Source organism: Toxorhynchites rutilus, chromosome 2 (assembly GCF_029784135.1).
Source record: "Toxorhynchites rutilus septentrionalis strain SRP chromosome 2, ASM2978413v1, whole genome shotgun sequence".
In the NCBI taxonomy this organism is placed as follows: Eukaryota; Metazoa; Arthropoda; class Insecta; order Diptera; family Culicidae; genus Toxorhynchites; species Toxorhynchites rutilus.
In genome coordinates, this window is record NC_073745.1 from 308,091,078 (window position 1) to 308,163,166 (window position 72,089).

At 38.6% G+C, this 72,089-nt stretch overlaps 1 long non-coding RNA gene across 1 annotated transcript; it reads left to right on the forward strand.

The window, feature by feature from the left end:
- Positions 1-7,367: 7,367 nt before the first annotated feature.
- On the forward strand, positions 7,368-12,465 carry LOC129764987 (uncharacterized). The gene is made up of 3 exons (XR_008741315.1): positions 7,368-7,488; positions 11,888-12,146; positions 12,203-12,465. It is a non-coding gene; the product is annotated as an uncharacterized LOC129764987 (long non-coding RNA).
- The last annotated feature ends 59,624 nt before the right edge of the window (positions 12,466-72,089 follow it).

Sequence of the window (72,089 nt, forward strand, 5' to 3'; positions counted from 1 at the left end):
GTTTTTTCGACATGTCGAGCTCAAATCACATTGAGTAGCGCTCTGCACTATTTTTCTACTTTTTCTTGAGCGGCAACATTCATGCTAGTTGATTGTGTTGTGAAACTCCCAACAGTTGGCATGCAAAAAACAAACAAACAACAAAAAATAATATATACATAGTTATATAGATAAATATTACGACAAACAAGATTATATTACATCACAAATCAAATATTATAACCCGTCATAACAAGCTCAGCCTTACAATCAATTTTAGGGAAAACTCTTCTAGTTTCCCCTAAAACTCGTTGAGTAGGGGGGATGTAGCGACCCTTTTCACGCGTCCCATAAGAAATATGTTTAATAAGAATTGTAATGGTGTAATTGTATTAGAGATAGGGAAAAATACAACCAAGGATCTTCCAATAGGATTGTTGGGATTTTCCATACTAATGGAAAATTCCATATATGCAGAAGGTAGCAAATAACATAATTTTAGTTTTGAGAGAGATGTACATCCTCAGTGAAGGATTGGGATAAGAGAGAAAAATAAAAGGGGTCGATCGTCAGCCACGCAGGAGGACAGTCGTGTCTCCTGCAAAAAAAAGGAAAAAGTTGTGTTGTTATTTTAAAAGAAAAACCATGTGCCTAAACCGCGCGGTGCAGATGGTGAAAAAATCTCATACGAAATTTGATTTGATTTTAATACGTTCAGCTGCCATCAGTACTTGTTGGAATTCATCGAAACTAGTTGCTTGGTAGAAGCTCATGATGCAGACTTTCTTCAGCCATAACTTTCTTCAAGCGAAAACCTGCTTCGGGGTTCCATTCACTTGATAGGATTTTTTTTTAACTCAACATTCTTGTGAATGATATGCCTTTTACAATTCGCTACAAATATGTATTTTCATCGCGTTTATGAAACGAATCGCAGTATGAGATAAGTCCCTTCAAGTGTTTTTCGGTAAAATAAACCCTTATTCCGGAATCTGGTCGGATTTGAAATTAGCACAATATTGCGTTCTTTAAGAGGGAATTCTAGTCTAGAAATTTGAAAAAAAAACAATTTTTAGAAGAGACTTTACGGAAATCTCATTATTTACCAAGTTATAGCCATTTTAGTGATGCGATATATTATCTAGTACGGCCATAATAATTAACTTCAAACACGTTTTTCTCGAAACATGTTTTTTCAAAGTGGCTTACACGATATCTCAAGTTCTACTTATCTGATCTATGTTTATATGAATACAAGCATCCCTCTATCGCATAAACCTATAAAAAATCATAATTTCGTAACTTTACTATTTTAAAAAAATTAAGAAACTTGAAAAAATGTTTTTAACATAATTTTTTTCTTCAAATTTCCGCCATTTTGTCAAAAAACACGTTTTTGACTTGTCCGAGGTTCATGCGGTAGTGGCATCTTTACTGATTCAGAATCTGTTCGATTTGTTTGTTTCATATAACCAGAAGTGCTGGAATCGTGTACGCCATGGCGCAACATTTTTTTGAACCCCCTCACTTGATCAGCTTCTAATTATGGATATTTTTTTTTTGTTCAGTTTTTGTTTTATTGTGGAAAGATAGATAAACAAATAGTGATATGATGGATGGTAAAAATCTTCTTTGTTTCACTTTTTCGAAGAAACGTCCGAAATTCGTGTCTCTATCCCCCTTAATCTGATTGCGTCAAATCCTATCGGATTGTGCAAATGTTGCAACCTTGAAATACAGAATGCAAAGGCTTATTTCGTTCGGATTGCGATGTGTCAATTAATTAATCAGCAGTAGCAGCGTGAACTTTCCAGACAACTCAAAAGAAGCGTATTACAAAAACTACCAGACATCAATAAAGAACAACATCATTGCAAGAAATATATCTCCAGAGATACGGCCCGTACACTCATGGAAGAATTTGTTGTTCGTTTCAATTTTCAGAAGATCTTGAGAGTTCTCGAAAAAAAAACCAAAAAGTTTTGTCAACGAGAGCAAAAGCTAAATTCAACCCGCACTTAAGTCGTGATTTTGAATGCTACAAAAATCCAACATTCTTTGCGTTATTGGGTGTTTTTATCCTGACGGATTTAATGGCCCTCTATTACCTATTGGAATAAATTGATGGATCCGGATTCAAGTTCATGTGCGTTACCTTCAGAATATACATTTCAGGAAAGAGGTTCAGTGATATGAAAAAATATGGATGTTTGACCGAGCAGCACTCTCAGGCAGTTCAGTCTTTTTATTGATGAATACTGAGTACTCAGGGCGGGCGTGAAGTTAAAAAAACTATTAGCTTGAATGTTTTACTTTGAAAAATACTTAACGTGTCCAAGTGGACATTATCGAAACCCTCTCCCCCCTCACCGTGGACAAGCGTGGACATTTTCGTAAACCTACAACCCCCCCCCCCCTAAAGTTGTCCACGTGGTATGTGGACAGCCCCTTCTTGTATTTAAATTATTTTGCACTGTTATTCTGGTTGCTTCTTTTGGTCTGTACCAATTGAGCTCAAATTGAATCAATCAAAACGTTGAATATAGTGCGTTTGGACAACGCTTGACATTTAACAATCATTCAATTGTTTATCTCGAGAAAACTAAAATGTTATTCATAGATGCGTAAGAGTATTTCCTCTCAATTGAAGCATCTATTTGCGATCTATTAAGCAATGGTCGAGTTATAAGCTAGGTAGTGCGGACTGAATCAAAACGGCTGTCAAAACAGATCAAATTGAAATGTCAAAAAAATCCAACGATCAGGAGTGTTATTTTTCTTATGATAATCAACACTATAAAAAGGTATTGTTATCAAAGGCAAAATAATTAAACTTATAAAATGAACGAACTACATTTTTCCGTCACTTTTTTAATTGACCATTTCATCTCTGAATGAGCATCTCATATTGCAAGGTATCAGAACCTGACAGAATATCAACAATCTACGAATAACGCTTAGTTCACTCCAATATTTCAGTGTGGGAGCAAAATTCGACATTGACGAATTTCGATACGTACATACATAGCAATAGTGGAATGTTTTTTTTTCTAACGTCGGTGAAAACAGCTTTGCTAGTGAAGCTGACCGAATGGAATCCGCTTAATTATGATCCGCTAGTCCTGGTGATGAATATAACGGTAAAGCAATCTGCGCTTCGTGTTGATGGACGTAATCTTCTGAGTCAACTACCGGCTTAATTGTGGAGAAGGCGTTACGGATTCTTACGAGGATTCTTTTCCGGTTGAAATGTAACGATGTATTTGTATCAAAATAATCCTGAAAATGTGTATGAAAGGTTTGCTATACTTTTGGTTTTCAATAATTGAAACATCATACTTACTTCACAGATACGGGAACCCTTATTTGGAACTAGTTTGTCGTCTCCGCAAAAATCGACCCAGCGCGTCTGTAAATACGTTTCCGAGGGTATACGATAAAAACTAACGAGAACATTTTCACTCGTATTCGGGCAGCCTTCCACTGAGCAAGGCATTTTCAATGTCAACTTTCCCTGATATAATATTTCTCCGAACGAAATAAAAACAAACGAGTCACGTAAATGTTTACTCCTGCGATTTGAAAACATTCTATAAAAAGTGGAACGAAGAGTTGCCAGATGATTTTTATAAAAGGTCGGTAAAAAATATGTGAAAGTCTGTTAAACATGTGGAAATATCTGTAAAAGTGTGCGGATCTGTAGAAATGTATTTTAACGTTAATTTCCACAGATTCATTAATACTTTATACATCGGAATACACGTACGATTGTCTTTTGTATATTATTATATATTTTGTATATATGCAGCCATTCCATGCCAAACCGATAAAGTGGCCCTCAGATTTCGATGAAAAGCGGTGGATTTGTTCTTCATCGCAAAACATTAGGTATTTTTTTATTTTTTCGTTGGGTTGACCGTTTCCATTTAAGGGTGGTCCGAAATATCACTTTTTCCCAAAATTGACCATTTCAAAAATTCATAACTTTAGAACTACTGAATCGATTTAGATTATCGACATATTCATTTGAAGCCAATGAGCTAGCTTTTTATTGAAAAATATTGAGCTTGCAAAAAAAATTTAATTCCATTTTTGTAATTATCGATTGTAGTTGTTTTTTTTATTGTTTTCATGGGCGCTATATTTATCATATTTTTCTTGAAAGCTGAGGATGTTTTACTTTTTACATTTCTCGATTTCAGAGATGCTTTTTTTTTGTTTTTGAGATATGATTTTCCAAAGTTAACCGGTGATCGACCATTTCTTGTGCTCCCTTGGCCGAGTGGTTAGCGTCATAACTAACATGCCGGGTGTTCGGGTTCGATTCCCGTTCTGGTCGGGGGAATTTTTCGTCAAAGAAATTTCCTCCGACTTGCACTGTGATCACGCGTATTCTAGAGCTTGCCACTCAAAATGCATTCAAGGCGTGTTATTTGGCATAGAAATCTCAACTAAGTACTAATAAAAATGACGCAAGTAATACTACGTTGAGACGGCGAAGTTCCTCTAGGAACGTTAGTGCCATTGAAGAAGAAGAAGAACCGGTGATCCGGAAAATTATTTTGCCCATTGAGAACTACTATATCGGTTTCACATGGAATGGCTGTATATAAGTTAAATTCTGAATTATGACAAACTTTATTGTGATCGAATCTTTCCTTAAATACCTATCCACTATCTATGAAAGCAAACCTTGTTGATGTCTTCTCATTCTGCGCTGATAAAATGTTGACACTGCGATTTCTCGGTGCAATATTAGTAAACATTGGTTGAGTTGATCGTTGCATTGGTTCTTATGATGCTAGATGATGATTCGCTGTTATCCTCTCGCTACGATGATGAATAAACGTTGGCTAAATATCGGACTAGATAAAGATTCCATTCGGATGGTTTGTAAACACCATATAATGCTGGATGGCGATGATTCGTAAGTATTCCTCGGTGCGTTTGTTGAATGATGCAAATGTTGATGTTTGGAAATATGAACGGTTGATCAGCGTTTTCGGAAATTCGTTGATACGAAGTTTTATTTATGTTTTCAGGATCGGGAAAGTGAATGTGGTCGATGAGTCATCCTTCGGGAAAGGGGATGGTGATAACTTATATATTACCAGATTTTCGTGAAAAGTGGTAGATTTGTTCTTTATCGCAAAATATTTGACCCGTGTTTTTCCATTTTTTCATTAGGGTGCTAATTTTTACTCTAGGGTGGTCCGAAAAATTCATTTTTTCGCTTTTTTTTCCAAAAATAACTTTTTTCGAAAATTCATAACTTTCGAACTGCAGGACCGATTTGGATGATCGACATATCAAAGTAAATAAAACTAGATGGTATTTTTTAGAAAAATATTACACTTGCAAAAAAAATGGATTTTGTTTTTGTAATTATTGATTGTATTTGATTTTTGATGTTTTCATGGCTTTAGACTAGAGGGCGCTTTATTTTTTAAATATTTTTTCTTGAATGCTCTCACATAACATAACCAAAAATCAGAAATGTGATTTTTGTCATTTTTGAGTTATGATTTTCAAACTGAACCGATGGTACGAAAAATCATTTTTTGCCTTTTCGTAATACATTACGTAAAAAAAAAGTCAGCTTTCAAGACAAAAATATGAAAAAATATAGAGCCCTATGGAAAACTAACACAATCAATAATTACTAAAACAAAAATCCAAATTTTTCGCAGATGCATATATTTTTTCAAAGAAGATTAGATCATTAGCTTCAATTTGATACGTCGATTATCTAAATCGGTTCAGTTGTTCAAAAGTTATGATTTTTTCAATAAAAATTGATTTTTTTTTAGCATTAAATTACGAAATAATTTATAGAAATTGTATAGAAAATGAATGCAATTTTTCATTCGTCGTGAAGAATCATATCGTCTCTTTCGTCTGCAATGACAGGGCAAAAGTACTTATGAAATCATAAAACGTTGACATGTACAAGATATCGTTACAAAACAAAACACCAACAGTATGCAAAAGATACTAAAGTACTGTCATCGGCCACTAAGCAATACTATGCTCAGACATCACTGCGGTGCGACCTATTTTGCGCACGCAACCACTGTGGTGACACCGGTAGTTAGGTGGTTACGCCGGGCGGCAAAGTGTTAATGAATCACTCAAAAAATTGGTCTAACGTAATGTGTATTATTATAAACTAAATATAAAAACTTTTTATGTATTAAAACTATGGAAAAATGTCATACGGTGAGTCAAATATTATTGATGTGATGAATGCCGCATTGAATGTAAATTACTGTATATCCAAAAAGTCTTCAACAAAAATAAAAAGTATTTTACAGATATGTCTGTAAATTTAGAAACATATCTGTAAATCTGGCATCTCAGGTGGTCTGAGAATTTATTGCAAGAACCCGCTTGAAAAAATGCATGAATTTGCTAGAAAATGGAGTGGATTGAGTCCGCACCACTTAGGTTATAAGCATTCGAAATCTTTCATTTTCTTCTACATGTTCAGTGTTTAGATTTTCTTTTTACATCCCATATAGTCCGAGAGGACTTAGTCCAAATTGAAAAAAAAATAAATAAATAAAGTAAATAAATAGACCGGGAGCTTCCATTCTTTGTACTGTATACCCTGAATGCGTAGTTTTTCCCCAATGTGAGTCCGAAACAGTGGCTGCATCACTATGAAGTGAATTATGTTCAAATCATGTTATTGAGCAAAAGTTGAAAGTGCCAACTCGATTAATTTCACGCACACGCGTCTCGTAAATATCAAAAACGCGGTGTTCCGATGGAACCGCAGCCGTTCGAACGCTTGCGAATCGCAGCGGAAAGATAAAGTAAACAAGACAAATGGTTATTTGAATGGTGGAAAAATAGAAAATGAGTGGATAAAAAAACCCCGATCATTATCTTACTTCAGCGATATTTTTAACACTGTGTTGGCGTGTTAGCTACGCGAGTGAATTTGCGCGCGTGAGAGGGAGAGAACGCGTATAGTGCACTGGCGTCGCTCGCTGACAGCTACTTGTTTACATTTTTCGTCCCCTGCCTGTGGGATCGATCACCGTCTTTTCCGCGTATATGATTTCAAGGCCCTTTTCGTACGCAGATGCGGCGTTACGTCAAAGTGGACCATTATCGTTCATTCTGGCCGGAGGACATTCGAGATCTGCTGTCAAAAGTTAAAAATAATCCCCTTCGATCGGGAGATTTGATGGGGTTTCTTTGTGACAGTAACCAAAAGGATATAATGATAATCGGTGCACTTTTGGCCAATGAACCACTTTTATTTCCATCGCATCGCGCGCAATGCATAACAGTATGGTGGGTGGAAACCCCGGGTGTCTGTTTTTCGCGAACAACGAAAAAACGCGGACTCGCGTTTGCGTTATATCCATCCGCCCGCTACTTGATCTTGTGTGTTTTTCTTGCTGCTTTTGCGTGAACCCAGACAGAATGGCGTCACCTCTTTTGCATGGCGATGGCAGGGAATTTAATTACCGTTCGACGATGATTTACGATTTCCCGGTGAGAGGAGATGAACGAGATGGTGTTTTTAATGAAAGTGTCACAAATGATTGTGTCCGCGAAGGAAGTGAAATGCAATTTGTGCTACTGATGTGATTATTTTCTGATTTTTTAGTGGAAGGATGTGCCTTAAAGCGAATATTGATACACAAAATCGATTATTGGTTCGAATAGTTTTGGGATGATCGAAATGAAAGATTTAAAACAAACCGCAAATTGTATTTGAATACAAGTGTTGTCACATTTCTGAGCGACACTGTGAAGAGAGCTAAGCTTTCGGTGGAACTCAACAAATGTTGAAGCTTTCTACGCTTCGTTATCATGCTTTTCTTTTTGTGCGGTGAGCATTTTACACATCGCGAGAATTATTTTGGTGTTCTCTCGCAATATAAGCTCATAGTGAAACAACGTATTTTTATTGAATGTTGGAGATGAGGAATACTTGTAATAGCGTTTGAAACTAGTTTTGTGATACAAGAAAACAAGGGACGTAATTCTGATCCAAAGAAAACAATTATACATTTTTGTTTGTTTTAAACTAATTCTGAATTCATTTCTGTTCGTGTTATATATAATTTTTGTTTGTGTTGAATTTATTTATCGAAGTTGAACGCAATCCGGAGGGAAGTGCTTCGTCTTCCGAATCTCAACCTTCAAGCAGAGGGCCAGTTTTCTCTCGAGTAAATAAATGGACTTTTTTGACGTAGGACTATGTGTTTGATTTCTATATAGGCGGGTCGCTCTACGAAAAATGTTACGAAAATTTTAAGGATTTCAAATGCATATCAAGCAAAATCTTCATTGCGATATTCATTCTGTCAAACACTTGACAAAAAGAATAGAGGTACAGAGTGCGAACTTGAACTTTTTATGTCATTTTTGAAGAACTGTAACTTCATATTACTTTGCAATATTACACGAATACAGTTTATTTGGGTGTAGATGTACTGGACAAAAATATCGGGAAGAGATAAAAATCGATTTTTTTTCCGCTTTTTGAAGAATAACACAATTTTCTGCTAACCAACTCAATAGCAAATCCAATTAACTTCGTAGGACATCTTCCATTTGATTGCTCGAACGTTCCTGTAGCACCTTTCCGTACAAAGATATTTCCGTTCTAATGAAAAATCACCCCTTCGTCTTTGATCATGAATAATTCAATAAACCGGAAGGTAGTTTTGAAAACCCTAAAAAAAATTGTGCAAAGCAAATTCGTTTCTTTGACGAAAAAAATAAATTAAAAAAAGGGACGAGAACAGGTTTTCTCTAGTATTTTAGGAAATCCTCTGTAATTTTGCAAATATTACAGTAAACTCTAATATTAGCAGATGAATTTTTAGCCTAGTGTATCCCTTAAACTCCTGTGAACGTTTCATATTGATGCGTTCAGCCGTTTTTAGCAGATCGATTAAAGTTTAGATTCTTTGCATGAGTACCAACTTAAAAAAAAAGTTATATATTAGAGTAGATAGAGATTTGATAGAATGTATATGTTTCTTCTTCATTTGACGCTAAACGTCATTAATACGTTAGTGTTTTTCTGAAAAAAAATACGTCTAATAAGCGTGCAGCGTCTTAAAAATGTCGATTTTTTTCCAAACAAAGAGCATTTGTGGCATTCGCTACTTGTTTTTTATTTGAAGAAGAAAACGGTCGAAGTTAATCGTTTGCTTGTGGAACTATATGATGAACATGCTCCAGCAGTGAACACACGTGAGAGATGGTTTCGGAAATTCCAAAGTTTCTTTCGACTTTTATCGGTGACTAGCTGATCCGGCAAACTTCGTCCCGCCCAAAATTTGTTTTTTTGTTATCAATACCTCCAAACATTCCCGTTTTCTTACTAAGCGAAAGTTCATCAGTCCAATCGCAGAACTGTCCATTAATTGGTCTTCTTATCGACCCCGTTGAATTTACCTTTTACTATAATATTCCTAGTACTTCTACCAAAATTCATCATTATAATATCAGATTATTTTAAGACACAATACTCGTTCAAGATTTTTCAACCACTTGCAAATAACATGTTTCTCCGTTACATGGAATAAATGTTTGAATGCATTTTCTTGATTAGTTCTCGAGTTATGCAGAAATTTGTCTTTCATTTGTATGGCAGCTCCCCCTTAGAGAGAGAGGTGGAGTGTCTAACCACCGTGAAAACATTTATTGCGCCCTAAAACCTTCATATACCTAATTTGGTTTCGTTTGCTTGATTAATTCTCGAGTAATGCAGAAACTTGTGTTTCATTTGTATGGCAGCTCCCCCTTAGAGAGGGGAGAGGGGTCTGAAACTATAATGAAAACCTTCCCCGGCCCCAGAAACCCCTATATACAAATATTCATGTCGATCGGTTGAGTAGTTTTCGAGTCCATAAGAATCAGACAGACAGACAGACAGAAATCCATTTCTATATAAACAGATAGACGATGGTCTCTGTGTAGTAGGACCAGGAGGGTACTGTACCATGAGCTACTTAAACCGGCTGAAACGGTGAATACTGATCGCTACCGGCATCGAATGATAAATTTAAACTTTGCATTGATGGAAAAAAAAAACCGGAATGGATCCGAAGACACGATAAATTGATGTTACAGCAAAACAACGCACAGACCCAAACCGCTAAACAGGTATGAGCAAAATCGCATCGAAATTTGTTCAACAGCACTCATTCACAAATAAAACTCACTCTCCTATTCTCCGTTTATGCATTACTTTATTTGAGACAGAAAACATTTCCCTATCATCTTCGCAAAGTTCATCCTCGATTTGAACGGAAAAATACTGTCTCGATTCCGCTCATCTATTCTCAGAGAATTTTGCATTCTCTCTTTTGCCTCTCGAAATGACGTTAGATGGTGAGAGAATCAAATTGTGTCTCTGTAAAATCATTCGTTTTTCACTCAAATAACAATCATTAAAGCCTCGATCGCGGCAGCAAAACATAGGTAGATAGTTAAAATCGAGTTGTTTCCTGTGCATAATGCAACGACGTTTTTTTGTTTCTAGTATGAAACGATCTAAGCCAACGCAAAAGACCATATTAACGCATGTTATTGGTGAGCGGGAAGATAGATTCATGTGCATTGCCGATAACAAATTGAATGCTGACGAGGAAGAGAATAGAAGGGAAAATAAAATCATACATACACGCAGATTGAGTCTATTTTGACTCATTCGTTATTTTGTTTCGTGCGATCCTCTCATAGGAGTATTCATGCATCGAATGTTGTTTTCCACTCTTTGTTTTGTTATGTTCATTCTCAGTCCCGAATGAAAATGATCGAAGAGTGAAAAATGATTCATCGTGCCATCTCACGATTGTTGCTGCAATCTCTTCGCCATGATTATTCTAAGCAGATACAAGAGTGATTTATAATTAGGTGTGGAGTAATGAACGAATGAACTTTTCCATACTTGCCGCTAAAGTCGTTTAGGACGCAATAAAACCCCTCAACTGGGAAACGTTATCGCATCCACCGTTTTCTCCAGAACTGGCCCCGTCAGATTATCACCATTTTGCTTCGATGGGACATGCGATTGTAGCACTTTGACGAAACAATAATGTGTTGTTGGAAAGGATTCTACAATTTGCCTGAGACGAGGATTACTACGAATCGAAATATTTTGAGATTCTCTTCAAAATTATGTGTTTTCTTCCGGACAACTGGGTTATTTCAATTTGCACTATTGGTACCTTGAAAATTTGATTACCAATATCCCATATCCAAAATGTAGGGACCAAAATCCTTCAAAACGACTCGTGATTTTGACCGCTACGGACCACTTTCACCAGGCCTCAGCTATTCGATATCAGTTGTGGACAATTTTTCAGTCCTGACCTTTACTGAATCAATTTTCTATAAATTTTCTAAAACTTCTGCCCAATCTCGCCATTATAATATTATTCATATAATATTCATAGAATACATATTTGGTATGGAACAGCTTATTTTCATTAATAATTTTTATTTTCAAAGTGCATTTTTCCATCCGAAAATTCATTCAAACGAAGGTCGATTCCGTTATCGCAAATGTCGAATTCACAACGCTTATCACGATGTTATTGTAGAAAATATGCGAATCCAATTTTACGAATTTTCCCATTTTCCTCCAAATTTTTCCAAAAAATTTCAATTAGCTTTGACGAAAAGCAGCGATCGCAAAGCAATTCATAACAACTGTTTTTTTTTTGTTGCAAATATTACGTCTTTCGCTATTTTTTTTCGAAAATACGTCAATAATACGTGAGATAGAGAAGTTGGTGAACCATTGACGTTGAAGGCTTTTCGGAATTAGTACCCTGAATGTGTTGTTTCTGTGCATCTTTTTGAAACTGGTCTTTAAACGGCGGCTTCGCTGCGAAGGAATATATTTATATAATATTTCCATTTTCAGACAACCCTATGGCTCGATGAGTGGCACCCGGCTCGAGTCCAACTCGAATTATGACAACATATCCCACAAATTATCATTTCATCGATTCCCGATGGATATGACCATTCCGAGGAAATGGCTTCGATTCTTCGGACAGGACCTAAACAACAATACTAAAAACATGTACATTTGCTCGCTTCACTTCAGTCCAGATTGTTCCGTGCATATCGATGACTTGGAAGAACAATATCATCGAAAACTGATACCAGGTAAAAACCAGGTAAATTTAAACAAATCCAGATTATACAATTAATACATAAAACCGTTTATTTTTAGCTGTTCATACTGTCAGAAAGACCAATGATTCTCATGCCTCGAGAAATCGAAACCGGGCGGCTCGCTGAAAGGTCTTGATTGACATAAAGCAAGAGTTGAATCCAGTAAAAAATATTCGTAATATCCGCGGAATCGGCCCAGCTTTCTAATGGGACTAAACAAGACTATCTCGAGAGGGATGTTCCGTCAAAGAAAATCGGGAGCAGCATCATCAAAATCTCTAACAAAAAATCTAGCGATTCGGCCGGTTCTGATGGCCTCATTCAAGCACTGCGGCAGGAGATATCGAAGAGCTACAGAGAGCTTCAGGAAGCTAAAATCCGAATTACCGAACCAGAATTTACCCTATGTTTTGATTAGATTTTGAATCTTTACGCTGCAATGAATAAATATACACATTAAGCTAAAATACAATAGATATAAACTTATTTAGACAAATTTGTCATACCGCTCCACGATACTTGCAAAGCTAACACGTCACAGGCTCACTACTATTGATGCACTAGTCAGTCCAGACTACCTTTCCATATACGTACCCTGGCTCTGCTTGTTGATCCAAAAATTTGTTTCAATAACTAAAAAAAAAAAAAAACCACACACTAACAGGAAAAACTTTCAGCGTGAACTTTTTTATATTTATTCCTTGAGAATTGATTCAGATACAACTTCAAATAAATGTTTCCCGAGCCAGCGGTAGTCCTACCTTGCGGTAGTATCACAGATATAATCCATTTCTAGTTTCCGGACAGGAAGTTTTTGAGGTAGGATTACGTCTTTCGGGTACATATTGGGGTACAAATTGAAAATCGAAAAACGAGCACATCGTGAAAATTGTCCAATTTCAAACGCTTATTGATCAGTCATTTCCTGATGGATTGATAAAAATTTTGCGTCAATCGATTTCGGCACTCTATAACAATTTGTCATATTGAGTAAAATAATATATGTCATGAAACTAACTACGAACAATTGAAAAATCCCAACCCCTATCCTAACGGAAACATCCACCTCTGATTGGTCGAAATTTATTTATTTATTTGTCCTCGTCTTCGATTTATAATCGTACAGACTGAAACTTAAATTATGTCTTTAATCCTAGCCTTAAAACTATTCTTGGACATTCCAAAATCGTGGACATGGCAAACCGCGTTGAATGCTCTCAGACATGAGTTAAATGGGCCGTTCTGTCCGTAACTGGTTCTGTGAAATGGCAGATTGATGACGGGATAACTACGAAGAGTTCGTGTTGGTACATTTAAATTGATTTGTTGCAGCAGCTCCGAACAATCGATATTACTCTCTATTATATCGGATATAAACGTTTGTTGGAGTTTGAGTCGACGAGCTGATAAGATTTCCAACCCGATGAGCATGCAACGCGAGGCGTAGTCAGGCAAGTTTACAGGATCGCTCCATGGAAGTTGTCGTAAGGCATATCGAATGAATTGCTTCTGAACTCGTTCTAGCTTGGCAACTTGTACTGTCTGGAATGGCGACCATATTGGAACTGCATACTCAAGAATGCTGCGAACCAGTGTGCAAAACAGTGTTTTGAGTGTGTATACATCCGTACACTGAACAGTCTGTCTCCGAATGAATCCAAGCACCGCGAATGCTTTGGCTGATCTTGGAATCGTAGTTTTGAATCCAATGTGACGCCCAGATCGCGTATAGAGTCGACCCGTTCCAACGTGTTGTTTCTAATTTTGTATGAATAATTGATTTTGTCAAGCCGCCGTGAGAATGAAATTATCTTGCATTTCGTTATGTTCATCGCCATACCATTTTCACGGCACCACAGCATGAGCTCGTTGTCGCTTTGCAGAACAAGACAATCGAGGACAGATGAAATCGTTCTATATAATTTTAGGTCATCGGCAAACATTTTCGTCCGAGACTTCAGTCTATAGCATAGGTCATTCACGAAAAGAATGAAAACGAAAGGACCAAGCACGCTTCCCTGTGGCACACCAGACGTAATGGGAAAATTTTCGGAACAAACTGAGTTGATGCACACTGCAGCTTCACGGTTGGTGAGATATGAGTGTAAGTTATGTGTTCAGGAAATCCCATGTGTTTCAATTTCCCAATCAAGTACTCATGCGGGACAGTGTCGAATGCTTTGGAAAAGTCGACGTAAATGGAATCAACCTGGTTCCTGTTCTCGACTTCATCAAATAGAACGCGAGTGTAACACATTAGTTTTATTGTCGTTGATCTGTGCTGCACAAATCCGTGTTGTTCCTCTGATATCAGCGAGTGCGCAGCTCTATACAGTATAGCATGAATCATGGTTTCAAAAACCTTGCCGAGTGAGCATAGAATCGATATTCCACGGTAATTTTCGACGCGATGAGTACTGCCCGATTTGTGGATCGGAACAATTCGAGCTGCTTTCCAAATCTTCGGAAATGTCTTTTCAAAGAGTGACTTATTGAATAGACAAGCAACAGGAAAAGCCAATGAGGAGGCACAATGCTTGAGAAATAGCGGTGGCAGTCCATCAACTCCAGCTCCCTTGGACGCATCAATATTTTCGAGCGCTTTTTGGACTTCCTCGGGTGAAAATGTGATTGAGGGAATATTTATGTCGTACGTTGGAATATGCCGAAAGCATCCTGTATATATCCCAGGCATCGCTGTGCTAAAAACACCCTGGAAGAAGTTGGCGAAGAGATGGGCTGCTTCGCTATTTGAACTAGTAGTTGCTCCGTTAAATTCCATATTGGGCGGTATCCTTGTATTCGTTTTCAGTGACCTCACATACTTCCAGAAGGATGCCGGATTTTGCTTCAGATTCTGCTGAACTCTATGCATATATATTCTGTGGGTTTCAGCGAGAAGATCCGTGTATGCTATTTCAATGTTACGAAGAGTGATGCAGTCAGCCGTGGTTCTCGACTTGAAATAGCGTTTTCTTGTTTTCCGAAGCACATTCCTCATAAAGGGTGTGTCACATCAAATTGCATCACGGAAAAAACGCTGTAGAAATTTATTTTTTAGGAATTATATCTTCAGCTTTCGCTTATAATCAGATAAGAGTGTATAGATCACGTTGGCCATGCTTCACTGTCAATTTTTCGTAAATTTGGAAAAATGTCGTCGAACGAAAAAGAGCGTCGTGAATTAATCCTGTGCATTCATTTCGAGAATCCGGAGTTGTCACATCGGGACATCGGTAAGATGCTGGGAATCGTCCAATCCACGGTCAGCAGAGTACTAAAACGATACTTCGAGAACCTAACCATCGACCGGAAGGTGAAGAACGGCAAAAATGGATGCTCCGTCAGTGAAAAAGATCACAAGCGCGTAGTTAAGCAGTTTAGACGTGATCCGAGAAGTTCGGTCCGGGATGTCGCCAATAAGCTGAATTTGTCAACTTCATTCGTCCAGCGGACCAAGCAGCGGGAGGGCCTGCGTACATACAAGGTTCAGAAGGCTCCTAACCGCGACGAAAGGCAAAACATGGTGGGGAAGACGCGAGCCCGCGAGTTATCTACCAAGATGGCTTGCCAGTCGAGAGAAGCAATAGCGTTATTTAAAGTCTCGAAGTTACAGCGTCTGAAGTTCATAGTCGTCATATCGGTTTGCGAATGTCAAGCAAAATGATGAACGGCTTATGATGAGGATCAGCTGTTAGAAGAGGTTGAGAAGGTTCAATTATATCCATGTCATCTGGTGCATTGACGAAGGCTAAATCAAGTAACCGCTGATTAGAGTTTATGAAGCGATTAATCTGTGTTAGTCCACAAACGAGCAGTGATTCGATGAGTATCAGCTCTTGTTCTGAAGATGCGTTGATAGGCGTGTATCCGTTCAAGTCTTCATCAAACTGCCATCTTAGGCATGGGAGATTGTAGTCACCCAGCGCCATAACAAAATCAGTGTCATCGATATGATCAAAAATGGCGCGGATCGCTTCAGCATGGGTCAGTGCTTGAATTTGGTCGTAAGTATATACAGCAGATATATAATGTGCGAGTTGGTAGCTTGACTCGAACCACAACTTGCTCAAGCTGACTGCATCCTGGCAATGAGATCGAGCTGCATTCGAGGTTTATTTTAGCGGCCACAAGTACTCCTCCGCCTCTCGAGAGTTCGCTTGAAGACACATGTGGCGGGTCCCTAACAGAGACATCAAAACCAAGCTGTCGGGGGGAAATCGACATTGCAAATACACGAAAGTAGGGGGAACTTTTGTCCCTACCGAAATGTGTTCCCTAACAGAGACATCAAAACCAAGCTGTCTGAGAGAAATCGACATGGCAAACGGAGACGAATGAATCGTTAGATTTAAAGTCTCCGTAAACAAAGGAAAAGAAGAAAAAGAACATGGCAAATACATGAAGTAGGGGGAACTCTTGTTCCTACCGAAATGTGTTCCCTAACAGAGACAACCAAACCAAGCTGCCTGGGGGAAATGCACATTGCAAATACAGTGGTAGACATTCGTTTAGCCGCATGCCATTAATTTGCGATTTTTTAATAGAAAAACAAGCATTTGTGGATGTTATTATCATTAATGTTTTATTACTTTGCTTTACATGAAATCGTGTAATAAAAATGGTTAAAACGATGTCCCGAAAAAATGAGAGAGAAATTATGAATATTAAGAGGACTGTTTTAAATCAACTTATTTCGAACAAATTCAGTAGTCAATATTTGGTATGCCCGCCTCCATTCCGGATCACTTCAAAAATACGATTCGACATAGATTCCGACAGATTTTGGTTTGTTGTCATGCCAATTTGCTTCCAACTTTGTTGAATGGACTGTCTTAGGCTGGATATGTTGTCATATTGCCGTCCATTCGCTTATACCATCCCAGCTAAGATTCTCCAGAGGTTTTCCATGGTGTTGCAATAGGGACTGCAAGCCGGCCATTCGAGAAGAGTGATGTTCTTATCGTTAAACCAAGCCTTGGATTGTTTTGATACGTGGATCGATGCGTTGTCTTGTTGAAAAATCAGTTCCTCGTCCCCTTCGTTCTCGATATAAGGGACCAAAACATCTTTCAACAGCTCCAAATACATTTCGGAGTTCATTCTGGTTGATATAAAACAAATGGGAAGCTTGGTATAATATGAAAATGCACTCCATACCATCAGACTTTCACTACCAGAATACCTCTTTGACCTCACGACGTCCTTCTGACTCAGATCATGCCAGTAGTAGCTATAACAGTCTGGGCCATCCAAATTAAACTTCTTCTCATCAGAGAACATAACCTTCCGCCATTCTGTTTTCCATGACATGTATTTCCTGGCAAACTTAAGTCGGTTCTGCTTATGAATATTTGTCAATTTTGGTTTTCCCTTCAATTTTTTCCACTTGATGTTTGGTGATTCGTTTAGAATATGTGCAATGTTGTCACAGGAACATCCAGTGTTTTCTTAATCTGCGAGCTAGACAGTCGGTTACGGGTAGCTTCGTGTCTTATTTGGTACATTGGTAAAACCTTTTGTTGGAAGTTTGACGCCATATTTTGGCCCCTTCTTTAAAAAATTCCGGACCACTTTCTCTGACCGCCCGATTTTTGATGCAATAGAGCGATTGGAGTAGCCTTCGTCCTCAAACAACGTGATTATTCGTCGCTCTTCCTCTGTCAGGCGCTTACCCTTTGCCATTTCTTTTAAAAACATCCAATTAACATTAGACAGTCACAAATAACACATAACTTACTTTGAATACTTTCACTTCAATGAATCTTTTCCGCTGTATATAAAAAAAACATAACCGTACATAACAATATTTGAAAAAATGCAATATTTTAATACCTGCGGTTAAGCGAATGTCTAGCTCAAAAGTGACACTTGAACTTACACTTCCTTATGCACTATCGCAGCAGAGAAGAGAAGTGTAACTTGAGAGAAAAAAGTGGCAACGATTTGTGGCAAGAAAATGTAAACAGTGAAAAAATTGACAGATAGTTTATGCTCTAAAAATTGAACATAATGTTAAGATGTCTCTAAAAGGGTGGGAGACATCATATATAAGGTGGGAGGTTCGTATATAATGTTATTAATGTTAGCATCATCATGATAAACACGATTGGGATAGAAATTACAAACTGAAATAGAATAAAATATACATATAGACGCTAAAACGCTGTGGATAGATATTATAATGCATTTTTATCGGTTTATGTATAATGCATTATCGAAATAAACCCATATGTATTGTAATCATAACTTGCTGTGTTATTCATAACAACATTTATGATCGTATTCCACCAATGATGACAAATGTGTAATTTACGAATGAAGCTTCGCCATAGAACATTGAATAAAAAAAATTAAAATGTGGTAAGAGCATCAGTTGAAATATTTTAAAGCATTCTCATCGGAATAAATTGAATGATACAATAATTATACGACTAAATATTGTAGGTACGCTTAAAAAACAACATAAAAATATGAATTCTGAATATTTTTTTTTCAGTTTTGAACACACCCCATAAAAAGCTATTTTTATTTTTTAAAATACCCTCTGTTGGTATTGTATCTAGAATTTACAAGGTAATTAAACGTTAACGTCAATTAGTTTCTAGTAATCAGTTTTTTAGTTGCAGGGGAAATTAACACCAAACTATATTTTTTTAGTATTATATATAGATTCCATGCCAAACCGACATAGTGGTTCTCAGATTTTCGTATAAATCGGTAGTTTTGTTCCTTTCCGTTAAATATTAGATCCCATTCAATTTTAGGGTGGTTCGAAAAATCTAGTTTTTTCCTTTTTTCCAAAAATATTTTTTTTTAGATTCATATCTTTTGAACTACTAAACCGATTCAGATGATCGACATATCAAATTGGCCAGTTAGCCAGTTTTTTTTAAATACTATACTTGCAAAAAAAATAATTTTGTTTTCTTGATTATTGATCGTAATTGTTCTTTATAGTTTTCATTCAAGGGCGCTATGTTTTTTTAGATAACGTATCCAAAAATGTGTTCTTCTTTTTTAAATTATGATTTTTCAAAATTAACCGATGGTTCAAAAAATCATTTTTCTCCTTTTTTCCAAAAATGACGTTTTTTAAAAATTCATAACTTTTATCTACTGAATCGATTCTCATAATCGACATAGTTAATTTAAGTCAATAATTTCACACGCGCAAATTTTTTTTTTATTTATGAAAAACAGATACAATTATTAATCACGAAAACAGAAATAATTTTTACGCAAGTGCAATATTTTTCCAAAATTTATTTTTCGATTAATTATTTCTCGAACAACTATGAATTCTTGGCTTTAATTTGATATAATGATCATCTGAATCGCTCTAGCAGTTCAAATGTTATGAATTTTAGAAAATAGGAAAAAGGGGAAGAATTTAATATTCCGAACTCTCGGTTAACTCTAAAAAATTATAACTCAAAAAAGAAAAAAGAATATATCTAATTTTGAGTAAAAAAAAAAAAAATGTGTAAATGTGTGTGTGTGTAAAAAATGTGTAAAAAAATCCTCAGTTTTCAAGCGCCGTTGGTCCCGAAACCATGTAAACTATAAAAACGGATACAATCAAGAATTACGAAAACAAAATTCAAATTTCTTGGAAGTTTGATATTTTTCCAAAAAGACTAGCTAATTTACTTCAATTTGATGTATCGATCATCTGAATCGGCTCAGTGGTTCAAAAGTCATAAGTTTTTGATAAAAGTCATTTTGGGAAAAAGTGAAAAAATCGAATCACCCAAAAAAATAATAATACAGGTTCAATGTTTTACCATAACGAAAACAAGCTACCAATATATCAGTTTGGCATGGAGTGGCTGAAGTAATACTGCAATAGTTCACAAATTTCAAAGTTCGCGTTTTTCTTGTTGTTTTTCATGTCTTTTAGTGCGGTCATAATAATAATTAGAATTACTGCATTTGGATTGATGCTAGAAAATATCATTAACTTCCTTGAATAGTGGATGTGATATAATTCACTTTATATATGTATATATATTAATAAATGTTTTCAAACGAATACATTTGTCAAACAAACTGCAAAACTAAATACTTTTATACTGAGTTTAACGTTCAAAGACCCTTCAATAAAAATGGCATTGTAACAACATAGTATAACTGACATACAATTATGACAGATGATTGCTTTTTGATTGGCGCGTGCTCCAACTGGTGAACCGCCAATTAAAAGGCACTCCAACTAAAAAACGCCAATAAACAAATGGTATTGTAAAACTGTGAAAAATATGTAAAAAATATACAATCTAAGACTCTTTTTGTCGTTTATGAGTTTGTTTTTTTAGGTTACTGCTTGGCATGTTTGCGGATAACGGAAAGATATGATATGTTGGTTTGATTTTCCACAATTCGCTCTTTCACACCAAATTTTTATCTTGTCGCAATTTTAAACCTCTCAAATTGAATTGTTAAAATTATAGGTAATAGAACGAAAATCAGGAGAAATTAACAAATAATGGAGGGTAAATAATAAAGCAATATTAATCATAGATTTTTAATAACCATCTCAGAAAAATATTGAAAAAAAACATTCCTTTTTTGATTTCTCTTTCAAATTTTGATAAAATTGCACTGAATAGTTAAATAAGAGCAATATTAATATTTGAATAAACTTATGTAATTATAAACATGTTTATATAAACCTTCCCATCTTCTCATTCTTTATTAAAGACCTTGCGTCAAGACAGCTAGAAATCCATACACTCTCAAAAACAAAAAAAAACATTCCTTTTTTGATTTCTCTTTCAAATTTTGATAAAATTGCACTGAATAGTTAAATAAGAGCAATATTAATATTTGAATAAACTTATGTAATTATAAACATGTTTATATAAACCTTCCCATCTTCTCATTCTTTATTAAAGACCTTGCGTCAAGACAGCTAGAAATCCATACACTCTCAAATCAAGTGTGCCTGAAAAAAATATATTCTTCACGTAAACAAACGATGAAAATGTGGACACTTTTTAATCAGTGAATTGTATGGAGTTCCACTGCTGTGATCGCAGTGTGTGTATATTGGGAGCATGTTATACCAAAATACTTAGCCCACATCTACCCACACAAAGCCAGTAGAGCAACCCGAGCAAAAATGTTGGCGGAGAATTAATGACATTTTGTATTCAATATTCGACGTGCTGCTAAACGAAATGTATACGCAAGTCGGAGGCATTTTAATATTGCAAGTAAAAGGGGAGTGATTCGATTAATTCTAGCAAATAAAATTTAAATGTGGAACTTCAATGTTCGTGATATTTCATATCAATGATCGATCGTGTATTGTGCACAAGCGTAATTGTAAAATTGTATTTGGTAGCAGTTGTGTTAAAAATGACTTGATATATGAAACAATTCATTTCAATTTTCATAAATAAAAAACAAGGTGTGTTCCCGTGTGTTCATTTTCACCCAAGTAAAGTTCATACGGCGAGAAAAAATTGAAAAAGTGAAGAAATATTTGAGATAGTGATTTCTCATATGCTCTACATATAGTATTAGGTGTTGTTAGTCCAATTCAAATTCGTATTGGGTTGAATAAACGCTAAGAAAGTAAAAATTATAAAACAAAATAATCTTTTCCATTTCAAATATGTTTTCTCTATATTAGATTACCATGTTTTTACCGACGAGGAAAATTAATAATTGTGTTCGTTATTGGTAATTATCTTATATTACATTGGTGAGTTTTTTTTCTTTATTTCATCCATACATAACACAGGAGGCATCTCGTCTAGGGTCACAGAGGGCGGTTTACAACATATTTCATTCCACTTCGGCATCTTCTATCTGATGCGCACCACCCAACGACTGTTTACCATACTTCTGTCATCATCACTCGGTAAACGCAGGTGGAGTGAACAAACAATACCCAACTACCAAACAAAATTGCCCTTCTCAGGGCCACCAATTCATTATCAAAGAGTTTAACGAAGTAATTCTTCAAACATATCCAAAATCAACAGATAGCCTAACGGAATCCTACGTTAACTATGCGGTCGTGTCTCGGACACAACTCTCCTGTGACTTTTTTTTATGAATCGATCAAAAATGGTCGAAAAACGGTACGTTTGGTCAGCATACCTATAGTGCCATCTCTATGACCTTTTCAAACGATCCTCGTTCTCTTACATAAAATATGCGACATTTTAGGATGAAATACCTTCTCGTTTTCCACTAAATTACGAAAAAATTACGAATTTCGTACGAATACAGACACCTTTGATAATCCAATACTAGTGCGAAGACCGTAATAACATAATTATGTAGCAGTCTCTATAAATTGGAAATGTAATCCACCATTTCTCGTTGAAAAGAAAGAATAAACAAAGATTGTATTATGATTGTACTAAATTCCGTAGTTTTCTTCTACGGATCCATAATTCCGTAAAAATCAAACAAATTTCTAGGAACATTTTCGTAGATCTGGCGGCTCTGTTCTACACAGGCGCAACTTCCGGCAAAGTTGTCCGGTCACATGCATCTTCTTCCAAGTCTCCACCCGGAAGACCCGGCCACCATTCCATAGCAAACCGCATTCGTACTCCACCGGAGGGCAGCAGCAGCAGCAGTACTTTGAGAAAACGATAAAATGAAGTGAAATAAATTCAGATTTCCCTATGGGTTCCGTGTGCGGGAGATAATTAGTACTAGCCGACCGCTCGGGACATTGGGACTGTGTTGGAGGAGCCGGAAAAATGCCACTCATTCGTTGCACGAAATAAATAAATGAACCCGGGGATCATTTTTCAGCTCCTGCTCCCGAACAGAGAGCGATAACTGACTCTCGACAGGGAAAAATTGGCTTATCAATGTGTGCTCAAATGCGTTGAGAACGGGTATGCAGATAGGCATTGAACGTTTTGGTTCGACAACTTTAAACATCACTTCATACCGAAAGCAGATAGTTCACCTCGCATTCCGACTGCCGAGAAGACGAAAGTTCGAATGAGAAATGGACACTCATTTTCACCTGTCTACTTTGGGAGGGGGGGGGGGGAGGCGGTGGTTGAACAAAGTTCACACCTGCGAAGAAACTGTTGCAGCAGCTGCCGCTGCAGCATCCATCACACGGAGGCGTGAGGCGTGTGTACCGCTACTAGCTGACTGACTCCCATCTCCAGCACCACTGCTAATGGCAAACTTTTGCTCGTTTCTTGTTCGCCGGAATGACGACCTCACTTCCGTTGAGCACAAGGCGAAAGCATGAAGCTCTCTCTCTCTCTGGTCGGGAAACCTAACCTCATTTTGAGGTTATGAAAGCAAACATAACCAATTAATGAAGCCGTGAAACGTGATGCGATTGCAGTTTCAATCACGAGTTAGGCACTGGATCTGGGTTTTGCAGTGTGCAAGGGAGGAGGGATGGTAGGTGGTTAGTAATGCAAGAATGTGGGGAATGCGGAAGAAAGAAATTCATCCTGACACAACTCGGGCCGAGGTTCGGAAAGGGAGAGATGCCGGTATATTTAACACCCCCGTTCTCACGTTGATCCACTGGGGCGGTCTTACGTGACTTGTCGATATGATGCATCTGAGTAACGGAACGGGAAGCATCGCTGCCAATCGTCTTCGGAGATGTGTGCCACCGTGTTTACTTCGAGGGCAGGATTCCGTTGCGCAATGTTATCTAGTAGTGGAATGGATGGGGAGGTTATAGTTACAACGTAACGAAAGATTCAAAACGCTTCTTCCTGACTTTATTCGCGGAACTTCTCAAGTGCATTCACTATATTGTTAGATATTTATCATATGTTTAACGATCGAACAAGTTTCTTTGTTTGCACAATAACGTTGTTTTAGTCTTTCTTTTTTTTCGTTTTTCGTAGGTTCCCGGGAAAATACTTTTTAAATGAATGAAAATAATGATAAAACGAAAACAAGAATATCTATATACAGCCATTCCATGCCGAACCGATATAGTGGTTCTCAGATTTCCATGAAAAGTGGTAGTTTTGTTCTTTATTTCGAACTTATTTCGTTTTCGAACCATTAGACCCGATTTTTTCAATTTTTTCGTTAGGGTGACCATTTCCATTTTAGGGTGGTTCGAAAAATATTTTTTTGACGTAGGACTACGTCTAACCGGAAGATATAGGGGGTGAAATGGAAATCTAGGCACTGAACAAGTAGGAAAAAATGCAAGATTTGGAACGCTTATAACTCGAGCATTTCTCAATAGATCGCAAAGGTTCTTGCATCAATTGATAGGAAATATATCTACGCATCTATCATAACGAATAACATTTCATTTTTCTTGAGATAAATAATTGAATAATTGTGAAATATCAAGCATTGTCGAAATGCACTATGTGCCCATTTTTGATTGGTCCAGTTTGTGCTACTCAAATCGTACCGACCAAAACGGGCAACCAGAGCAGCAGCGAAATAGAATGAAGCACGATTGGAAAGGAAAAAGAAAAAATATGAACGAAACATTGGTCGCAGTCTCACACATGCGTAATTCTCGAGCCAGCCAGTCAGCTTAAAAATCCCCGCTCCGCTGCCGTAACGATCATTCTCATTCAAACCGTACACCACATCGGTTCGCATCACAACACATCAACAAACCAACCCAAGCAGCCATGTCTGGACATGGTAAAGGAGGAAAAGTGAAGGGAAAGGCAAAATCCCGCTCGAACCGTGTTGATCTGGAGTTCCCCGCAAGGGTAGCTAGGCCGAGCGCGTTAGTACCAGTGCACCAGTCCACCTAGCCGGCGTTATATAGTTTCGGCCGCCGAAGTGATCGAGTTAGCTGGTAAAGCTGCTCGCGACGATAAGAAAACCCGCATTCGGAACAGAACACATTCGGTTCGGTGGACATCAAGTCAACAACAGGCAGTTGCAGCGAGTGGCGAGTGGCGAGTGGCAAACACAATCGCAAAACGGCATCAGGTAGCAGAAGAAAAAAGTTTGTTCTTTATACAAACTGCTTTGGTGGCAAATCCAGAACAAGGCAGCATCGAGGGCGTTTGAAATGGTTTTTTTCAAAACCACGAGTACTAAGTTTTCTAAATTGGAACCATTCCATAAAACAAGGCGCTTTTCAGGGCCATTAAATCTTCCAAAAAAGAGTTTACGAAATACAGTTCAATGCTTTTTAAAACAATATCCAAAATAATAATAAAACACAAATTGATTTTTTCATAATTTGTTTGCCAGGATATGATGAGTATGTGAATTTGGCAGTTGTTCTGAGCTTATTGATTTTCACCAATTCTTAAATTGCTTCTAGATTGAAAGTACAGTAATTTACACTTATCTCGACATTTAGCTAATTGGACGGACCTGCAGTGCGACATATTTAGTTGGACATTTTTGTAAACATAGAGTTCGGGGTCCAAACTATGACCCCACATTGAAAGTCGACACTGTACCACTGTCATCGCAAATGTTCAATTACAGGTTAAAATTACCTCCAATCCGATACTGAGTGGTGGTAATGCGACGTGCCATTGAATGTAATTTACTGTAAAATATGTCACAAGCTGGATGGGAAGAAATTTTCCAACTGTGAAAGCTGTGGCGAGTGGCAAATGCAATCGCTAAACAGGAAGGTTTAAACGAACAAGATGGGGATATCGAGTGATAACAAAACAATAAACTCTTTAGATTGAAGATAATTTTGTGATCCTGAAAAGGACCCTTTTTAGCCTGCATGTGAATCCAACGAGCGAACAAATCGTAATGAATGTATTTTTTGCCATCGCTCCCTTTTAACGCTCATTCGTTCGTCTCGTTGGACTCGCCCCTCTGGCTGAGTCTGCTGATTTGTCTCTATCCTGTGAGTGTGTACCTAGAGTATAAAACACGCGGACCCCAAAAAAAATATCTTATTTTCTTTTAAACCGTAAACCCGTGTGGTTGTACGGCATCGGCATCGTGGACGTAACAAAGGAAGACAAGTTAAGGGAAAGGCAAAGTCTCACTCGAACCGTGCAGGTCTCCAGTTCCCTGTTGGTCGCATTCACTGATTGCTCCGCAAGGGTAACAAGGCCGAACGGATTGGTGCCGGAGCACCAGTATACCTAACAGCGATTATAGAGTTTCGGCCGTCGGAGTGCTCGAGTTGGCTTGCAAAGCTGTTCACGACAATCAGAAAACCCGCATCAAGAACAGAGCAGCTTCGGTTAGGCGCTCATCAAGGCAACAATTAGTTTCAGTGAGTGGCAAAGTGTTTCTCCGGTACGTCGTATTAAATGTAATTTACTGAACAACATGTCACAAGCTGGATAGGAAGAAATTTTCCAACTGTGAAAGCTGTGGCGAGTGGCAAACGCAATAGCTAAACAGGAAGGTTTAACCGAACAAGAACAAGATGGGAATATCGAGTGATAACAAAAACACCAAAGGTTCTTTTCAGAACCATCAACATATTCATAAAGAGTAAACAGTAAACTAATCCATTTTTCAGGTAGATAGGTAGGTATTCACGTAGGAGAAGAAAATAAAACAATATATTTAAAATATATATTTAACAAAAGCTGTCCCCTTTGTATAGTCCTACGTCACTCCGGTTATGTCCCCGACATTACCCACCCGTCTTTTTCCACTTTTTCCCAAAAATGACCCTTTTCAAAAAAACATAACAACTATTATTTTTACGTTTAATGGGTCTGTAATGTATGTTTTAGCAACTTTAACATTTTTATTTTATTTTCATTTATTTTATTCAAATTTAATAAGTAACTTGAGACTTTTATCTCTTTAATTGTTACACTGATTTACATACAAATGGTGCATTACTGATTTTAAAATTATTCACTGTTGCTTTGAAGAAATTCTTGAGTTTAACGACCAAAGTGCTCTATACATTTCCTCCTAAATACTGTTTGTGAATTTACAAGAGTTAACTCATTTGGCAATCAATTCCAGTGTGAAATGCCTCTCACGAAGAAAGAGTTACTGGAAGTGAAGTGTCGTGGAATTGCATATTTTTTTGAGCGTAAACCTCTTAGAGTTACTAATTTTTCGTGTAAGTAGCCTGGGAGTTTTGTCCTTGCAAGGTTGAATAAAAAGATGCAACATCTCATCGGAGCAAATTTACCAAACGGACAACCAATCAGATGATATTGGAGGTGAGAGACTCTGGCAAATCTATTCAGTCTGCTTAAGTTTAGTATCAGTGCTGAGGAAAGATTTTTTTTTTTTATCCAAAATATATATTTTTATTAAGGCTCATATGGCGTCAACCTGACGGGGCCGGGAGTTCAATATTTCGACAATGTTTGCCTTATAACTATGTTAGTAATATGTAACCGATTACTCGCGGTTGGCTCGAGGTTAGTATTACAAGTGTTTTCGTAATTGTGATGTTGCTGTCTTCAATGATCTGTACCTGTGCCCGACACGGGATACTTCCTATTGGGATGCAGCTGACCATTAATCAGCAACGCCCCCCTAGTCTGTACCCCATATCTAGCGTGGTGCGTCTTTTCGAGGAATCCAGGATAGAATGGTCACTAGCCGGTGCAATCATCAGCTCGTGTAGAGTTGTCATGAGCGGTACAACCTTTGGCTCTTGTTGAATGATCAGTGGACTGCACAACCTTTGGCCCGTGCATCTGTAAAGAGTGTGTGTATGTATTGCCGCGACTAAGTAAAAGTTTATAGATCGGATAGGAGGGATACGAAACAGGGACACAACGAAGGAAAAATCATTAAACGTTGACATCGGCGTTCCTGAGGAACAGGTATAGATGAAGCAGAAGATCAGGATCACGGCTACCTAAGATATCCCGGACGGGGATATCCGATTGTCTGCCTTTTGCTCTCAGTGCTCTAGAGAGCTGAGAGCGAGCAGCATGGAACCGGATACACGACCAGACAACATGCTCGATGTCGTGGTAGCCATCGCCACAATCACAAAGATTGTTTGCTGCGAGCCCAATTCGATAGAGATGCGCGTTTAGGTTGTAGTGATTGGACATAAGCCGAGATATCACGCGAATGAAATCACGACCGACATTCAATCCCTTAAACCAAGCTTTCGTCGAAACCTTAGGGATAATCGTGTGTAACCAACGACCGAACTCATCTTCACTCCACATGCGCTGCCAACTAACGAGTGTGTGCTGACGAGGAATGTGAAAAAATTCGTTATAAGCAATTTGCCTTTCAAAAAGTGTGCCTTCTGAAGCGCCCACCTTAGCTAGCGAGTCCGCTTTCTCATTCCCCGGAATCGAACAATGAGAGGGAACCCATGCTAAGGTAATCTTGAATAATTTTTCGACTAAAACACTCAATAGATGTCTTATTCTTGTTAGGAAATAAGATGAGCGTTTATCAACTTTCATTGAGCGGATTGCCTCTATTGAGCTGAGACTGTCTGAAAAAATAAAATAATGGTCGATGGGCAATGTTTCAATGATCCCTAATGCGTAATATATCGCACCCAGTTCAGCGACATACACGGAACAAGGATCTTTGAGTTTGAAAGAGGCACTGGAATTTTCATTGAAGATGCCGAAGCCAGTGGACCCGTTTATGCATGAACCGTCAGTAAAGAACATTTTATCAGATCTAACTTTCCCATATTCTGCCGAAAATATCTCCGGAATATAATCGGAGCGTAGATGATCTGGGATTCCATGGGTCTTTTGTCGCATGGACAGATCAAAATTGACAGAGGAATTGCAAAAGTATGGGAAGCAAACTTGGTTGGAGATGCCCGGTGAAGGGTGCACTTCATGGGTAAGGTACTCATGGTATAAAGACATAAAACTTGACTGAGGAGTCAGTTGGAGTAGATTTTCGAAGTTATCAATCACCAATGGATTCATGATCTTGCAACGGATGAGAAATCTGAAGGATAATTCTGTGAACCGAAGAGCAAGCGGGGGTACTCCTGCCAAAACTTCGAGACTCATCGTATGTGTCGAATGCAAACACCCCATGGCTATACGCAAGCAACGATATTGTATTCTCTCCAGCTTGAGAATATGAATCCTGGCAGCTGATCGGAAGCAAAAACTGCCATATTCTAACACTGATAATATCGTTGTTTTGTATAACTGAATGAGGTCTCCTGGATGGGCACCCCACCATGTTCCGGTTATTGTTTGGAGAAAATTGATTCTTTGCTGGCATTTCTGTTTCAAATACGCAATGTGTATTCCCCAGGTACATTTAGAGTCAAAATATACTCCAAGGTATTTGAAAAACATCGAGTGCTTGATCGTTTTGCCGGATAGGTGAAGCTGGAATTGGGCGGGTTCGTGCTTTCTAGAAAAAAGGACCATTTCAGTTTTCTCCGTAGAGAATTCGATACCCAGCTTGAGAGCCCACGTGAACAGGTTGTTCAGGGTATCTTGCAAGGATTTTTGCAGAACGGCGGGATTAGTACCCGTGATGGAAATAACTCCATCGTCTGCAAGTTGTCTCAACTTGCAGTCTCTAGTTAGACAATCATCTATATCATTGACGTAAAAACTGTACAAGAGGGGGCTTAGGCAGGAGCCTTGTGGGAGGCCCATAAAACTGTAACGAGAAGATTTCAAGCTGCCATGATTGAAAAACATGTGCTTTTCTGAGAGTAAATTGTACAGGAAATTATTCAGAATTGGTGAAAGTCCACGATTATGAAGTTTCTCTGAGAGAATTTCCATGGAAACTGAATCAAATGCCCCTTTGATATCGAGAAAAACGGAAGCCATTTGTTCTTTGCGAGCAAATGCGATTTGGATTTCAGAAGATAGCAGCGCGAGACAATCGTTCGTCCCTTTACCTCGGCGGAAGCCAAACTGCGTATTTGACAGCAAATTGTTCGTTTCAACCCACTTGTCCAAACGAAGTAGAATCATTTTCTCTAACAATTTACGAATACAGGATAACATTGCAATCGGCCTATACGAGTTGTGATCGCAAGCCGGCTTGTTGGGTTTCCGTATGGCTATCACTCTCACTTGTCTCCAGTCATGCGGGACTATATTCAGCTCCAGAAACTTGTTGAACAAGTTCAGCAAACGCTGTTTTGCCAAGTCGGGAAGATTCTTCAACAAGTTGAATTTAATCTTGTCCGACCCCGGAGCTGAATTGTTACATGAGAGAAGTGCAATTGAGAATTCTACCATCGAAAAATTCTCATAATCGCCTTGGAGCGGAATGTCGCGTACGACGTTTTGTGCAGGAACGGAATCGGGACAAACCTTTCTTGCAAATTTGAAAATCCAACGGTCAGAGTATTCCTCACTTTCATTTGTATGGTTCCAGCCACGCATTCTCCTAGCCGTATTCCAAAGAGTGCTCATAGCGGTCTCCCTTGACAAACCATTGACGAACTTCCGCCAATATCCACGCTTTTTTGCTTTAATCAGACCTTTTAGTTTGGCTTCTAGAGATTGGTACTTTCGAAACCATTCCACTAATCCAGTTTTCCTGAATTTTTTGAAAGCGGATGATTTTTCAAGGTAGACCTTTGAGCACTCCTTGTCCCACCAAAGTGATGGAGGACGACGTCGGAAAGTGGTAGCAGGAACACGTTTCTTTTGAGCTTGAAGTGCGCTTTCGTAAATCAAACTCGATATAAAGTTATACTCTTCGAGTGGAGGAAGTTCATGCATTGAAACAAGTGCTTCAGATATTATTTCTGCAAATTTTCTCCAGTCAATATTTTTCGTGAGGTCATACGCAATATCGACTGACTCACGAGAACCTGATTCATTGGCGATCGATAAAATTATTGGCAGATGATCACTACCGTGGGGATCTTGGATTACCTTCCACGTGCAATCCAGGGATAATGAAGAAGAGCAAAGTGATATGTCTAGCATACTTGCCCGTGCAGGAGGGTTGGCTATCCTAGTTGCTTCCCCTGTATTTAAAACTGTCATGTTGAAGTTGTCGCACAGATCATAAATCAACGTGGCACGGCTGTCATCATAGTGTGACCCCCATGCTGTTCCATGGGAGTTGAGGTCACCTAAGATTAGCCGCGGCTCCGGCAATGGAGGAATATATATCGAGGCAATGCAGAAGTCTTTGCCATTGATTTGTGTCTGGCAAGCGACAACTTCAATGCCTATCATCGATGGGAGAGTGACTCTATAGAAGGAGTGACATTTTTTGATCCCCAATAGTACGCCACCAAACGAGTCATTTCGATCGAGGCGAATAATGTTGAAATCGTGGAAATTCAGCTCGTCGGCTGAAGAAAGCCATGTTTCACAGAGGGAAAATACATCACAGTTAGAACTATGAACTAAAAATTTAAATTGATCTAGTTTAGGGATGATGCTTCTGCAATTCCACTGTATTACAGTGGTCAAATCCTTGACCTCTTGCACTGAATCAGGCATCGAGGGAAATGAACGCTGCTAAAAAACCACATTTTTCTTTCAAAAATGTTCTCACAATCGGAAGCAAACATAATACTATGCTTTTAAGAGGGTCATTTATATTTAGAGCATTTAAAATGTTGTCCACCAGGTCAGAAAGCGCAAGCAAACCAGATTGTGGCTGTTGCCTCGACCGCGAAAATGGAACAGACGAGGTGGGTGCTGCTCCGGGAAGTGTTGAGGACCCCTGGTGCGTGGAAGAACAGCTTAAACCAGGAGGTACTTGCTTCGGTCTATTCTCAGCACGTTCAATTCGAGTTTTCATTCCAACTTGGGAAGTTTCGGTCGTCTTTCTGGGGAGTGAAGGAAAAGAAGTAATTTTTCTTTTCCTAATGGCACCCTGCGATGTACCGGAACTTCCTGCATTGGGAGCGTCTGCAACAGGCTCGTCGTTCTGCAGAATGGAGTAGGGATTGTCCTGAGTCGTTGGAACGGAACTCTTAAGCATTTCTGCATAAGTCCGCTTGGAACGTTCCTTTAAGGAACGCTTGATTTTTTCCCCTCGTTGTTTGTACACCGGGCATTGAATAATATCATGAGGAGTCCCGCCGCAATGAAGACACTTGTGCTCTTTCGCGCAAGGATTCTCATCATGGCTCTCTCCACAATCTGCGCAACGTTTTTTATTGCAACAATAGGCGGCCGTGTGACCGAGTTGCATACATTTGTTGCATTTCATTACCCGGGGTACAAACAACCGAACAGGTAAACGAAGTGCACCTATTGCAACGTAGTTTGGAAGGGCGGAACCCTCAAAAGTCACACGAAAAGAGTTTGTCCGATTGAGAACCCTTTTGTCATTTTTTGTGACACAGATTTCAGTCGATCGCATGCAAGAATCTTCACAGTTTTTAGTGAAGAGTTCTTGAAGCGACCGACACCATCGATAATCTCTTTTCGAGTCAAACCCTTTTCGGTTATTACGCCGTCTATTTCGACGTTGCAATAGGGCACGTATACGCGATACTCAATCGCAAAGAGGTCGCAGCGCGTGATTTCGTTCGCTTGGGTCCTGCTTGAGACGACAACTCGTAGTTTGTCTGGCCCCATCCGTGTAATCTCGGTAACTGCAGAAAACTTCTGAGTAAGTTCCTTCGAGATACGAATGACATTGAGAGGTTTAGATTTTCGTCTAAAGTATACAATGAATGGGCCTTTGGAGCCTTCATGGTATTCTTTTGGACGAAAATCCTGTTTTTCGTCAATGTCCTCATCTTCGGAACTTCCAACTTCATATACCGAAGTTTCTTCCTCAACTTCAGCTTCATCTTCCTGCTCTTCAGGAGGAGGATCGGTATCGGAAATATTCAATGGCGTCGATGGGGGATCCTTCCCGCCCTCAGCCATATCAAAAAAATCGGTCAACTGTTCGATATGAACAGAATATAATGATAATCAAAATAAATAAATAATTGAAAAAAATATTTTTTATAAGGTTATGATGCGAATATTAAATTCAATTTATTTTATGTTAAATAAAATGATAAAATGAAAAAAAAATTCCAATAAAAGTTCAACGGTATATAAGAAATAATGATCACCCCTAATGCCAACGTTTGCCGATTTGGTTAACACAAAGTTGAACAATGGTGTAAATCGTGCACAGAAGGTAGAAGGAATGATAGGGAAACAAAAGAAAAATAAATTTCTACTTGCCGCGGCTGTGTGGCGTGTGTGATGAATGTGTCTGATTTGGATCCTCAGCGCGCACCACTTTAAACTTCGCACCACTCGCAAGCGCAACCGGTGAAAAAGGACACTATTATTCGATGTGAAAAAAACACCTTTGTTGGATCGATTAAAAACTTGTCCGATCTGCTTGCGAGTTGTCGAACCAAACCAATCGAATTCCTTGTCATTAATTGAATTCAACAACGTACGAAGGCTACCATATACTTTTCCACATTGTTTGAAAATATATTTATCAAAGCTAAAATTAGATTGAATAACTATACCAAGACTCAAACCACTTTCAACATATTGAATTACTGAGCTATTAAACTGCAGCATTGGTTTGAGAATTTTGTTAGATTGTGAGTTGTTTATGAATAATGCATTGGTTTTATTGGCATTCAGCAAAAGTTTATTTCTGTACGACCATTCATGTATTCTGTCAAGATCCCCATTTATTTTTCTTGAAATAGCCGTTGCTGTATTATCCAGACAGTCGAAGTTTTATCTGGACATCTTAATGTACAATGAGAATAAGATTGGTCCTAATATCGAGCCTTGAGGTACTCCAGAGGATATTGGAAGAAATCTAGAATAAACACCTTTATTAAAAACGGTCTGACTTCGTCCTATTAGATACGATCGCACCAATGTCGTTGCATGACTCGAGAAATCGAAGTCTTGCAACAATTCTTCACACAAAATTTCGTGGGAAATCGTGTCAAGAGCTTTTGAAAAGTCTAGAAGTAATAGGGCAAAAGGTCGGCCCTTATCCAGAATAAGTCCAATATCATCAAACACCTTCAGCATTGCGGTTTTTGTGCTGTTATGGGGACGATAACCAGATTGCATCGAACTTAACAGGTTATTTTGTTTTATATGATGACAAATTTGCGTTTTAATAATTCGTTCAAATACCTTGGACGACGCACAAAGTATACTTATAGGGCGCAAATTTTGGATGTTATTTATGTTTGCCTTTTTCTCTTATCGAAATTATTTTAGTTTTTTTCCATTCATCGGGAATAACACTAGTAGTTATAATAGAATTGAATGAGAAAATTGTATTGCAGAGCTCGGAACACTGCCATGGCTCCCTATGCTTTCAAAAACAGTAAACGGAAAAGTATTACATTCAATCAAAATACCTCGGCCAACGAAGAGAAGGGTTAAGGCTCTTCAACCTTAATATGAAGACAATACGAATGTGAATATGTGAAGACAATACGATCAACGAAGGAAAATATAAAGGAATTATCAACATCGAGTTACTATGCGGAAGAACTTGTTAATACCAAAAGAGCCTCCATTTCGCATGTGTTATAAATTTGCTCATGTTACGCTCGCATATAATCAGAATTTTACTTCATATGCAAATGCCCATTCCAAGTGTTGTGAAAAAATTGTAAGGGGTTGTATGTAGGACACGACCGCATATTTTAGACGTAGAACTACGCAATTATATACAATCCACTTGTTTACTACTTAAAATATTATTTTAGAATGCACCGGAATTTTTGTAATAGATTATGTTCTTTGTTACAAATAAATTTGATGAACGTCCTTTTATGTTTGATATGATGCCTAGGACTATCAAAATATGTGAACGGAAGAATTGTCAAACGATCATTGTAGTTTACATTTCCTTATGAAATTATTGCACATCGCATGTTTACGTAGTTCTCGAACCGTGAAAATTCATTCACCTCTAGTATCTGAAATGACAATTTTCCGAGGCTTCTCAGTTTAAAAGTACGTTTTATGGAAACATATTCCGGTCTGCACAACGACAAGCGAGTACAAAAGTACTCAACACCAAAAAATACCCCCGACTTGCATGTATTTGCAAAGCGGATTTTCCCAGGCACATTAATTTTGAAGTCCATGTTAGGGAAATACAGCTCAGTGGGGAAAAATACTCCCGACTTGCATGTTCTGATAAAGCGGATTCCCTTAGGCACATTGATTTCGAAGTCCGTGTTAGGGAAACATAGCTCGGTGGGAACAAAAATACCCCCGACTTGCATGTATATTTGCAAAGTGGATTTCCACAGGTACATTGATTTTGAAGTCTGTGTTGGGGAAACCGTAAATCGGGCCAATCAAAACTTGGCAGTTAGGGCGTTTAGATTACGCTTTACATTTTACAGTTATTCAATTGTTTATCTCATAAAAATAACATTTTATTAATTGTGATAGACGCGTAGAAATATTTCCTATCAATTGGTGCGTTAAGAAATGTTCGAGTTTTAGGCATTCGAAATACGGGTAGGGTTAACACACAAATCGGCAGAACAAATGTCTGGGAAAAAAGGAAATTCTTCCAGTTTACATGACTTTAAACCATTTAGAGTTTGGCGAATTGTAATGTATAGCATATCAAACAAATCTTATATAATTTTCGATTCGATTGGTATGCAAATCATGAGAATTCGTTCACTGTGAAAATAGTTATTAACGTTAACTTTATTTCATAAAAACGTGACCTGTTTTCTGATTTGGCACCCTTCCTGAAAGACGTAGTTCTACATCAAAAAATATTTTTTTCTGGGTGGTAATTAGTTGCCTCGGCCTTGAAGGGATGAATTTGAAACCGTCAGTTATGTTGGCTGATGATTTCATGGATTCATGGATTCGTGTATCCAAATCTGACTAACGTTATCATTTGGAAAACTGATGTATGCAGTTGTAAGTATTCCAACAAATTCAGCCCATTGAATTACCATCAGCATAGAAAAAAAACTTCTACACACTATTCTCCCTATTTTTCCTGCCTCGGTTCAGTTTGAAGCCTATGCCCTGATGCGGGTTTCATTCTTGGGCTCGAACGAAGTGATGGTCGTTGATGGGTGCTGCTACCTATGCCGCTATCCACGTTAGGAAAAGGGGCCGAACCAACACCCCGAAATCAATTAACACTTCATAGAACATTGGCCGAGAGAACCGCCCGCCATCATTATTATCAGATTGAAACCGTTAGTCGCTTTCGCACATACACACACACACAGACCGTTGGTTGGTTGGACACTGTTGGACAGATGGTTGGACAGCCGATGGGACGAGACAGAGCAAACATGGCACATTTTTAGATGATCGGGACTTCTGGTGTGTTTGCTCGATGACCAGATACACTGGGCCTAGAGAAAGGAGGCCAAACGGAGGATGGCGAATGCGGTCAGAATAGCTGCAGTGTTGTTTAATTTTCATTTAAAACGTTATTGAAATGAGATCAATTAAATTGTTTATTAAACGCAGAATGCCATCAGCGGCAGCCGGCTCCCCGCGGGAAGGTTGATAAACGATGAACCAAAAAAAAAAAAAAACCGACGAACCCGGGAGTACCGCATCGGAACATCCGTTCAAGGGCTAGGTTGATGGATGATTCCTGATCTGTCCGTTCCGATGCCGTGTGACAATTCTGACAAGGCTTGACACGAAGTGACAATCGCGATGTTTAATGAAGTACGGCTTGTTAAAGAGTTTTTGAATATATGTATGAAACACAATAAATTGCATTTGAATAAATTGTCCACCGCTCACAATGTCATTCAGCGTTTTCCGGGCAATAAACACAAATTAAATCGTGTCGTGCGACCGCACGTGAGCAAAACTGCAATTAGTATCGTCGTTCATTGCAAATTGATGGAAACCGAAAAGACTGCACTTATAAAAACACGAATTAAACGGCATTTGTTCAATCAAACCAATTGGACCGGGGGATGGCAAACGAACCAATCAACCTGTGTCGTGACAAAAAAAAAGCATGTTAAGTATATGTATTCAGCCCCGGCGATGGCGGCCATAATCGTGTTACGGCCAACTTCAGCTTTTGAGCTTGCGAGTCTTCTCGGTATGACCCGTAAACATGACTCGCTGCGCTAGATGGGAGGAAGTGTGAATACGACTTTTATTACATCCCACGAATTGGTGCATAAATGAGGATGGAAGAGTAAAAACAAACGATTGATTTTTTCCTCAATGTGAACAACTTTCCGGTTCAGAAATGTAGAGGCGCAACAAAAAAAAAGGAATGTCACCAACTCAATGTGCACGAACCGTTCCATTCGATTAACGACTGTGGTACAGTCACTGACATTGTTGACGGCAGTAATTAGAAGTTTCAATATTAAATGAATTCTTCCTGTTACGTAGTCATTCTCAGTTCATCTCGTGGGATGCGGTTCGGACGGCAACCGATAATGGAGGATATTATGTAAAACTATAGTATGAGTGTAAAGTTAGTTGAATTGTTAGAAATTTCCTCATCTGGTTGGTGTAGATGTTCAAACCATATATATTTTTTTTTATTAAATCGTTTATTTTTACAGGCTCAGTTACATAAGTTTAAAGGAGCCAAACTCCTGACTGTATTGTTACAAGTATATATAAACATTTTTCCTTAATTCTAATGTTAATGGTGTAGAAAACCGATTACTCGCGGTCTACTCGAGTTTATTTATTTAAATCGTTTATTTTTACAGGCTCAGTTACATAGGTTTAAAGGAGCCGAACTCCTTACTGTATTGTTACTAGTATATATACATTTTTCCTTAATTCTAATGTTAATAATATAGGAAACCGATTACTCGCGGTCGACTCGAGTTTAGAAGGGTGACATTTCTTCAGGAAAAGGAGGGGATATGAGGATATGTTGACAATGATCACACTCACACTCTCAATCACACTCATCACACTCAATTTTTTAAACCTATCTTATATCTAATATGTATTTACATTCCATCTTATTCTTAAGAAGGGATCCGATCTCTCACAAAGGAAAAGGAAAAGGAAAAACTAAGGGTATAAGGACAATCACACACGAAGATCGATAGCTTTAAGGAATGCATATATTTGGGACATGTAATCAAGGTCTAACCGAGCCAACACGTCTCTCACCGGCATCATGGGCTGCCTTCCTCGGGCCCGAGGGGTGACTACTAAATTCGATCTGGCGACCAGATACACCTCGCATGACCAAACAACGTGCTCGATGTCGTGATAACCTTGGCCACAAACGCAGAGATTGCTGCTGGCAAGATTGAAACGGAAGAGTAGTGCATCTAACGAACAGTGATTGGACATGAGTCGGGAGAAGGTGCGAATAAAGTCCCGACTCAAGTCCAGACTTTTGAACCATGGTTTGAGGCTAACCTTAGGGATAATCGAGTGGAGCCACCGGCCCAATTCATTTTCGTTCCATTTGCGTTGCCAGTTAACGATGGTATTTTTGCGGACTAAAGTATAAAATTCATTGAAGGCGATTTGACGCTGATAAATATCGCCTTCAATTGCACCTACCTTTGCTAATGAGTCAGCTCTCTCATTACCCAGAATTGAGCAATGTGAAGGGACCCAGACAAAGGTAATGACATAACAGCGTCTGGATAAAGCACTCAAAATTTCTCGTATTCTCTCAAGGAAGTACGGCGAGTGCTTTGCCGGCCTCACTGAACGGATAGCTTCGACAGAGCTAAGACTATCCGTTACAATGTAATAGTGTTCAACAGGTCGTGAGGCGACACTGTCCAGCGCCCAGTGTATCGCTGCCAATTCAGCAATATACACTGAGCAAGGATTCTGAAGACTGTGTGAGGTGCTAAAAAATTCGTTGAACACTCCAAATCCTGTGGACTCATTCATAGAGGACCCATCAGTAAAGTACATATTATCACAATTGATATCCCCATACTTTGCATCGAAGATCGTTGGAACGATCCTCGATCGAAGATAATCTGATGTTCCATGGATATCCTGCTTCATGGACAGATCAACCTCGAGTTTAGAAGGGTGACATATTTTCTTCAGGAAAAGGAAGGGATAAAAGGATGTGTTAACAATGTTCACTCTCACATTCACACTCACATTCATTACACTCAATTCTTAAGCCTATCTTATATCTAATATGTATTTACATTTCACCTTATTCTATTGTTAATGAGAAGGGATTTGATTTCTCGCGAAGGAAAAGGAAAAGGAGAATATAAGGATATAAGTACAATCAGACACGAAGATCGATAACTTTTAGGAAGACATATATTTGGGACATGTAATAATATGTAATAATAATATGTATTTACATTTCACCTTATTCTATTGTTAATGAGAAGGGATTTGATTTCTCGCGAAGGAAAAGGAAAAGGAGAATATAAGGATATAAGTACAATCAGACACGAAGATCGATAACTTTTAGGAAGACATATATTTGGGACATGTAATCAAGGTCTAAACCAGCCAACACATCTCTCACCGGCACATTGGGCTGCCTTCCTCTAGCCCGAAGAGAGTTTTCTAAATTCGATCTGGCAACAAGATACTCCTCGCACGACCAAACAACGTGTTCGATGTCGTGGTAACCTTGGCCACAGGCACAGATATTGCTGTCGGCGAGATCAAAACGAAAGAGTAGCGCGTTTAACGAACAGTGATTGGACATGAGTCGGGAGAAGGTGCGAATAAAGTCCCGACTCAAGTCCAGACTTTTGAACCCTGGTTTGAGGCTAACCTTAGGGATAATTGAGTGGAGCCACCGGCCCAATTCATCTTCGTAACCATTTGCGTTGCCAGTTAACAATGGTATTTTTACGAACTAAAGAATAAAATTCATTGAAGGCGATTTGACGCTGATAAATTTCGCCCTCTCATTACCCGCAATTGAGCAATGTGAAGGGACCCAGACAAAGGTAATGACATAACAGCGTCTGGTTAAAGCACTCAAAATTTCTCGTATTCTCTCAAGGAAATACGGCGAGTGCTTTTCCGGCCTCACTGAACGGATAGCTTCGACAGAGCTAAGACTATCCGTTACAATGTAATAGTGTTCAACAGGTCGTGAGGCGACGCTGTCCAGCGCCCAGTGTATTGCTGCCAATTCAGCAATATACACTGAGCAAGGATTCTGAAGACTGTGTGAGGTGCTAAAAAATTCGTTGAACACTCCAAATCCTGTGGACTCATTCATAGAGGACCCATCAGTAAAGTACATATTATCACAATTGATACGCCCATACTTTGCATTGAAGATCGTAGGAACGATCCCCGATCGATGATAATCTGGAATTCCATGGATTTTCTCCTTCATGAACAGATCAACATATACAGAGGAATTGATGTAGTCAGGAAAACAAACACGGTTGGGAATATACGAAGAAGGATCAACCTGTTCAAACCATATGATGGGGATGTTTTTTTCAGGCAATTTACTTGTCTGAAGTAGTCTCGCCCATCTGAGGCAATTCAACCGTCAAGTCAAATTTCGATTAATTTTCGGGAATTGACTGGGCCCTTCTTTTTGATTTGACAGAATTGGACGAATTTCATGCCAACTCGACTGGCCGTTGGCAGCACCATCTCAGATAGTAGTGAAACGTTGTGGGTGTAAAGAGATGGATCGTTTAAGCAACTTTGCATACTTTAAATATTCGAAAACTAATTAGACTACTTTTTGGAAAAAGCTAAATTTTGTTTTCTTATTTTTTTACAAAAAATTATAACATAAAAACTATGATACCTACAAAATTCGTGTCAAAGGATGAAATATTTAAATTTTCACAAAAAAATACAAAAAAAAATTTGAAAAAAATTTCGCTGAAAAAAAGATTTATTTTTGAAATTAAAATTCATTTTTCCCAAAAACTTATTTTTTTGAAATTCCCAAAAATATAAATATATATGAATAGCCCTTACAATTTCCAACAAGTCGTCCATACATCGGACGATGGGCACATTTACATGGGAAATTTTTTTCGAATAACAACTTTTTAATTTGTTTCTTTGAAAAAATGCTATTAAGGTTTAATTCATTACATTTTTATGTATTAATTATCGCATTTCAAATGCTCTTCTAATTATTCTCCATTTAGAAACATGTCAAGAACATGTCAAACGAGAGAATTTACACATAAAAATGTTACGAGCAAAGCATTATTTTTTTCAGGAGTCTTCATACAACAATGACTTATATTCCAAAAACTATAAAAGATAGAAAGTTGATGTCTTCGACAAAAGTTTATATTTTAACAAGATCTAAAACTTTGTCGAATACGTTATATCGCTATCTGGACTTTGAGTAAAATTAGGATAAGTTGTATTTATTTCAGAGAAAACATGACAAATTTGTTGTTCGAAAAACCTTTTTTTTTATAAAAAATGATGATGATCCCGCCTCCTTCCCCTACAGAGGTTTGAGCAAGACGAGATATCTAAAAGATAATTTATTTATTTTTTCTCAACACTGAAATCAGTTTAGCAAACACAAAAAAACGCACTGATTTTATTCACAGATATAAGTTCAAAAAAATTGCAATTTCCAAAGACAAGCTAATACTCAGTCATGTCCGCCACAGAGCCGATACGGTCACGACGAGGCCCTTGCAGCCAAAGGGTCCACCAGAGCACAAGTCCAACCGCAAGCCTTGTTTTGGATTGACAATGAATATCCTCATTCAGAGAAATCGAGAAAAATTCCTCTACGAAAATTTCCTAGACTGGCACTTAAAAATCTTTCAATTTAATATCCTTTATATCTGTGGCACGCGCGCGACGCTCAAACTTATGTAGACTACTTTTATTTATTTTTTTTTGCAACTAATACAACTATAAAAACAACAAAATAAAAATAAAAATAGTCCATCATCACATGACAGACATAATAGAGATCAATACAAATAAAAAAAGATAATTTAAAAAATTTAAATAGTCTACATAATATAATCCGTTCAAAAAACTTCGTCAGGTTAATTGAAAATATTAAAACAAACTACAAAAAATTGTCCACATTAATTATCCGTTCGTATAAAACTTCGTCAATAAAAATCTTCGTCATAAAATTAAAAAAAAAAGTTCGACTGTTAATAAAACACAGTTTTCACGTGTGAAATACAGTGCCTCTTAAATTCTGTAAGTGTTGTTGCGCATTTCCTTTGAAGTACAACGAATTTTGTGAAGCATATGACAAGAAATTAGGTGTTCTTAATTCATTCGCGTTTCTAGTGTTATATCTATGGAAATCACTTCCTCTTTCAACTCGATCACACAAATATCGAGGCAGCAAACCGTTAACTACTTTAAAAATGAACACCATAGTTGAATAAACAATTCTTTGCTTCACGGATAACCATTTTAGAGCGTCCAGCATCAAAGATGAGGAAGTGAATCTATTACATTTTAGAATCAACCGCATTATTTTATTCTGCAAACGCTGTAATCTCGATATTTGTGTATCATTGGCTAAAAATAATATGGAAGAACAAAAGTCTAAATGAGGAGAGATGATTGATTTGTATAGCTGTATTTTACTGCACATAGTTAAATCGTTTTCCAATCGGCATAAGATTCCATACTTCTTGGCAATTTTCTTTATGACATCGTCAATGTGAGTATTGAACTTGAGTTTGTCATCAATAATCACGCCAAGATATTTAATCTCCCGAACGCGATCAATGGTCTCATAATCAATTACAATAGAGACGATTTCATTAGAACGATTCGCGAGATTACCATAAATTTAGTTTTATTTATATTCAACTTCAATTGCTTATACTTCAACCATCTACTTAAAGAACGCAAATCTCCATTCAAATGTAAAACGACCTGATTCAAATGATTAGCTACAATGAATAACACAGTATCATCTGCAAAAAGGTTAATATCACAAAATCGTAAAACTCGTCGCATGTCGTTGATGTACATAATAAATAGAAGGGGCCCTAATACACTTCCCTGAGGTACTCCAAGATTATTCCCTACGGGACTGGAAATTGAAACATTAAAAATAGTCCGTTGAGTTCTGTCATACAAATAACTTTCAAACCATTTATATGCAGTACTCGTAATTCCAAAGCTTAATCGTATTCAACAACAAGGGCCTGGAATTTGTCTCGAAAGCGCGTTTCAGATCCAAGAAAACAGCAATGATGGTATCTTTACATTCTAATTTCTCTTTCCATTTTGCTAAAACCAAATTCAATGCGGTTTCACAGGAATGTCCTCCCGATATCCCAATTGTTCTGGTATTAGCAAAGCGTTGAGATTTAAATATTGCAAGAGCTGGCCTTTAACAACTAATTCTAATATTTTCTCTAATGTGTGCAACATGTTGATGGGACGAAACTTTTCGGCTTTAATCGTTCCAGCAACCTTTTGAATAGGAACTATGAAAGATTCCTTCTACACCTGAGGCACATGCCCAGTTAATAAAGACTTATTAATGAGGTCCAGCAAGATGTGATCAATGACATGAAAGCAATCTTGAATAACTCTAGCATTGACATTATCCACTCCAGCCGTTTTTCCTAAAGAAAAGCAAATAGTTCTAAGTTCATTTAATGTAATTGGGTGAAATCTTTCAAATCTACAATAAATATCAACCGGCTGTTTTATTTCATCATGAATTTTAATTTTGAATATAACTTTTTTGTAAGCGAATTTTTTTTCCAAAAAATTTTCGGTATTAATGAAATTCGTCATTGATATAATAATTGATATAAATAATATAATAATCTGAAGGAACTATGCATGACTAAAGGGTGTGTCACATCAAATTGCATCACGGAAAAAACGCTGTAGAAATTCGCCCAGTAGACCGATCCTTTTGAAAATTTTAGACAGTAAAATAAAAACTATTAAACAACTTTTGGCATTTTCTTTTTATTCATACTTCGAGCCCATGCCCGTATGCTCGCACCTTCCTCTTTACCTCGTCCATAAGGTTCTGTACAACGTCAGGTTGTAGTTTTTTTTGAACAGAAATCCATTTTCTCTTGAAGTCCGCCTCCGATTTGACAACTTTTGGGTTCTTCCGGAGGGCCTGCTTCATAATCGCCCCATATTTCTCTATTGGGCGAAGCTTCGGCGCGTTGGGCGGGTTCATTTCCTTTGGCACGAAGGTGACCCCGTTGGCTTCGTACCACTCCAACACGTCCTTTGAATAGTGGCACGAAGCGAGATCCGGCCAGAAGATGGTCGGGCCTTCGTGCTGCTTCAATAGTGGTAGTAAGCGCTTCTGTAGGCACTCCTTAAGGTAAACCTGGCCGTTTACCGTGCCGGTCATCACGAAGGGGGCGCTCCGCTTTCCGCAAGAGCAGATTGCTTGCCACACCATGTACTTTTTGGCAAACTTGGATAGTTTCTGCTTGCGAATCTCCTCCGGAACGCTGAATTTGCCCTCTGCGGAGAAGAACAACAGGCCCGGCAGCTGACGAAAGTCCGCTTTGACGTAGGTTTCGTCGTCCATTACCAGGCAATGCGGCTTCGTCAGCATTTCGGTGTACAGCTTCCGGGTTCGCGTCTTCCCCACCATGTTTTGCCTTTCGTCGCGGTTAGGAGCCTTCTGAACCTTGTATGTACGCAGGCCCTCCCGCTGCTTGGTCCGCTGGACGAATGAACTTGACAAATTCAGCTTATTGGCGACATCCCGGACCGAACTTCTCGGATCACGTCTAAACTGCTTAGCTACGCGCTTGTGATCTTTTTCACTGACGGAGCATCCATTTTTGCCGTTCTTCACCTTCCGGTCGATGGTTAGGTTCTCGAAGTATCGTTTTAGTACTCTGCTGACCGTGGATTGGACGATTCCCAGCATCTTACCGATGTCCCGATGTGACAACTCCGGATTCTCGAAATGAGTGCACAGGATTAATTCACGACGCTCTTTTTCGTTCGACGACATTTTTCCAAATTTAAGAAAAATTGACAGTGCAGCATGGCCAACGTGATCTATACACTCTTATCTGATTATAAGCGAAAGCTGAAGATATAATTCCTAAAAATTGAATTTCTACAGCGTTTTTCCGTGATGCAATTTGATGTGACACACCCTTTACATCGAGTTGCGTAACGCTTACCCGTCCTATTAAATTTAAACATATTTTCTCACCATTCGCAGTATGTGATATGGCGTTGCATTGTTAAAAAATCATTATACTTAACTCATTCTTCCATTCTGAATGTTTTCTTCCGTAGCTACACTAGCTACACCCAAACTAGCGTTGTTAGAAAGCAATTCATTTTTGGCAGAAACCTAGTCTTTTCATGCGTTGTAGCGTCAAATGAGCAAATAATGTCATCGTGTCCCGTAAAAATAATACACATATTGCAACCAAACATATTCCAACCAAACATGACTATTGAAATTTTTTTAATGTGATAAAACACACTCCTATATCTTATTCTATCTATATAAATAAAAATGGATCACCGAATGTGTTGATAAGAGCAAAACTCGAGAAAGGAATTGTCCGATTTAGGGCTGTCTTTATTCTATCATATTTTCTGTATCAAACATTTATGCCATGTAACGGAGAAACATGTTATTCGCAAGTGGTTGAAAAATCTTGAACGAGAATTGTGTCTGAAAATAATCTAATATTATATTGACGAGTTTTGGTAGAAGTACTTGGAATTTTATAGTAAATGGTAATTTTACAGGGTAGATTAGAAAATCAATCAATGAACAGTTCTGCGATTGGACCTATGAACGCGTGCTTAGTAAAAAAAATTACAGCAGGTTGTTTTCAAGACACGACCGCATTGTTGACGTAGAACTACGCTGTAGTTTAATTCAAGTCGCTTGTTTATAACTGCGGATATTATTTTATAATGCTACGAAAATTTTGAAATAGCCATTCTACCAGTTTGGTCACCCTGAAATATTTTTTTTTATTGTAGAATCATTTGAAGATAATTTTTTGATGATTCAATCTTGTACTCGCAGAACAATACATGCTCGAGATAAGCGCAGCTGTCATTCTTAGTTGAGAAAGTTTTGCTACTGGTAAGCGAAACCAAATCACATACAAAATTCCAGAATGACATTTACTTTCTTTGTGACTAAATAAGCGAAATAAACTCTATCTGCACGCGAACCCAAATAAATTAATGACTTATTATAACCTATTGAATAACTTGGTGTTTCCCAAATAATTTTTTGGTGCACAACCTTAATATCTGCTTCACCATAGCGTCAGTTCAATGCATTGATGCAATGTCAAAGGCACCAACGGAGCCTTTATGATGACAGAAAACAAACAATGTTAAATGCTTAGAAAAAGACTGAATATTTGCGTGCATAATTCCTTCCCGCTATCTTCCCTCCTTGTTTATATTTATCATTACAAATGGGGTTTCGGCGAAGCGAAGATGCATTATTTTTACGTACGGATTATGAAGCACGCACGCACGCACACAAATATCCATATATCGGTGACTTGAAGCAACTAAATATACACACACTTATCTTTGTTTTACGCTCTTCTCAACAGAAGCCCTTTATTGCCAGTCTAGATTAGCTTAGCTGTTATCATTTGTGGGGAGAGTTTTCCTACCGTCATGCGAAACCAAATCGCTGACAAAATTCCAGAACATTTATTTTCTTGGTGAGATGACGATAGCCTAGCTTGATGATTCTCCACACAATTGTGTAGCTCAACACATTAATGCATTGGTGTCAATTTGATGCAATGACTGCAATGTCAGAGACATCATCGAGTAAATAATTTGGCCACGTCCACAGTCCAGTCCGAAACGAAGACATGTGATGTCGCAAAACAAGGAAGAACAAGCAATTTTCATTGTTTCGTATCTAGAACGATACTGAAAGTGCCTTTTCTTCCTTTCCTTGTTGAATTGAAGAGACTTTAAACTTCTTCAGTTCATTCGTCTCTAGCCTTCAAAAAGGCCCTTAGAAAACTCTACCCTTTCCTCATATTACTCCTCCACCCCCATTGCCTTGGGAAAACCATTCGATCCCTTGCCGTCCAACTCGGCCAGCAACGGTGTTGTCCAGTCGGTGTCCTCACGAAGAATGAAGTTTGCCTCAGCAAGATCTACTGTTTATACCCTAGGCAAATATTCCCCTTCGTTCTTCTTTTCCTTTGTTCCTCGTTATTGACAGCTCTGTTCGGGAAAGCACACGAATGGACTAATTTTTCATCAATTTAAACCATATACAGACTATGGGGTTGTAATGTATAGCATATCAAACAAATTTTAGGGAATTTTCGATTCGTTTGGTATGTAAATCGCCAGAATCCGTTAACGGCAAAAGTAGTTATTCACGTTAACTTGATTTCCACCCTTCATGAAAGACGGTGTTCCACGTAAAAAAAAATGTTATTAAACATAATAATAATAAAGATAATGTACTAAAAGCACGAAAAATAATTAGCCAAGTAGCAGTTAATGGTTATCACATTCCTTCCTTCATTAATATAGGGCATTGATGAGACTAAAATAACATCGTGGGGCATATAATGAAACCACTAACTGTGGATAACGGAAATCCGATATGCCCCACGATTTTATTTTAGTCTCATTAATGCTCTATATTAATGAAGGAATGTGTATGATAACTAACTGAGTAATTATTTTCTTGCTTTTAATACATTATCTGTATTATTATCTTTAATAACAATGAAGCTTTTTAACTTAAAAAGTTTTTTTTACCTACTTTATTTCTTTGAATATCTAACTAATAAACCATCATCATCAAAACAGTTCTTAAAATTAACGCGGTAACGCGCCACAAGACGGCAATATAGAGTTCTATCTTATACCGATTTTTCGAACCATAGGTTTAAGCCTTAATCATCATCATTTATCAATCTACCAAGCTCATGGCAAAATAAAGATATCCCCCGCGAAAAAAGTTGAGGTGAAAAGTAGAGGATCGAAACGAACAAAAAAAAAACCATTAAAGCTTGTCGGACAGACACTTTCCAAACAATTTTTTCTCCCTTCATCCGAAACGAACAAAAACAATCCTCCAAAAATATTTCCTGATGTCACTTGATGTGATTGTCATTTGATGCTTTTCGCTTTTATTTCTCATTATCACTATTAGTGCTCTGTTTGGTGTTTGATTCGAAACAAACGAATCAGAACAATGGTAACGGCGAAAAAAATTCAATCACACTCACCCTCTCACCTTGAGCAAGAAAAAAAAAGAGTGTAACCCCCCAAAAAAAAGTACAACATTCGATGTCTGCTGCTCGGTACATTGCTGTCAATTGTCGGTGCTTTCGGCGGTGGAAAATAGCTCGCCCCTATTGCTCTGCCTAATGTATTGGAAAGAGGAAAAACTAAACCAACTCCAAATTGGTGAAATAGTGCCGAAAGGTGCACTGCGGTGCGGTGTGCGGTGGTGTGAAATTTAAAAGACACATTTAAATCGTTGAAGGTTTGTGTCTGCCCTCCCCTCCCCCCCCACTGACTTAAATGGTGTTTTTTTTGGTCTGGGTGTTTGGAATTGGAAAGTGAGGAAAATAATTTTTGATTATTCAACGACCTTTCAGTGCATAACAAGAGGAAAAGCCATATTATTACCTGGGGGTGGGAAACATAAATTGCACTGATTTTTAGGGCCGCTGCCAACCGAGAACTGGAAAAAAAAGCACCCAACAGCATTGCCGAAATCAAATAAGAGAAAACAAACTTGCCTTGAAAATGGAAAAAAACACATAAAACCATGGAGAAAGGTGCAATCGAGCTGAATAAAATATAGCATTTATAACACGATTTGATCGGAAAACAATTGCACGAAATCGTGATATTGAGCCTGTCTCTCCGATACCCGATGTGATGATGGGTTGTTTGTTATTTTGGGTTCCCCAGCTGCAACAGAGCACAAAGCGAGCACTTTCGACAGGTTGAATGTTGTTGACTCAGTATGTATGTTTCGAAAAGAATATGTGAATTTCATTATGGCTGTTTGATTGAATTGACAATAACGTAGCGGAAACAAAGGCAAACAAAAAACTGATTTCAGTGATCGGTATCGATAGGATTCATTAAAAATAGTCGAACAATCAAATTATCCACTTTAAGGACAATATTTGTGTTCTCAAATACGCAACTGTTAAAAGTTATGCACTCACAGATCATCCATCTAATGGAGCTTCCACCACCCTCAATTTGTTTGTCGAATTAAAACTCTACCTGGAGCCACCCACACCACCGGTAAAGATTTTCCAACCTTTCTTCGTTTATGCAGGAACGAATGTGTCTTCCGAAACGCACCGTTGCCAGGAGTAAATTCGCAAGCGCTACCTTCATCTTCTCCTCCTGCAGAAGCAGAGAGCTTCCAGGCGGGGGAACCCATCAGAACGTGTGTAGGTGAATTGCTCCATTTTCTAATTAATTTTAGTGGATTACATTTAGCCGCATTTAGTATGCAACTATTTGCGAAATTGAAATTGCATGGATGCTGCTCCGGTGCGGAAGGTTCCCGCGGGAGGATGAATGTGATGGCAATCAGTTGATTTGGGTTAACTCATTACTTTTCACTTTTAATCATAACTTCGCACGGTTCGCACTCCTCCGCGCTTCTTTGCGAAGCCATTCCGGGGATTTACGAGGTTATGTCAGAGCATGTCATGGTGGTCTGCTCCGCAGACAGATTCATATCCAGGCAATAAAGGAACATTGGGTGGGGAAAAACACGAGCATAAACATATGCACTCGCTTTTCACTATTTACTTACCTGCATGTCTGTGGATACGCTGTGTAGCATTCTTTCCCGCCGCCATGGCAGCCTGCAGGATTCTTCCACGGTGCCGAAGTTCACGGTGAGCAATAGTTGATTATTATTATTACTATCCTGCCAGGTGATGCTGTCGGATGCGTTTTGGTGTGCTCACGTTTTGGTACAGTTCACGTATTATTTGGGTGGTTCTGAGCGGATCATAAGAGAAACTTGGCACGAGACTGAAGATAGAAGCTGACTGGTATGGTGCTTTCGTGAGCTGGAGGATGTTTACACTCAGAATATATTTTGTAAATATAACTGATGTTGATTTAAATACGACTAATTGGTTAGTCATTTCCTACTGAACTATTCTTACGCTTGACACGAAGTCTGTGCGAGGAGCATCTGAACGTAAACGACTAAACCCACATTGCACGTAATCAGCTGTTACAGTATCGGCACCATAAACACTATTTACGATATCAGTGGATTGGCTTGCAGTTTCACCTTTATCAAAGAAAAACTGTTCAATGTACTGAATTTTTTCTTTTTCTATTATCTCATTTGTTTAAATAAATAATTAGCAAATAAAGGCTCATTAGCTCTAACAGAGCCGGATTTAATCGTGTACATGTTACATGTTAATCGTACCTATAGATTGTAAATTACCCAGTAGCCATTTAGGCGCAAGAGTATTCTTTCTGTTCTTCCACTGTTCAGTTAGATGTTTCTTGTTCCAAGCAGAGCTTGTATGGATGAAGAAAGGCCAGAACTCCGACCGTGAATCGATCTCCAACGCTGAAGATTGTTGCGTGGACGTAGTTATTCTATTATAACATGAAGATAGTCAATCCAGAGCCTTGAGTTTTTAACACACGATCGATCGCTGAGTAAGCGAACGTGCAACATATGTGGCTACGAAGACACCCTAATTTTCTTTTTGTTTGTAACAAACCTGTAACTCAGGAGAAGGAGAAGGAGAAGGAGAAGGAGAAGGAGAAGGAGAAGGAGAAGGAGAAGGAGAAGGAGAAGGAGAAGGAGAAGGAGAAGGAGAAGGAGAAGGAGAAGGAGAAGGAGAAGGAGAAGGAGAAGGAGAAGGAGAAGGAGAAGGAGAAGGAGAAGGAGAAGGAGAAGGAGAAGGAGAAGGAGAAGGAGAAGGAGAAGGAGAAGGAGAAGGAGAAGGAGAAGGAGAAGGAGAAGGAGAAGGAGAAGGAGAAGGAGAAGGAGAAGGAGAAGGAGAAGGAGAAGGAGAAGGAGAAGGAGAAGGAGAAGGAGAAGGAGAAGGAGAAGGAGAAGGAGAAGGAGAAGATTTCTAACAGTCGCGTTAATAAACGAAACAAAGAATAGCGTTGAAAAGGTCCGGGGCTGAAGTTTCACTAAATCAAATAGATTTTTAATTTATTTGTATTCTGGAACTTTGGGAAAGATTCCTAAATAGTATGGGAAAAATCACAATCAAAAGGCATGACCAGAGACGTCGCGAAAAACTCCTTGAAGCCGTGCGTGCATCATTCGGGGAGATGAAGAAAGAAGCATCCAATCATGGCATTCGGTACGCAGAAGAGTATTCAACTAGGTATTCCTGACAATTTTAAAACTACTCGACCAAGGAAAACGAAAATGTGTTATAGTGGATTTAGCATCATATTTTCATTTATAGCGGAAGACGGACCAACACCTGTGAGCATGAATCAATTGAAGCAGACTGCGTCAAATTTCTGACTCAAGTATTCTTCAGACGTTGATACAGAGGAACTAGTATCAGACGTGGAAGTGTTCAAACGCAGATGAAGAACCTATCATCGACCTATCTATCCTATTGACCGAATCTATCGAACCTATCTATCATCAGCTCAAATTGATTAAACAGTATCTGCGTTCTGAAATGAACCAAGACCGACTCAATGGCTGGTAGTTATCTCGATCGAGAAAGAATTGCTATCAGACTTTGATTTAGCTGCAATTATGGATCATTTTGTTTAATTAAATTTAAAAGATGAAAGAAATGAGCGCCATTGTGGCAGCCATTTGTGGCTAGCTTCCACCTTTACCTTAAAGGCTGATTTAGACGATGCCAGTCAGCGCTCTAGTTGAAGTATCCAGTGAATAGAGAACAGACACTCTGTTCAAGTTAGAGGCCAATTAATTGTTCGATACTGGTAAAAGTAACTTGAACAGAGTGTCTGTTCTCTATTCACTGGATACTTCAACTAGAGCGCTGACTGGCATCGTCTAAATCAGCCTTAAGGTGGAGATAGAAGCTTTACAATACAATTATTATTTTTATGTTTAATGGGTCTACAATGTAAGTTTTAGCAACTTTAACATTGGTTAAGAAAATTGTATTGCAGAGGTACATGTCTATGCTGTCTATGCTTTCACAAATAGTAAACGGAAAAGTATTACATTCAATCAAAATGCCTCGGCCAACGAAGAGAAGGGTTAAGGCTCTCCGACGTGAATATGTGCAAACAATACGATCTACGAAGGAAAATATTAAGGAATTATCAACATCGAGTTACTATGCGGAAGAACTTTTTAAAAAATACCCAATTCGCATGTGTTATAAATTTGTTCATGTTACGCTCGCGTATAATCAGAATTTTACTTCATATGCAAATACACCTTCTATATACATTTACTAGCTGACCCGGCAAACTTCGTCCCGCCCAAAATTTGTTTTTTGTTATCCATACTTTCCCCCCTCCTTTTCCTGAAGAAAATATGTCACCCTTCTAAACTCGAGTTGACCGCGAGTAATCGGTTTCCTATATCATTAACATTAGAATTAAGGAAAAATGTATATATACTAGTAACAATACAGTAAGGAGTTCGGCTCCTTTAAAGTTATGTAACTGAGCCTGTAAAAATAAACGATTTAATTAAAAAAAAATCAATACTTTCAAACATCCACGTTTTCTTACTAAGCGCAAGTTCATGAGTCCAATCGCAGAACTGTTCATTGATTGATCTTCTAATCGACCCCGTTGAATTTACCTTTTACTAAAAAATTCCTAGTACTTCTACCAAAACTAGCACAATTCTCGTTCAAGATTTTTCAACCACTTGCAAATAACATGTTTCTCCGTTACATGGAATAAATGTTTGATACAGAAAATATGATAGAATAATGACAGACCCCTCCCCTCTTCTCCCCTTAGCGAGGAGGGAGGAGCGTCCATTCACCATAGAAACGTTTCGTGCCCCCTAAAATCTTCACATGCCAAAATTCTATTTACTTGATTAGTTCTAGAGTTATGCAGAAATTTGTTTTTCATTTGTATGACAGCCCACCTTAAGAGAGGGGGGAGGAGTGTCGAACCACCTTAGAAATGCTTCTTCCGCATAAAACCTCCACATGACAAGTTTAGTTCCGTTTGCCTTATTAGTTCTTAAATTATGTTGAAATGCATGCTTCATTTGTATGGCAGCCACCCTCCCCCCTCAGAGAGACGGGAGGAGTGTCTATTCGCTATAGAAACGTTTTGTGTCCCCTAAAACCTTCGCTTGCCAAAATATACCTAATTTGGTTTCGTTTGCTTGATGATTTCCCGAGTAATGCAGAAATTTGTGTTTCATTTGTATGCCAGCGCCTCCCCCCCTCCCTAATAGAGGGGGGTGGGGGAAGAGTATCTAACCACCATATAATCATTTATTGTACATTAAAACCTCCACATGCCTAATTTCGTTTCATTTACTTGATTAGTTTTCAAGTAATGCAGGAAATTGTGTTTCATTTGTATGGCAGCCCTCTCTTAGAGAGGGGGGTGGAGTGTCTAACCACCACATAAACATTTATTGCACCCTAAAACCTCCATATGCCTAATTTGGTTTCATTTGCTTGATTAATTCTCGGGTAATGCAGAAATTTGTGTTTCATTTGTATAGCAGACAACATCCCCCCCTAAGGGAGGGGGGAGGAGTATCCAACCACCGTAGAAACATTTATTGCACCCTAAAATCTTCACATGCCAAAATTGGTCTGGTTTGCTCGATTACTTCTCGAATAATGTAGAAATTTGTGTTTCACTTGTATGGCAGCCTCCCCTTAGAGAGGGGGGAGGGGTCGCAAACTATCACTTTCCCCGGACCCAAAAACCCAACATACCAATTTTCATGTCGATCGGTTCAGTAGTTTTCGAGTTCATAAGAATCAGTCAGACAGACAGACAGACAGAAATCCATTTTTATATACAGGTCGGACTCGATTATATATAATCGCAATTTCGTTTTCAACGTTAATTTTCGAATCCAATACATAATCTTATCACAAAAAACTATTTTTCTATTAATGTTTGACATTCATAAATTAATGAAAAAATTGTTTTCTTGAGATTCGATTATGTATAGGATTTGAAAATAATTGTTGAAAGTGAAATTGCGATTATATATAATCGAGTCCGACCTGTATATAGTTATTTGCAATTGTTCATCGGAACACATCATTCATACATTTTTATTTAGTATTGAATTGTTATTTTTTTTCGTGAAACTCGTGTCAGTGAAACGTCACACAGTCTGATATGTGAATTGATCTTTTTACGTGTGCTTTGCTCTTCTCTCACAAACACTATTACCCCATTTTTACACGTGGTTTTACCTATACTACTACAATGGCTTCCTTCCACCTTCACCTTAATGCAGAGAGTTAATTTAACAATTGATCGCACCCCATATATAGAGCAAGCTTTCATTCATTGGTCCTTGCCAATATTGGTACTTAAGAGTTCATTCTTAAATTTCTATAATATTTAAAATCTTATCGACAAACAATTTCGTAGTCTACCGTAACAACGCGATCATGGGTGGTCCTAAACCAACTTTTTCAAGTGTAACTAGATATCTAAAATGTTCGTTTCTTGTAACTTCAGTGTTCATTTGTTTTGCGAGATTCTTTCACTGGGTTTTAGACCAGTGACTGCAGTTCAATGGTGTAATATATCGTGCAATTAATAGTGCCTTTGCTGCGACAAATCGTCATTTGTTGATTTACTGTTGCGCGAAAACAACAACAAGAAAAGATGTCATTTCCGATTATCTTTCTAGTCTTTGTGAAGGCTTAGAGTTAATTTTAAAATTGTGACTGACCAGTTTTTGTAATAAATCAACTATCTTCAGTCTTTCTGGAAAAATAGAGTTCACTTGCTGGAATCCTTGCAATGGAGCCCGACACACTTAACTGTCACACGACAAGCAAATGATCAGTGAGCCCATTCCAATGCTCGACTTCATCTGACGTTTCCAGTAGCAAATAACACGCACATTCCTACATTTATTTGAATCTTTTTTCTTGCATTTTCGAGTAGATTGCAGCATCCTAAAACACTAAGCTATTCGGATACATCACATGGGCACCTTACACGATCAAAATGATTGACAATAAGTGTCTTCAATATCGTGACAGCTAGGTTTTCGACATCCGATCTAACCTCAATTAATATTTTGCCACCTTACACGGTCAATATCCCTCAACCCGAGACAACGAAAATATCCGCGATGGCTAGTGGCGACATTCGAGTTTGGGATCCGAACTATTCTCCATCAGATTAGAAGGCTAAAAGGCAATTTTCAATTGGTAAAATTTGAATAAAAATATCTACTTGGTATTATTTAATTAGCTGAAGCGCGTAGTCCTAACCTTAACTTAACCTATTTCCTCTGAGATATTCCTACTAAGATTTATTATTATAATATAACGTCAATTTCAGACACAATTTTTGTATGGGATTTTCTCACCACATGCAGAAAAAAAGTGATTTGCATTCACATAGAATACTGATTTAATTCGGAAAAGTTATTTTCATTCATAATTTACACTTTGAAACTCGTTTTTCCTTTTCAAAAACACATCATAATACTCGCTTCACAAATACAGACTGTTCCTTTCAGTTTCAGAGATGCCAGATTATTTTCGTTTGCGAAATTATATGCAAGTTATATTATCTGCAAGCAAATGTTTTTATTCCATAAATAAGACTATGACAGTAGAACCCTGATTATCCGTGAGCGGGTGATCCGCCGTGCGGGTTATTCGCGACTGCGAGTTCCATAGTAAATCAATAGGCATTTCCGGAACTTGTTAGTGAGTGGTAGGCCCATGATCTTTTGTTGTGGACATGGCTTTTACATTATTTAGCCACTGGTATACACGACCTTATAGATGGATAGTTTAATGATTTCTGTATTGATGAAACATAGTTTTTATGTTGAAACATCATCCCGACTATTCGCAGATAATCGGGATTCTACTGTAACTTGAATTAACACGTGATGTTTTTTCACCTGTGATTTTCCCAGATCTTCTCATTCTCCAAATTTTATAGCGGAGTGTGAAGTACCACACAACTTAGACTAAAATGGCTGCCCCGCTCGCTAGCGCAAAGAATGACCGAGTTCAACGTTAAAAATTTTTTAAGACGTTGTTAATTTTCATTCACTCACTCACCATCACATTGTCAGTTTAATTTGAGGTTTTGATTTGTATCGTGAAAAGTACCGTATTTTACTATTTTTAGTACAGTAATTTACATTTAATGCGACATTTTTCTAATTGGACAGACCTGTAATTGGACATTTTTACCTCTAATTGGACATCTTTGTAAACATCGAGTTCGGGGCCCAAATTAGTCTGGAAGTCCGTGAGGTAAAACGTCAACATCATGCATCCATATGAAATGTCACGATATTGATGCCCGAAAATCAGAAAATCCGGATTTCTGCGTTGTCGGCCATCTTCAGCTGTCATTATGCTCTCAGATGTCATCATATTGTCAATAAAATTGACCGTGTAAGGTCCACTACAGGTTTCGAGTTTGATTTAGGTAAGAATTGCCTTTTACCGTTTGGTTCGTTATCTTGGGATACTGCTACAGGAGTTTTTTTAAATGATAAAACAAACATTTTTTTATGATAAAAAAAAACATTTTTTTTCTAACACAGTTTTTGTAAAAAACATTGTAAACTGTTTTACTTTAAACACGATTGTACAGTAGTTATTGAAAGCACGTTCCGTAAGTTCACTTCCATCTCGCCCACAAGTGAATTCATAACAACGTAATTGACAGAAAGTAAATAGCACATTTCCAAAAGAAACTGCGCACAATTAGAGCAATTTCTGTTGAGTGGAACTGTGGCAACTTATTCGTACACATTCCTCAAGCAATGCTTGGTTAGAAACACAAAGTTACTCATGGAATATCTATTCCGGAAGTACCATAAAAATATAACTTTTTTTTCCCGAATATCGGACACGATGCATCCCTAAGCAGTAACACCTGCATTGTCCAACTGGCGCAATTTATTTTCCCAAAGCCCGCATTCCAGAAATACATTTGTGCAACTGTTTGCCTCTGTTGTCCACCGGAGCGAACGGGGCTGAAAGCTAGCGCCGAACACGTAGACATCAATTGAACGTGGACACAAAGTGGACATTCCGTATATATACAGCCGGCTGTAATCTTCCAACGGGATGCAAATCTGCACCGGCGCTAGAAATATGAAAAATTGTGATGCTGAAACCCGGAGTTAGACAGAACGGAACGCTATTAAAAGAACAATTAAAAAAGCCTCTTTCAGAGGTCTATCAACGAGTTCTGTGAAGCCGGGATCGCAAGTCGTTTCCCGGATGGATTGGAAAAATCTCCGCTGTCACATAGCAACGCGGAGGACAGTATTTTTTGTAACAAGGGTTTCATTGCTCAAGAATAGTTTCCTTTCAGAGCTGAAGCTTAGTTTGTGAACCCTTCCGCTTCCCTGTGGCTCATTCAAATCCTGACACTGGCCTGGGTGACAATGCTGGCAGTATATCGAACACGGCAAATAAAATAAATCATCCTCCCACTTCGTGTCCTTATCGCAATGTTTCAATGAACATTCCACAGAAATAGCTTGTTCTATAGTTAATCTGCATTAAAAATGCACGCCAACCACTTTACCCACTGCGAAGCGATTCCATTCCACCATTGGACGTCTGTTCGTCCATGATCCTGTTAACATTTTATTTACTTTCATTTTTAAAGTCTACTCTAGCATTCAACTTCCCTTTCTCCCACTGCTATATAGAGCCTTCTCACGATTGTCTTTTGTAAATATGCAAATTTTGAGTAAACGTTTGTATCCTTCCGGTGTGCTCCGTTCGGCGCCTCCCTTCCCACGCATCCCGCCGAAAGCGCTTGGGTCCAGCATTTTAAATATTATCTCCGCTCCCATTGTTACCCAACCCCCTCTAACCTCTTTCGGCGGAGAAATTTGCAAGCAAAGTGAAAGCTTTCCTCCACTTCGGGTAACCAAGTTCTTCTTTTTGTTTCATCCTTTAGGTAACGTAGCGCGAGTTGAGATGGGAGTAATTGTCTAAAGTAGCTAATTAGAGCTGCTGTAAACGTCGCTAGTCGTCTTCACCGTCGTCGGCGTCGTGCAGTTTTCATAAAGCAGAATGAATTAATTCGGTTTTGTCCGCTGTTTTTCTCCGGCGCCCTTCGGGGTCGGGACCAGAAAGGTGAAGCAAGGACTGTTAGCACGTCTATTCCGGGGAACGACTTCTTGAATTTTTGAGTTCGGTGTATAGTTGGACAGAGATAACAATTAGATTACATTACACCGTGAATCGTGAATCGTGATGTTGAGCTAGCAAGACTAATTAGCTTGGGAGGGGAGGGGGTGTTTGCTGCAGTTTTGCGATCACGGTGAAAGGACTAAGTGAGTTCGTTTATTTTCAGCTGGTGATAGGGAGAGGTAATCTTTTAGTGATTTGATTAGTGATTTTTGATTATCATTTCCAATAAATTACTATCCGCTGAATGTTCTACTGTCAGAAACTCGGAAATAAACATGTATATTTATACATTTGATTCTTAAAATTGGTCCATATCTCTCTCCATGCTTTTTGATATCCAAGCTCAAGGCATAGGACTAAAATGTTCCTCAAAGTTTTTGCTCTGTTTTGCATCAGGAACTCGACACAAATCATGCTGGTATCATTGCCACCCATCTAGTCCATCAAGGGTGAATTTCTTTTCGTTGAATAAGATAACATTTTTTTCCGCATTTGGCTCCAGGAAGGAATATTTCGCAGCAGCGGCAAAAAGGTTGAATTTATTTCATTCTGTTGAACTGGTTATTCCGATTGTTAGACTTCATTTCAGGTGTTCATTACGGGACAAAATTTATTACTCTCGATTTCAATCAGATGCAGTACTGATATGAAGCAATGCGCGAAGTATATCTGTATCGACAAAAGGAAAAATATATATACCAGCTGACTCGGCAAACGTTGTTCTGCCATTTAAATTATTTCTAGATAATATTTTGGGTGTTACCACGTTAAGCCCCGCGTCGGTTCTTAGGGGCCGACGTTGAGCTTTTTGGTAGGAAAGCGCTGATAGACTGGGACTGACAGTTGCAAAATAAGAAAGTAAAAATATATATGATTTGTTTTCGAATGTTTTACAAAAATTTAACTACTTTCTAGTCGAATTTCTGATTGTTTTCTATGAATACAATAAGTATCGGTTGCAGCTGGGTCCGACACTGATATTATGCAAATGCTCTTGATGCGGGCTGAATGGAAAGCGCAGCAAGAGCAATTCGGGGCTCAACGTTTTAAATGAAACATAACTGATGTATTTTAAGCGTGTTTGAATGTTTTAACAATATACAAAATTATTCGAATGTGATCGATAAAGAGAGTAGAGAGAGTAGGAAGTAGAGAGTAGAGAGAGTAGAGAGAGTAGAGAGTAGGGAGAGTAAAGAGTAGAGAGAGTAGAGAGAGTAGAGAGTAGGAAGAGTAGAGAGTAGAGAGTAGATTTTTTTTTATAGAGGTGAGGAACGCTCTACCAGCCTTATCTGGGAAGGGTTAACCCAGACGTCGAGTGGGGATCGCACCCACAAAAACCAAGCCCTCTACTCGTTGCCATATTCCCTCTGGGACCACATCTAGGCGACTACTTCAGGGGGCGGCTGTGCTCATGCACTCTTCGTGTTTTCAACGCTGACTAGCGTTGTCCTTCCCTTTTTCTCAATATTTTTTCTCTCTATTCGCTTTTCATTCCACTGCGCTTATGTCCTCTTCGCAGGCATCCATTTACCCGTCGAGACGTGTACCGATTAGGAATTGCCCTCCAACTTGACGCGCAACCCGTCACAGTCACCCTCGCGGAGTTTCTCACCTGTCAAGACGTGCACCGATTAGGAAGCGCCCTCCAACTTGACGCGCGCTCCGTCACAATCACCCTCGCAGGATTTCTCTTCCCAGCGGAGTGCCGATTAGGTAGTGCCCTCCAACATGACGCGCACTCCGTCACAACTACTCTCGTGGGGTATAATCGTGGCTTCTCCTTCTCCGGAGCGGGATGTTTCGGAAAACTGAATAATCATTCCGGGTTAATGGTTAAGATTGAACTGCCGTGTATTCTTTGCTTACCAACTAGCTTATATAATAACCTAAATTATCGTTGACCCGAACTCAAGCCACCATCGGTGTTTGGAAAACAACCAGATAGTTCTTTATGGTAACCATGTGTTAGCCCATGCGGAAAACGAATCTTTGTACGCAAAGCGTACATGCGGCGAGAGACAGACTAATAAACAAGGAAAAGTGTCGAATAGCAATAATATTTTATGACCCAGTGAGGAATGAGTGTGAAGCAATAATTTGCTTCTGGGTCGTTTGGAAACAATGTTTTTAACATTGCTTTCTAGGCAATATCGTTTCTGGGTTATTGAAAAATAATGCATGATGAAGATGCATAGGGATGCTACACCATCCCCCTTTGGGAAGGAATGCTCATTGCGTTCCGAGAGAAGGTAAACGGGCTTGAATTTGAGTTCACATTAGAATAATAACGAATTAAAGTGATATGTTTTAGTATGCATGTGTATTTGATTTTTGTTGCTTATCGAAAACTCATTGCGAATTTATTTTAACTAATCTATTTTTATGGACTACTTGCGTGTCCGAATTTTCGTTACTTATTGTTACATTAGGATGATTTATTCTAATAATTGTATATGGTCCTTTATATACCGGATCCAGTTTGTTACGATTTTCATTTGTTATCATAACTTTGTCTTTAATTTTGGTTTCTATAGGTCTTGCTTGGGTTTTGTGTTTCTTGTTTTGCTGTACTTTATGTTTTGCGATTAACTGTCGGGTTTTAATTCTGGCTGCTTGTAATCTTTGTTTTAATTCGAAATGATATTGATCTATATTATAATTTGGCTCTATTGCTTTTGGATTCATAATATTTTGAGGAAGTACTACTTGGTGACCAAAAATTAATTCAAACGGTGTAAAATGGAAATCACGACGAGGGGTAGTGTTGTAGCAAAATGAATAATAAGGTAGCCATTCATCCCAATCAGTTTGTGATTCGTTGACGAACTGTCTTATGTATTCATTTAGACAACGGTGATTTCTCTCCAGCCCTCCGATCGTTTGTGGGTGATAAGGTGTTGAGAATGATTGTTTCATATGTAGGAGTTCAGCTATTTTATTGAAAAGTTCATTCCTATATTCGGTACCTTGATCTGTTCTAATGGTCGAAGGTGTCCCGTAAATAAGAATAAAACTTTCAACGAATGCCTTTGCTAAAGTTTCTGCCTGTTTGTTAGGTATTGGTTTGATGATTACATATTTAGATAGGTCGCATTGTATAGTTAGTGCATACCTAATCCCTGTGTTTGATTTTGTAAATGGTCCTATAGTGTCCATGGCTATTGAGTCAAATGGTTTCTGGGGTGTAGGCGTCAGTACAAAATTTTCATTAATTTTAATGGTGTGTTTGTTTTTATGACAACTAATGCAGTTTTTTACGAAATCAAATGTGGATTTCTTCATGTTTCTCCAATAATAATAGTAACGTAACTTCAGATATAGTCTATTTGCTCCTACATGACCTCCCGTAGGTGCGTCATGATATTGTTTCAGTATTCTTTGTATCTCGTCTTTGTCTTCAACCAGTTTTGGTGGTTGGTATATTAGTATTTTCGTTCGTTTTAGTTTTTCATTGCAAACTTACTTGAAAGTTTGAATATTTGTAATTCTCAAGATTTCACTCGTTAGCGCTAGAGCTAAGGTTTCTATCTTCGCTTTTCTGGCCATTTCTTCAATTTCTTTTGTGATTTTACCTAAGGTTTTGTTTACATTGGATAGCTCGGTGTGGATGATTGACGCTGGAGTCAATTCCCTTTTATAGCTTTTATCCATTATTTGTATTTTAATGCAATCTTGTGTTGCTGCGCGCTCGATTATTAGTTTTGGTGAGTTATACGTTTCTCGGTGATTTGAGGCTTCCCGGACATTGAGGTGATCAGTCTCATTATCATCGGAATTCATTTGTTGATTGTCAATGTTGAAACTATTCTTCTGTGTGGCTGCTCTGGTTTGGACCATCAGTACAGACATAGTTTTGAGTGTTTCTGAATCTATCTTGATCCTGGATAGTGCATCGGCACCAAAGTTTGTTTTGCCTGGTACATATTGTACGTCAAAATCAAATTCTTCGAGATCTACTCTCATCCTGGTCAACTTAGATGAGGGGTTTTTCATGGAAAACAGGAATACTAATGGTCTATGGTCTGTTTTGACCGTAAACTTGCGTCCGTATAAGTATGGTCTAAAGTGCGTGATTGCCCAATGAATTGCTGTGAGTTCTTGTTCAATAGTAGACTTATTGGCTTCCCCTCTTGTGAAAGCTTTGCTAGCAAACGCAACTGGTAAATCCATGTTGTCGTACTCTTGAGTGAGAACTGCTCCACAAGCAACTTTTGATGCGTCAGTTATTAATGTGAAGTGTTTTTTAAAATTAGGAAATTGTAATATGCTTGGTGATAATAGTCGATTTCTTAAGGTGTCGAATGCTTTTTGACATTCGGTTTTCCATTCGAATTGTACATTTTTCAGTAATGATTATTCAATGGATGGGCAATTTCAGCAAAGTTTTTGATGAAGCGTCTATAATAATTGCAAAATGCCACGAATCGCCTTACTTCATCGGTACTTGTCGGTATCGGATATTTTTCTATTGCCGAGTATTTGGTTTTGTCAGGTTGGATACCCTCTTCCGAAATGTGATGTCCCAGGTACGTCACATCTGAACCGAAAAAGTTACATTTGGAAGGGTTAAGCTTCAGGTTGTGTTGTCGAAGTTTCAAAAATACTGATTCAAGGTTTTTCAGATGATGATTTACGGAGCAACCCATTACTATGATGTCGTCTATATACAAGAATGCGCATTCTGGGGGTAGTCCACTGAGTGCTATCGTCATCATCCTCTGAAAGCTATTGGGTGAGATATTCAATCCGAAAGGAAGTCGGTTAAACTCGTAATGTCCATCGGGGCTAGAAAAGGCGAGTTCAATCTGGTGAAAACCGGATGTTAAATCTAAAGTTGAGAAATATTTAGCTCGTCCGATGTTATCCAAAATTTCATCTCTTCGCGGTAGTGGAAATTTATCCGCGGTAATTTTCTTATTAAGTTGGCGAAAATCAACGACTAATCGCCATTTATTTTCAGTCGTGCATGATTTTTTTGGTACTAGTAAAATAGGCGAATTGTAAGGTGATGTTGAGGGTTGAATTATTTTGTCTTGAAGCATTTTGTTTACTTGTTCGGTCATTTCCTGTTTATGTACTTCTGGTAGTCTGTAATTTTTAATGTAAACAGGGTTTCTGTCTTCCAGATTAATCCTCTGTTTATAAAAATTATTCACCGATAATTGGTCCTCGTTTAGTGCGAAAATATCGTTATATTTCTCGCACAAAACGTTCAGTTTTTCTTTAATTTCATTTGGTAATTTTTGTGTCGTAATTTCACTTAATAATTTATTTATTCTATTTTCGACATTTTGATTTCTTTCTGCAGATAGCGCAGTAAATTAGCTTGCTTTAATTATGTCGGGTTCGAAATTGTGTGGGACAACTTCTGCATTTACGAGAAATTTTGAGTGCTTTATCCAGACGCTGTTATGTCATTACCTTTGTCTGGGTCGCTTCTCATTGCTCAATTCCGGGTAATGAGAGGGCTGACTCATTAGCAAAGGTAGGTGCGATTGAAGGCGACATTTACCAGCGTCAAATCGCCTTCAATGAATTTTTTTTCTTTAGTCCGTAAAAATACCATCGCTAACTGGCAACGCAAATGGAACGAAGATGAATTGGGCCGGTGGTTTCACTCGATTATCCCTAAGGTTAGCCTCAAACCGTGGTTCAAAAGTCTGGACTTGAGTCGGGACTTTATTCGCACCTTCTCCCGACTCATGTCCAATCACTGTTCGTCAGATGCGCTTCTCTTTCGTTTCAATCTTGCCAGCAACAATCTCTGCGTCTGTGGTCAAGGTTATCACGACATCGAGCATGTTGTTTGGTCGTGCGAGGTGTATCTTGTCGCCAGATCGAATTTAGAAAACTCCCTTCGGGCCCGAGGAAGACAGCCCAATGTGCCGGTGAGAGATGTGTTGGCTCGGTTAGACCTTGATTACATGACCCAAATATATGTTTTCCTTAAAGCTATCGATCTTCGTGTGTGATTGTACCTATGTCCTTATACCCTCCTTTTCATCCATTGCGAGCGATTGGCCCCCTTGGTATAAACAGCAAAATAAGTTGAAATGTAAATATACAATAGATATACGAATAGATTTAAGAATCGAGTGTGATCATCAACATTGTAACAATTCCCTTATATCCCATCCCTTTCCTGAAAGAATATGTCACCCTCTAAACTCGAGTAAACCGCGAGTAATCGGTTTTCCACCTTACTAACCATAGTGTTAGGAAAATTATTTATGTATAGTTTTAAAACATATATTTAAGAATTCGGCTCCTTTAAACTAATGTAACTGAGCCTGTAAAAATAAACGATTTATATAAAAATAATAAAACTTCTGCATTATTATTTACATTTATAAATTTTACGTATTGTACCTCTGGGCTCACTAATGTTTTGGCACAGAAAACTCCAGGCTTAATTTGTTTTGATAAAATTATGCTATCTTCCTTAATATTTACAAAATTTACTTGTTTGACTATTTGACATCTAGGAGGAATAACTATATTTCCTTCGTATTTGTCTTCTATAGGTATTTCAAAACGTTGACCTCTAAATTCGAATGAAAGTAGCCATGTTTTTAGGCAAATGTTACATTCATATTTAGCTAAAAAGTCTCTCCTAAGTATTCCGTCGGTTTGGATTGGGAAACCTTTTGTTACTGCTTGAAAACTGTGTGGGATTAGAGTGTCATTAATTATTATATTGGAAAAGGTACGGCCGATAGTTTTTATTTTACCATCGGTCAATCCGTTTATAATGCATTTCTGATTGGTGTATATTTCCTGGAATTCTTTCAGTGTATTTTCCTTAATTATTGAGACGTCCGCCCCTATATCAATGATAAGGTTGACGGGTTTCTCGCATATATCTATTTTAAGTGTGACAAAATTCGCATAGGTCAAATTGCATGTATAAACATTTATTCCCGATTCGGGTACGTCATTTCCCCGTTGCGTTGTTGTGCCTCGGATTGGGGATATTCCAAAGGCAATTCTTCGTTTTCCGTCACATACACATTCCGTTGTGTTAAGTTGCTAGGTCGGCCTCTGTTGTCACGAGGTTGATTATTTTCCCATCGTCTTCCGTTGTTCAGGTTTCTTCAGTTATTCTCTAGAAAAAAAAACTGTCTTCGACAAAGTTGTTACATACGATAGAGCGCTCATTTTTATGTTATCAAAAATAGGGTGACCAAAATTGTCGATGAAATGAAAAATATAACTTTCTTATCTTTATTAATAGAGGTAAACATAGTTCGATCGCAAAATATTTGTATTAGTAAGCTTTAAAAGTCTTCCGAAGACAGTTTGTATGTAGACTTTGAAATGTAAAAGTTAGAGCAAAAACATTTTTTTAATGGTGACCCTAACGTAATTCAGAAAAAAGGCGCTATATTGGTTATTTCAAGAGGATTCCATCAAATGGTGCAAAACTAAGATATAGTTTGAGTCCTGGAATGTTATTGACACGCTGTGTAGCCCAACCATTGCCATATGTGAGTGTGTCGAAAAAAGATACAAGGGATGTTTATAAAAGCGGGTTCGTGCTTTGTGTATTAACCTTGTGTAGTCTTTTCTAATCTGGAGATGAAAAATATATTTTTTTAAAGCTACTCATTCCACGAAAATGTCTGGTACCTTCTACTCCCAGCACAATTTGCAATGTTTATCTGATTCACTAAAACTTTGACCAATCAGGAAATAGAAACGGATGAACGTATCAATATATAAAAATTTGCAGGGCTGAACTGGGCTAAATTTTCTGAATAAACTCAAATAATTTTTGTTACAAAAAATAATTCAACTATTTACAGAATTCAATGCACATATGTGCGTCGAGTTCATGTGTGATAATTATTTCTTCAAATATTGATAATAAATTACCTCTTTACCGATAGTTTTGTCCATCACACATATTCCTATCAAATCAAAAATTGGCGGCTAGAAGATTCTAAAACTATAAACTGATGTACATTTTATCTCCAGGTTTGGTCCAGGCTCCAGGTCTCCAGGCTGATCTGATACGAAGTTACACTTTTTTCACTATCCTATTTTAATCTTTAAGGAATAACTTTCATCTTTAGTAATATAAGTGTATTTTCTTTTTTTAAACATGATTAGATTTTTTGAATACCCCTGGAGAAACAATTTGTCACAGTTCTGTCAAAGTTCATTCTTTGTGACCAATTGCCCACAAGATCTCGTGGTTCATAATTGATAGTTGTAGCTTCGAGTTGCGCCCAGAGTACATGAACACCCATGATTGAACATTAGCGACTACATGAAAACACTTTCAGCAGTAAAATACTTAAGAATGTTTTATTTCAGTTTCAGCTTTGAAAAATGGCTGTCATTTAGGATTTGCACAACAAGCAATCTTCCTTTGGTCTTTGATGCGAGTGGATAAAGAAAAATTAATCATAATTATGTCAAAAGCTTATTGATAGCAACGAGGATTATGGCTTGGTTTACCTAGACCTAATATACTCTCATCATTCCGCTCCATAGCACATTGTACGGCAACTGTATTTTTCCCACGACCGCTCTCTCGCTGACATACCACAACCAATCGTTCGACAAAACCATCCACATTGTGACTAAGTCATCCTGAAGACTTCTTCCCGCTTTGTCAGACAGACCACAATCTTGAAGTCAAACTCAACCAAGCAGACACACCTGACAGACCGAAAGCTTCTACATATTCGCTCCGCTCCACTTTGGCTTTGGTAAATTCATTAAATCTGAAATGTGTGCACCTTCTTCCCCCGCTCACCCCGAAAAACCACCATTTCTTTCCAACCATTCGCCGCAGGACTCGTTCGATGGGACGAGGACGTGTGTCTGTGTGTGTGTTTGTGCAGTGCCCTCGGAACGGCAGCTCCAATATCAGACGTCTCCTCGGAGATTCCGAAGGGCACACACAGAGCGAGCGGAGAACAAAAAGACAAGCCGAGCAAACGGAAACAAAATTATCATCATAATACCGTATCCTTATCCTTATCACATATTGTTATATTCATGAGGGCAAACATCTCACTCTCCACTCCGACATCATTCGGCGATAGAAGCGGCTGAAGTTGTTCCGGATGATCTTCCGGTGGTTCTATCTCGCACTGCTCTGATCTGAGCGTGAGTGGGAGTTGAGCCTGTTTTTCCTGAATGAATGAGGGCGAGGGTTGGCAGGCAGCCTAAAACTACGGGGAGAGCGATAACTATAAACTTTTGGAATTGATATATGCAAAAATTTGCATACTGCCATGAATCTGGTTTGAGTTTCGGAAAACCGGAGGGAAAAGAATAAGATTCTAACACACGTGAGCACAAGGATTCTTCTCACTTCACCGGGTCGTTTGGGGATGGATTCCAAGTCATCGGAGCGAACGACTAGTGAATACTACCGGGGCATTATTTCCATGTGTGCAAAGTTATTACTTCTTACTATGTTACACATTTTACACGAACTAATTCTGCCAAAGTCCTATTCAACCAGCGGTGACATCTTGATTGATGTACATCCCATCATTGACTTGCTCTATTTCGTAGCGGAGAACCTGTCAAATTAATCATCCAGATTAGTAATTCGTTGAACCAACGGATAAAAGTCACTCAAGTTGATACGATTGTTAAACGGAAATCGTCATGATGTGCTGCAGATTTTATCCGAATTCCAATGTTCGTTTTTCGATCGTTGACCTTATTCTCTACCACTCGTCAAGAATCGTCACCGGGATTGACAGTCCGGTCGAATGGCTGTTAACAAGTCTAGTAGTCTAGCGCGGGAGTTCCAGCAAACCGACAGCATAGTTGCCGCAAGGCTAATGGATTCGATCTTCTTTTTCCGCCGAGCTCTCGACACGATGGGCCAAATGAGGGCGCCCAGTAGGGGTGTGTGTGTGTGTATGTACATGTGTATACAAACCTTGGGTGAAGCGAAAATCGCTATTGGATGGGAGGAAAAATGGGAAAAAATGATTCATTTTGTTTCACCCCCTGATTGGAACTCGCCTTGGCAGCTCAATCTCATGTTGGTACTGGTGAATGTGAGCTCCGGATAAAATATGTATGCGGTAGTAGATATCCAATGCAAAATGTACATATTTGGTAGAGCAAATCTGCGAGAAATGTGATATCCAAATTAATCAATCAATCATTGTTGGTTTTATCGATCAGTGTGTACTTTTTATTTTTGATTTGGGTTTTCCGAACGGACCGAACGATGCAGGATGTCGCTCGTCGATCGGTGTTTGATCTATCCTGATTATAACTCATGAGCAGAACGTATCTTGCCGACGTATGAAATATTTTAACACTATATAAGTTCTGATCAGAAGGAACTCGTGAATTCATGAAGAAAGCCTGCTTCTGGTGGAGTGAAATAGTGAACATGCACAGTTGTGCTTACATTCATTTTTGTTTAGAATTCGTTTATTGTCAAATTCGATAATTCTACAGTTTTGCTTGAATCTAAATTGGATTTCTTTAGTATTTCTTAAATATACCCAAACTCATCCGCATTTTTGGCATATGCTCACAAAATTTGCCCCATGAAACCAAAAAAAGTTATACTCAACATCTTTTAGTTCTGTAATGAGACTGTTTATTTATATAAAGCGGCACTTGCGTAACATGTTGATACAAGTGCGGTGTTTATTTACAGCATGGGAATGTTGCATCGCAGTCATAAATCGTATAGCGGATGACTAATACTTTATGGCCTGCGCTTAAAGAGGGTTTGGAAGATTGGGTTCATTTAGTGTGAAATGAGAAGGACTATTTATGAATAGGGATAATGGGATGAAGATGTGAGAAAGAATATGAAAAAGGGAAATACTGCCACACCCACACTCAAACGGTTAGGAAGAGTGGCGCTGATGGGTATGTTATAGAAATTGCACCGATTTCTTTTAGCCAGTCACGTGTACGGTCGTTTTATTTTGACGTTGCTTTAGCTGTAGTTCATTTTAATTTCATTTTAACATAGTTCATAAGTTGTACATATTTTTACTTACAAAATTCGATATGCGATAAGTTTTAAATAATCCCATTCTTCGCCGATTGCCCGAAGTAACCAGACGAAGGAAAGTCGCGTCCAAGTTCCGTTATCGGTTACCGCGTGATTGTTGTTTTTTTTTGCCGCTGAAGAGTTCATTTCGCTATCTGGATAGTGAGTGAAGTGCCCTGCCTGCAAGTGGATAAAGGCTTTCATCCTCGGAAAGCCAAGCATTGGTTTTTGTTTTGTCGCTGCTTCGCCGACATTGGAGATTTCGCCGAGTCATCGTGCCAACAGTGACAGTGCGGGTAAGCTTTCACCGACGACTGTGTGTAGTGGTGTCGTAGACACATTCCCACCACCAACGAGCTTTCAGCACGCTCCCGTTCATCTGCACTGGAGTGCGTTCATAGGTGAATAACATTAAATATACTGAGAGAAAATATTTAATAATTATAAGTTTTGTTTTTTTGTTTTTGTGAATTATTTTATTGTGAAATATTGTTTAAAAAAATACTTAGAATATAAGTGAAAATTTAAAATGGCAGAGAGTGGGGGACCTTCGGATATGGAGGTCTCTGACTCTAGTTCCCTCCTAACGGATAAAAAAAAGTCACTCAAACGTGTTCCAAATACGGAAGATACTTCTTCTGGGGACGAGTCAGCTAACCCTACCAAGCCTCCCTCCAAAAAACTAGCAAATCTCCCATCTGCCATTAACGATCCCACTCTACCTTCAACCTCGTCTTCTCCCTCTGTTCTTTCCGCTCCTTCTCAACCTTCGCCTTCCCACTCTCAATCCCCGTCCTCGCCTTCCCCCCCTGTTATTCCCACTCCCCGTGTAAAGGTCTATCCAGAAGATGCGCCCGGAACTGGTCCCTGGGTTGTTTTCTTCAGGCCTAAGCCAAATGGAAAGGCGTTGAGAGTCATGCAGATCGCGAAAAATCTGGCAAGGTATACCTCCGTTTCGGAAATTTCGAAGGTTAGACCAAACAAATTGCGAGTTGTCGTGAATGATCGAAAAGACGCAAACAAGATTGTTGTCGATCAGCATTTTACAATTGAGTATCGGGTCTACATACCCTCTCACATAGTCGAAATTGAGGGTGTGATAACCGAAACCGGCTTGACGTGCGAATACATTACGAGTGAAGGTACCGACCGTTTTAAAAAACTGCCCTCGACGACTGTTAAGATCTTGGGTTGCCGCCAGCTCGGAACAGTCTCCCATGAAGGAGAAGAAAAGAAATTTACGCCGTCCAACTCGTTTCGAGTCACCTTCGCTGGTTCAGCTCTCCCTGACTACGTGATGGTAGATAAATTGAGGTTAGCCGTGCGACTTTTTATTCCAAAGCCAATGACTTGTCTAAAGTGCAAGTCAGTTGGTCACACGGCTGCTTATTGTGCCAATAAAGAACGATGTGCCACTTGCGGAGAACAACATGAGGGGAAATCCTGCAGTGCGACTGAGCATAAGTGTCCATATTGCGGGGGATCCCCACACGTGCTCTCAGCTTGTGAAACATACAAGGCTCGCTGGGAGAAACAGAAGCGCTCTTTGAGGGAACGCTCTAAACGCACTTTCGCAGAAATTTTGAAGGGCGCTTCTCCACTGGCTCAAGAACAACAACCAATTAATACACACAATGTCTTCGCTACGTTGCCAGTTGACGAAATGGAAGCGGATACAGCTAACGGGGGCACGCCGTTTATTTCTCAAGGGAATCCCCGGCGCAAAAATGTGACCACTCCCAAAGTTCAAGGACAAGTCCCTCCGGTGATACCCCCTGTTAGCTTGCCCAAAAAATCGAGTGCAGCGGATAAGCAAAATCAGGTCCCTCCTGGCCTCCGTGGTAATAGTTCACCTTCGAACGACCCAGCACTCGAGGGGACATCAAAAACCCCAACTGTCTCTGTTTTTCCGTCAAGTTCAACTTCCCAATCGGGATTTATAAAGTTGTCTGACCTTGTGGATCAAATCTTCACGTGTTTTAATGTTTCAAACTCCATCAGAACCATTGTCACCGCAATGCTTCCAGTACTAAAGACAATTTTGCAGCAATTGATGCAAACATGGCCCCTCCTTGCAATGATTATCTCTCTTGATGTCTAATTTAAATAGAGAGGTCGGAGATATCACTGTTTTACAGTGGAATTGTCGTAGTCTTATGCCTAAATTGGATACATTCAAATTTCTAATTCATAAACTCAATTGTGATGTTTTTGCTCTATCCGAAACCTGGCTCTCTTCTCAAAATGATCTCTCTTTCCACGATTTTAATATAATACGCTTGGACCGTGACAGATACGGAGGGGTACTATTGGGGATCAATAAGTGTCACTCATTTTTTAGAATTGACCTTCCACCTATTGGAGGGATCGAAGCTGTTGCTTGTCATGCAAACATCAGAGGCAAAGACCTCTGTATAGTCAGCTTGTATTGGCCTCCGAGAGCTGCGGTTAGCCGCAAGCAACTTGTTGACATGTGCTCACTCCTTCCTGAGCCACGATTAATCTTGGGAGACTTCAACTCTCACGGAACTGCCTGGGGGGAACAGTACGACGACAATCGTTCATCGTTGATATATGACCTTTGTAACAGCTTCAATATGACCGTTTTGAACACTGGGGAAACAACACGTGTACCTAAACCTCCTGCTAACCCAAGTGCTCTTGACCTCTCGCTTTGCTCGAATTCACTATCGTTAGATTGCAAGTGGAATGTAATCCAGGATCCCAACGGTAGTGACCACTTGCCAATCAAAATTTCTATCACCAATGGGTTGAATTCTTCTGAATCAATAAACATGGCATACGACCTCACAAGACACATTGACTGGAAAAATATGCGGACGCGATTGCTTTAGCCATCAATTCCAGAGATGGTTTGCCTCCATTGGAGGAGTATAACTTCATTTC